This window comes from Rhipicephalus sanguineus, chromosome 10 (genome assembly GCF_013339695.2).
Source record: "Rhipicephalus sanguineus isolate Rsan-2018 chromosome 10, BIME_Rsan_1.4, whole genome shotgun sequence".
Classification (NCBI taxonomy): domain Eukaryota; kingdom Metazoa; phylum Arthropoda; class Arachnida; order Ixodida; family Ixodidae; genus Rhipicephalus; species Rhipicephalus sanguineus.
In genome coordinates, this window is record NC_051185.1 from 149,132,560 (window position 1) to 149,204,648 (window position 72,089).

The window sequence follows — 72,089 nt, forward strand, 5'->3', positions numbered from 1 at the left end:
GTCTTCAAATTCTCCCATCTTTTTCTCAGAGACAGGAGTCTGTTCTGTGTCATTCAAACTGGCATCTTTCGTCCCACCACGGCCGGGCTAGACTGCACGTGCGCGCTTGAGCGCGCACGTGCAGTCTAGCCCGGCCGTGGTCCCACAAAGCGTGCAGAACAAGTTACCTTTTAGTCAACCTTCAGCGGCTGGTCCAAAAAAAAAAAAAGAAGGAAGGCAGGCAGTGGTGCTGTGAATTATATTCGCCGAAGTACCGAGCAAGCCTCCGAGAGCACGTGCGCGGGGTATAATCGAGCGCGACTCCGAAAGCTCCGTTTGACCGTCCTTAGGCTGCGGAGATAGAAAGGGCATTTTCTGGCAACACGACCGGCCAGAAAAAAAGGCAATGGGGAGGAGGGGGCGGGGTAACAAAGGGAGGCTTACTCCGAAACTACGTTCAAGGAATACTAGAGCTCGCCGTTGTGGGAATACTCATTTATCTAGCAGGTGGCCTGCCCTTCCCTCTTTCACCCTCCTCTTACCAACAACACTGATACGTGTTCCCCAATGTTTAGCGGAAATATGCGAAATTTTAGATAATGAAATGGCACTGAGCAATGCAACTGAGAACAAAAATAATGAGCATTTGGTTACTAACGTGAAGTTTTAAAGTTGGGCAACGCCCCCCTCCCCCCTCTCCCCCCCCCCCAACAACCAACCGCCCCCCCCAAAGCAAGCGCCTGGATCCGCCCCTGTATCAAGGAACAAATTTCTGAAGCTTTTGTCCACAAGCAGATCTTTCTTTGTGTATTCCTCAATATGGAAAAAGCCTAAAATGCGGTGATTTGGAATATTGAGGGACCTCTCACACTTAGGCCTACATGGTAGAATATTAAATGTAATAGAAAGTGGCTTGTCAAACCAGACATTCCGTGTTCAAGTGGGCAATGTTCTGTCGGGACCATTTGTGCAGGGAACTGGAGTGCTGCTCAAAGGCACAACCACGGTGTTTAAGTGAACTTCAATTTGCAGCTGTGTCTGTTTATTCATGTTTTCAATATCTTGCTTGTGTGCAAGAACATTCGCCTTCATTCATTAATTTCAGTGTTTTTCTTGCACGCCCAAATTTTTCGCACTCATGCATGAAAAGCCGGAAAGGACAAAAAGTATGGCACGCCGAAATTCAAGTATTTTGACCAAACTGTGCTGCTGCAGGAGTGTTCGTCGCAACTGTGTGGCTGCTTCATGTCTTGGTACATGCAATCTTGGTACATGATCTTGGTACATATCTTCTTTGGTTTGCTCTTCTCACTTCATCATTAATTCAGTAAAATTGTGTTCTTCATTCCTTTTTGCTGCAAGCTGTAGCCAAGTAAAAGAGCTAGCACTAAAGATGAATACACAGCATTACATATTTGGCTTTCTTGTGTATTGTAATGTAAGTGACATGATTTGCGTTAGCACTGAAAGTTATATGTCTTCATTGTTTCCTTTCAAGGCTAAACACCTCCCTGCAAGACTCATCTTACAAGCAGAATTGGTGCTGTTTCAGTAAAGGACCCTTTGCTGCAAACACGGACTCCCTAAAGGAAGATGAACAACCATCCCTATTTATGCATTCCATATACCACTCTGATTGAACCTCATGATTTCCGTACAGTTTTACAGGGTATACATGAATTCCGTACAGATTCCATTCAATTGCCACGGCAATTTTACGGACAACGCATGGGATTATTGGAACGCATGTGGAATGTTTCAATAGGGATGGGCTTGCAACTGTTTTGGTTCCAGTGTTGAAGAAAATTTTTATGCTTGTATTCATACAAGCATAAAACCAAGCTTCAGCCTAATAGTAGGCTGAAGCTTGGTTTAAAGGACTTTTTTCTTAGAGCCACCCGAGTATTAATTTATGATTGTCATTTTTTAAAAAAATGCTATGATATTTGCTGACTATGTGCAGCATGCAGTGTTTACAGTAGCGTGTTTTGTTAGAGTGGCTTTCATCTCTACTGTTTCTGTGGTCTCTCTCAACTGAAGCAGTTAAACTTTAAAGCCACTTATCAGTAATTTGTGAACAGCATCTTTGTAGTCAAATTCTGTCAGCAATTTAATTTAGTAGTTGCATTATGACACGTGTCATAACACAACTACTAAATTAAATTGCTGACAGAATGGTGACAGTGCTGACAATGGTATACCATTGCAAAAGCAATAGTATACCATTGCTTTTGCAAGTATATAAATACCTCTTTCAAATGTACAAGAGCATGCGTAAGTTAAAGCATTCAGTAAGCTTCTAAACCCAATGCTATACAAGAAATAACGTTGTAAACAAAAAACAAAATTTTTTTTTTTGTCTAGCTGCTATACCTCTTGTGTTATTTTAGTGCACTGTAAGCCTAATTTATAAAGCCTTTCAATTGAAATGTCCACTCAAAGTCTACATGATAGGCCAAGTGGTTGGTGACAATATCTTGTGCAGTGCAGACAGTGTTGGTTAGGAATGGTGAGACTATAAAAAATTTTGTTGTGGTCAATTTTCATAGATATTTTCCCTTTGTGGCTTCAGGGACCTGGCACTTGAATACATCTGACGCTTGTTATTGTAGCTTACAATATTTGGCCTCTTTACCGTGGCCGCTGTTCACCTGTTCTAAAATGCTGAAGGTACATTCTCAACTGGGTTTGGTGTTCAATACCACAGTTTTAAAAACATTCTGTGTGGGAGTGAAAATTTCAATGTTCAGACATGTTCAGCAGTCTGCCGTGCATTTAGTGGGCTGATTCAAAGGATTGTTTGTTGGCGACATTGTTGCAAACTTGTGTTACTTTGCTGTTTGCCAAGTGTAAGATTGTTGGTTGCGTGATTTAAGCTGATTTTATTATTCATGTTGCGTACAGCACAGCAGCTAGAATTTTTTTAACAGCCTCTAAATTAATTTTCTTGTGATGCTTCTTCCATGTAATATTGATGTGCTAATTCTGACCACACTAGGCAGAACAGTGCTCTTAAAAGTTACTCATAATTTCATGCATTTTCAATGCTTGAGGAAAATTGGAACAAAAACGAAATTGAGAAAAAAAGACAAAGGGACTGTTGTGAACTATGCTTTTGTCTTTTTCTTCTTGTCTTTTTTTTTTAATATATATTCTTCCATTAACCCTCACGAGCTGGCAATATTAAAATTCCAAGTTGAAAACTTGTCTACTTCAAGTACTGACACATCAATTCTGTATCACCATTTCCTGCTTCTTCTTTTTTTTTTTTTAGTAGCTGTTGCCTCAATGTTGGTGCATGTGACAGAACCATGGATGCGGAGCAAGTTAGTAAGAGTATCAGATTTAACATGACTATCTTGAAGCGCGTGGCTTCCTGGCGTAAGGCGTGTTGATGCGAATACTTTCTACATCAACATAAGGCACTCTGACAACTTCTCATGACAATGAATGGAAGGTATTCTGGCAGAGTTTAGAAATACATATAGAGTAACGACACAAACATACTTGGTGAGTGTAGGTTCAACACAACTATTTCACACTTTCGCAAGCATGTGGGAAAAGGAGAGAATAAGTCGAAGGCACTCTATGATCTAATTTGTCTTGTTTTGCTTATATGAATAATGCATTCGTTTCCTTTCCCCAGCTTAAATATAGTGGATGAGAACATAGATCACTTTTCTTTTTAAAGTGTACGCGTTGACTCTTGTAGCTTTTCCATTCATTGTCGCAGGAAGTGTGCCGATGCATGAGTCGTTCTGCCAGGGGGGCTAGAGGTCGCAAGACATTTGTGTCGCTGAAATCTAGGCGCACCAGCCATTCGCAGTTGTCTGGGTTTGAGGTTATACTTTTCATTCAACACGGTCGTCCGCGGTCATTTTTCTTGGAATGTGCTGCCCAAGCTCAACTTCTTTTCCATTTCAACCCGTTAAAGCTATCAGCAATGATAGTGCACTATTGACGACAGCTTTGATCCTAAAAGCCAGTGAATGCGAGCCAGTTGGTACGTATCCATAGTTAAAAACAGCGTGACGTAGAGACGGATAAGACTGCACACAGGACTAGCGCTAGTCCTGTGAGCTTTGATTTGTGCATCAGGGTTTTCCCAACCGACCATGGCTGCCGTTTTCTCGACACGTTAAGCATTCTGGCTAATATGCCTGTTATTTTGCTTCCTTCGGCCACTGTTTAGGGTTTCATGTCAATCACTGTGGAGTTGCAGCTGCATAATTAAAGAAAAAGATGAAAATTGGTCTCGGTATCTTTTTAACAATGCAGCCCTCAATAACTTTTTTTCCTATTTGTCACGCTATAGTTACCTGTGTTTCTGTAAGTGAAACATGGGAGAATTTTCATTCTTTCACTCCAGTTGCTTTATCGAGTGAACATGGAGAACCGACAATGGGGTTCATCGTGGACATCTGCAAGAAAGAGCCAGACTGCGTTGAGGAGAGCAGCTGCGACAATGCCCCTTCGAGAGAGAACAGCCGGCTGTTGTACTGCCACCTGTGTCCTCACACGGCGAAAACGCAGCGTTGTTTGAAGGACCACCTGCTGGTGCATAGCGGAGAGAAGAAGTACGAGTGCTCAATCTGCGCCCAAAGGTTCACGTACCTTAGAAACCTGAGGCGTCACATGCCGTCGCACACTGCTGAAAAACGGTACAGGTGCAGGAGGTGCTCGTACGATACAACCGACAAGAACGCCTACAATCGTCACATCGTACACCATGAAGCCGACAAGCGTTACGCGTGCTCCATGTGTTCATACGCCACGTCACGTTGTTCGGACATGGTGAAGCACTTGCGGATTCACACTGGTGACAGGCCTTTCAAGTGCATCAAGTGCTCCTACGCGACTGCCAGCAAGAGCACACTCACTAGGCATGCACGCACGCAGCACGAGGATTATGATTGAACGTTATCGGTCTGAGCCAGCGATGCCTTTGACTGAGCTTGGTCGTCTCTGCGTTATAGGAGGCTGTTGACCCTGAGCACCTTTCAACATGAGTTTTCACGTGTGCTTTTGTATCTGCTACCAGAGTGAGAAGAAAAGTTGTTGAGAATCTGTAAGCATATTTGAGATGAGGACATAAAAGCGTTTCCTTTGGATTTGTTGTTGTTACGAAGGGGTGCTGCAAACTCCAACGAGGTTTCCCTTCTCCTAAGCCGCGGCTGCAAGTGGTTGCCGTGGCAGTTGTTGGTGCCAACATCGGCTCCGGTGGGAGAGGTCACGTGCTTTCCGGACTCTACTTTTGTGGATGCCAGATGTGTGCGCCAACCTATTCACCAACCTTCACCTTCACCTTCGGCAACCTATTCAAGAAATGCTTTTATGTTAAAATGACCAAACAAAGCATTAGAAAGAGCTTGTAGAAAGCAGGCTCAGGATGGTGAAGGTTGCCAAGTAAATTAGACTAGCACTTCAGTATGTCCCATCACTACATGCAACTTTGCTGGAGAACAGCTGTCATACGTAAAAAAAAAAAGTTGATAGTACATGCCTAATGTATAACTGATGCAACGACACAGTTAACAACTGGACCATTTAATGATGACATTTATTCATTCATAAAGATAATTAAGGGTGTAATATGCTGGAAGTACAACTGAGCATTTGTGCTAGAGCTTGCTTCTTGTGCAAAATAATGCATAATTATGTCTTTTTCTAACTGTTTTTGTTGTGACTACTACTTGAGCATGCAGCGGCAATGAGTGGATGGAGACCGGACACATTTCTAATTAACTGAGACGTTATTTGATTAAAGTGTCGAGTTGGGCTTGTTGGTGCATAATTATGGCACACTGCAGCGCAAAAAACACAATGGACGGTACACTAACGACGACGACGAGCGCTGAACTTGCAACAACCTTTATTGGAAAAAATTCACACATATTTATGCTGTCCGACGCAGACGTCATTCACTACACATGCGTAGGAATGCCAACTCTTTATCAGTTAGTTTTAGGGATGGCACGCTTACACAATTATACCCCAGATAGGAAATGCGTTCTGCTTCTATGATTTCGCGGGTGATTCGTGTTTTGCTCTTCTTAATGGCGGATGTGTTATTTAGCTCGGGTGTGCAATCCTGACACGTTATACAATGGCTGGCTAGGAAAGACGTTATTTGTGGTGGAATGTGAAAGTGGCTTTGCCTAGTTGATCTCATTGCTTGGTTGATCTGGCACATGTAGACCAGCCTGGATATCTCATGAAAAGCTGAAACTTTACATGTAGTGCTGAAGCAGCCTTCAGCCTTTTGCATTTAATTGTAAAGAAAATGATAACACGGCTGCATTTTTTTTTGTTCTTGGTAAGACACAATGAAGAACAATAAGAAAATGGTGTATTTTTATGAAATAAAATGATATGTGTGTCCACTACGACAGTGTTTGCCTCAATTTTAGCAAAGTGCTTTTACTATGGAAAAGGCCTAGGATTGCTTTCCCGGAGACGTTTATACCATTTACGGAAAAAAAGGGAAAATCTTGGTCATTTCTTACGAATGTTATGTGCTACAAGTGTAGGCACATTGATCTGCACTTTTTATAAATATATATCTGTTTCGTTGCCTTAACCTCTATTCGAATCTCGAAAGTGCGATGTAGCAAGATGTGTGTGCCGCTGGCTCAGTAGGTGGCAAACTTAGCAAACAGTGACAAAATGTTTCGCTTGTGTTGTGAGCCATGCTGCACTCTTGCACTCATAAACTATTGAAGCATAAATCATGTTATCTCCGACTTTCCATCCAAACTACAACGTGAGTCATCTGCAATCAATTTTATTTGGTTTCTAGGCATAACAGTAAGATCACTAAACATAAAAGAAGGCAATGGCCTTAGACTAAAGGTGTACTGACCTGATATTTTTTTTACTATTTTCTGCAGTATACGAAGGACCGGAGCTTCAAAACTATAGAAAATATACTGCCAAGCCCCAGAGCACCCTAAATGATGTGATGCTGGTGAGAGGCAGGCAAAATATATGTTTAAAAGGATTTATCACTATCTCCTCTATAGATGAGATTGCGGTATTTATAAGTTAAAAACAAGATGGCTGAAGGCTGTCTGGTTCCTTTGTTGTCTGGCACAACCCAATCACACTGGGGGATTGGCCGTCGTAAAAACTGGTAACATATGTTTACTCAATATTACTGCATTTATGAAAAGGATGTTAAGTACTACACAATGAACATTCGCCATAATTGGCTTTGATTACTCATACCTGTAAAAAAAATGTGAATGCAAAATGAAAATGAAATCGCATAAATTTAATATGCTATTGCACATAAAAAAAATTACTCATGGCATCACATACAATGCCACTTCTGTGGCTGAAAGTAACCAATTATGGTAGCGTGAAAGGAGAGGCCCACCGGCAGTTTCAAATTCCAAGCCCAGCTTTTGGAAGGGCTTCTTCCAAGAACCTTCAAACTGTGAACTCGCAACATGTTAAACAGTACGCTCTAGAGATTCACAATGCAAAAGTCCAGTCGATCAAGTCTCTGCAACGTAGTCTCATAACTGTTATGTCTGATTTTCTTGTGGTACATCCATGATACACCGTCAATTTCTCAAAAAAAATAAATAAATAAAAGTAAAGCTGGAAACTGTTGCTTTCGCCGGAGAGGGTTTGCTCGGTGTGACGCAAGCTGGATTTTTTTTTCCTTCCCTTTTACCACCACTAATGACGCTGCTACTCATTCCCTAGGTGCTGGTAAGTTTCCCAGGTAAAACAATGTTTTTACCTATAGGACTAAATTCCCTAGATTTTACCCTATAGAAAAAAGATATAGGGACAGGCATATTGTGCGCTGCTAAAAGCCGTAAGCTACGAGCTAAATAGCATTTTTGAAATAAACTAGAGATATTTAGGGGATCTTCTAAGGATACATGGGTACCACAGGTTCGGCTGGTTGCGACTGCGAAAAGACTGTGCATCGGCCGATCTGACATATGCAATTATTGATATCAGTAGCAGATAAACTTGTCATTGTGAACGGAAGGAGCAAAAAGAAGCGTGTTGACAGCGGTTCTAAAAATTTCTGTACCTGACCGCGTGTGGACACACTTAATTCAGTCACTTTCACTACAGTACGTCTCTGACATGCGAAAAAGTGCATTAACATTTGCACGGGAGAGTCGAATTTTCAGAAATCCTTGCGAATGCACGCGGCCATAAACCCGATAAAGAGCGCTAACGCCACCACGAAAGTGAGTATTAATAATTATAAAAAAGGACGGCGTTCATAAAATTTTATGGTCTTGATCCATCGTGTACGAAACGTTTAAGCCACTTTCGCTGCAGTACACCTGTAGCAGGGGCGTAGCCAGAAATTTTTTTCGGGGGGGGGGGGGGGGGCGGGGGTTCAACCATACTTTATGTATGTTCGTGCGTGCGTTTTGTATGTGCGTGTATATATGTGCAAGGAAAACTGAAAAATTTCGGGGGGGTTTGACCCCCCCCCCCCCTTGGCTACGCCCCTGACCTGTAGATACGCTTGTACGCGCCATATAATTACGAGTACTTGTGTGGTCGTAAACGCCTGAAAACTTTTATGGAATAGCTAAAGTAGCTCCTTGCCAATGCACATCTTTTTCGCATCACATTAGTGTACTGCGGTGAAAGTGACTGAAGTGTGTCCACACGCGATAGATCGGGGCCAGAAAATTTTAGAACCACTATCACTTAATTGTTATCATGATACGCCTTCCTCTAGCTGCTTCCATTCACAATAACAAGTTTATGTGCTACTGATATCAATAATCCCATATGTCAGAACAGCAATAAGTATGCCAAAGGTGGGCTTCGCCTTTCGTATTTTGAACCTTTCAAGCATACGCGTCTTCAATCGCAAAATGGCAAGCGAATCTTGCGGTTTGCGGGAGAAACTGTCGTAAAGGGAGAAGACCACAGAATGAACCCCTACAATATTTCATTCGTGAGAGAAAACCGTCGTCAGAGGAGGTGGGCTGTTAGGGCTACAGCGCAGTCTGAAGCCTTGGCACGTGTTTGTTGTGGTCCACAAAATAAAGCTGAACTTTATTTTGTTTCAAATTGTGATTACAGCGCAAGGGAAGACAATGGACCAACAAATAGATACGGGCCGGAAAATTGTAGAACCACTGTCACTTGTTATCATGACACGCGCCTTCCTTTAGTTGCTTCCGTTCCCAATAACAGGTTTAGCTGCTGCTGATATCAATAAGCGCATGTGTCAGAAGTTCAGAACAGCAAGTCTGAACCATAGAGTTTCCTAGGTCTGAACAGCAAGCAGCGCTTGTCTTCGTTGGTCTCTTTGTCCCGCGCGCGCTCAGACTTGCTTCAGTTTATTTTGTTGTCTGGTCCACAGAATAAAGGCGGAGTCGCGGAGTTTATTTTGCGGTCTAGTCCACAAATGGCAAATTAGGCACTGCGATCTCAGAATTTTTGGCGTGACTGATACTTGCTGTTGCGCCGCAAAAGTATTTCGTCTCCCAGGCTCTGTTCACGGACTTTGCTGCAGCACCAATTTCCCAAGGAAGAGGCTCGAACCTGAGCTACAAGCCTTGTGCCAGTGGCCAACCAAGCGACTGGGCGCAGCCTTCGAGCGAGAGCTTCGTGTATTCGCGGGACTTCGAGTGCTTTGAGGGCATGCACAACGACGAGATGCATGTCACCAGTGAACGGCTACTTAAACAGAGTTCTATGTCCACCCTGTACTGTGACGGCATTGATGATACCAGCAGTGGCGGTGCGCCTGCGGAGACTCTTGTCGATGTGAGTGCATGGTGGTAACTCTGATCATAGAGGCACCAAGTTTTCGGATTGACACCAACAGAACCCATGAAACACAAAACTTTTATAGGACAGCTTTGAAACGTTTAAAACCTCTATAAACCTCTATTAAACGTTTTATAGAGGTTTTGTGTTTCGTGGGAAGCGCTTCGATGGGAAAAAGGTGCGTGCAGGGGACGCTCAACGTTAAAATCGTGGGTTTCCAGCGACGCTTTCAACAGTTACTCATATATAAAGTATTGAGGGACTATGCTCATATTCACGACAAGGTCAAAATTGATGGCAAACTTTTTCGTCTGGGATAAAGCAAAAAATGCGTGTGTAGCTCTTAGTCCGCAAACTACAGGCTCTGATTGACGCTCTCGGCAGGCTGCTTCCAAAAATCTGGGAGTGCCAACGTAAACGCGCAAAGCTTGTCTAATAAAGTTCACGAGCTCGAGTGCCTCCTACTCACCTACGACCCTCACATTACGATAATCACAGAAACCTGGCTGTGCAAAGGTATAAATGTTTCAGTCCTAATTCCTCCGACGTACTAAATCTTCAGACGCGACCGGCCGACTCGAGGAGGTAGTGTAACAGTAGTCCTTAAAAATAGCATCAGGGCTTGGCTTCAACAAATTCACGAGACGAAAGTTTATTCCTTAAAGTAAGCTGCTGGGGTATTCCTTCACCGTATGTGCCGTCTACAGACCACCCTCATCAACACACGAATATCTGACTAAGCTATATGACCACATGTACCTGTTGAAAAACGATCGTTTGATTCTTGCAGGTGATTTTAACTTGCCCAGTGTTGACTGGCATGTTCCCGGCTATGGCTCTGATGTAACGATCTTGAGCCCGCTCGCTGACATTGCCTTGATGTGTGATCTTGTACAGATTGTTAATGAGTACACCAGAAATGCTGAAAGCACACATTCTACATTCGATCTGGTGTTTTTAAATTCTAATGAATATAGATACACACTCTCCATTGAAGATGGCATCTCGGATCATAAAGCAGTTTTTATTGTTATTGGTGAAAAAAAAATGCACAGACAAGAAACCAGACATGTCGTGAAGGATTATTCAAAGGCTGACAACCGGACCATTTTGGATTATCTGTGGTTCTTATGCGACAATCTTCCTGACGATGTGTCGACAGCTTGGAATGAAATAAAAACTGCGTTACACTACTGCATTGGTAACTTTGTGCCTAGCAAACAAGTGAGGAAAAAAAGAAAGGACCCATGGATTACTAGAGATATAATACATTTGCACCGCAAGTGAAACGTGGTAGAAAGAAAAAAAAAAACCATTGTAGACTTATTTCATTGAAGGCCCAGCTTGCGACTCGGCTAACCGAAGCCAAGGTGAGATACTTCAACCACTCATTCCCTAACTTCTTGAAAACTACACCGGATAGATTCTGGCGTACTTGAGCGATACGCACAAAACACCGACCGAGACATTGGTGAACGGCTGTATTGTTAAGAATCCAACCAAAATTGCTAACTAGTTCAATCATTATTTCCACTCAGCTTTTACTCAGGGACATCATAATGACACAAATAATTGCTCTCTTCCTACCATATCTACCGTAGCTGTCGAAGGTGTCCTTTCTCTGTTACTTAATGTTAAGACTAGATCCTCTGACGGTCCAGACGGTATGCCTAATGCATTTCTTCAACGTTACACCGAACCTATTGCATATGCCTTCAGCCATCTTTTTCGTCTTTCGTTTCATGATTCAATTCTTCCCGATGATTGGCATACGGCGTGCGCTATTCCTGTATTCAAGAAAAGTGATCGCCTGAATGTTGAAAACTACCGGCCAATATCATTAACTTCCGGTCCCTGCCAACTTTTAGAGCTCATCATTACTCATTACATAATGCCTTTTCTAGAAGAAAATATTTTTACTCCTTTCCAGCATGGTTTTAGGAAAGGTGTCTCGACTACCACCCAACTTGTCACCGCTATTCATGACTTCGCAATAACACTTGATAAGGTCTACCAAATAGATGCTATCTTCTTAGATTTTAGAAGAGCTTTCGACTGTGTCTGTCATAATATACTACTCGTGAGGCTTTCTAACATAGGCCAACCCATTAACGTAATTAATTGGATCTTCTCTTACCTCACCAACCGGAAAGTTTGTCGAGCTTGAGAGCTGTCGCTCTGAGGTCCTGCCTGTAACCTCAGGAATTCCCCAGGGCAGTGTCCTTGGCCCTGCCTTGTTTCTTATCTTCATCAATGACATTGTTTCATCAGTTGACACCTCCGCCATAAACTTAAAACTTCTTGCAGGTGACTGCATTCTTTACAAGCCAATTAAAAGTGAAAAGGATCAAGAGTGCCTGCAGAACAGCCTAAATTCTCTCTCCGATTGGTGCAACACCTGGTCGATGGAGTTAAACATGAACAAATCAGTCCTTATGCGAATCCCAAATAAAGTTAGCCCTTTTACATCTAGGTACACCTTAAATAGTAGTCCCCTTGATGAAAGTCAGCAATTTTAAATTCTTGGGAGTCAAGATTACCAATCGACTATCATGGGGTAGCCAAATTGATGACGCTTGTTCCTCTGCCTCTAGAAAACTGGGATTTCTTAGACACAAACTAAAAAACACACCATCTCAGATCAAACTTCTTGCATATAGATCTTCAGATCAACAGGGGTGCAACAGCTGCGCCAATTTCACACAATTCCTTATTTTTGCTCCAAGCGGAGCCAAAACGGGGAAATTTGTTGAAAGTGCGGCACGCTGCGTCAAAATACGCGAACAGTCTCGAAATTTTCTCAGTACCGCCAATTTTAGCTAGAGATGCAGAATGCATTAATCACCTGCAGTTTGCGCATCATCATCCAATGCAATGCAAATGTGCAGACCATAACACTGATCTCACCGCGAGAGAAAAAGAAAGGACAGTGGTTCTAAAATTTCCTGGCCTTATTCTATTACGTGCAGAACACTTTTTAAGCCATTTTTGCCGCAGTACACCTTTGCTGTGTGGAAAAGCTTATTATAATGTAGGAGGGGCTACTAGTACTTGCTGTCACGAGATAGCACATTTTGTTCCTTAATTACTCATGCGTGCACGTGCTGTATAATATTGAGTACTAGTATGATTACTGACGTCGAAAAAATTACTGGCAATCATTCAGAGCGGTGTATGACGTTTCTGCGGCCCTGAGGAACAGTAAACAAAAACGTACGCCAGTTTTCTTTTTTCGCCATCCCCTTTCACTCGTGCTTTACGAATCTCCCAAATTTCGAGGTTGCCAGGTTGGCTGATTCACAATAGCACATGCAGCACCTTTCAAATGGTTTAACAGGCTCTGAAAATGCTAATGTGGACTTCGACATTGTTCGCACTGTAGGGTGGTTCATCAGACTGCTTTTATTGAAATAGCAGTACTCACGTGCACTGCGCACGAGTTAGCTGATGTTGAATAGTTTGTACATGTATTCTCCTTATCTAGAAGTAAGTCTTATTTTTCTACTGCTCAAAATTAGGAATTTTGGGCCAAAAAATGAAGCATTTTTTTCCTGTAAGCTGCTCCAAATTTGGATTTTCGTGCTCCAAAAGCAACATTTTGCTGCTCCAAAAATTGCTCCAAATCCTAATTCGGCTGTTGCACCCCTGTATCAAACTTCTTGCATATATCACTGATGGCTACAAACAACATTCCACTCTTGAAACAGCGTAGAGCGATTACCACACTCAAGTTTCTTTGGGCAGTTTAAACTCGGTAAACACCTTTCTTCCTCTTCTTCCCAGCAAACCAGACATAGTCACAATCATGATCTGACACCATACTTGCATGCACTAACCTTTTCAAACACTCGTTTTTTCCGCGAACCGTTAGCGAATGGAATGCACTGCCTTCATATGTTTTTCCAGAATGTGGCTTGCCTGACTTCGAAAAACACATGCATCTTTTCTTGTAAGCTACATTGTGTGATATTGCCATACTACATAATGACAACTCATTGTCTCAGTTGTGTTGCTGTACCTTTGTGTGCATAAAACTGATTCTACAAATTTGTGCAATTTTTTCTAGAAATGTATATTTAATCATCTTTGTTAGTATGTGAATGCATTTCAGTGCTTATTATAACCTGTTGTACGACTTGTTCAGTTCTTTCACTGTGTTTCTTTAATTGCCCCTCATGCTCGGTCTTCGGACTGCAGTATGTACTAAATAAAATAAAATAAAATAAGAGTAACAGAAAAGGCTAGCTGGGTATGTGCATAGCGGAGGATTGGGACTGTTTTGAAAGGAACTGTGCCTCTTTCTTTAAATGTAAATGACTCTTCCTTTTCTGAAGGCATTTCATCATATTCTTTCTTGTCCACGTTTGTATAAACTGTACACACATGAAGTGACTTCCAGATTGCTGTTTTCAGTAGTGCAGTTTCGAAAATGAAGTATTTCTCGAAGTCTCATTTTTCACTGCAATGAGGTTAACAGTTCAAAAGTGATTTAATGTATGCTGATCACAAACCTCTGCTGACTAATCCTTAGAGGACATAGCGTGGCTGTGTGCGCGGTATGAAGTAAAACACAACTTCGTGTATAGTTTTTCGAATACAGTGTAAATGCAGAGGAGCCATCTACATTTTCCAGCGAATCTAGGGATAGAATGTCACCTTTCTAAATCAAGCCTGTCCTTACTTTTCCACTTTACAGGTCCGTGCCGATTTCGGGATGGGAGACAGTGGTGGACATGATGCTCAGGTTTCTCACATGCTGCCTGTGGATAGAGGTTAGTGCTTGATGTAGGCGGGAGAGGACAAAACTTTAATAAGTGTCCGGCTATTTATGGGGTATCAGTCCCCACCTAGACAGTGGCCAGTAGTCCTTGGGCCCTGTAGTCGTCTTCGGCTAGCTGGACGGCTCACAACTGGCCCTCATGGGTCAAGCTGAGCAGCACAGCCTCCCTGTGCTCTTCACCATTTATTGTGTGGCCCCGTCGCTCTGTCCGAGGGCAGGCCCATATCCGAGGGAGCCGCACAACAGAGCCGAGTTTTCAAACTGAAGTAGTTCTAGAAACGTTGGTATTGCCTACGGACGCGTAGTGGGCACTTCACTAATTCGCAAATGGAAGAATTATGGCGTGGTTGGCATTTTGCAACTCTGCTTGAAGCAAGCATTCTAGGATCGCTTTAAACAGTCAATGTTACACACACAGACATTCTTTTCCTGGCAAAACCGAATGCTGGCTAGCGAATGAGAAGGTGATGTGAACAGGGCCCAATTGAGCTATTGCATTCTACTGTTGGAGGTGAAGTTCTAGCGTCCACCATCGGAAAGCTATGTGAGGGTGACGAGGAGAGAAAGGAGGAGGGGAGACAGTAAAGCATAGCATAGAGAGAAAGAAAGGGAAAAAGGCAGAAAGTAAGATAGAGACAGATATAAAGAGAGAGAGAGATAGAAAAAGGAAGCGATAAATAGAGAGAGAGAAAAAAGGGCAAGAAGGAGAAAGAAAGAGTGAGAAAGACGAGAAATACATAGAGAAAGAAAACATAGAAATAAACAGAGACAGAAAGGCCTAGAATAAACAGAGAGAGGAAAGAAATAGAAAAATAAAGAGAAACAACGAAGGTCCCCCAGCTCCACACTCCCTTCAAGCTTGGCACCACTAGTGTGAAGCATCACGTGACAAACATAACGTAACTAGTAGTTACGTGACTAAAAACCACGTAACACTCACGTGACTAAAATCATGTAACATGACGTAACTAGCCACGTGACTAGAATCGCGTAACATTGTGTAACTGCTTGCGTGACTAAAATTCATGTAACATCATGCACCATCTAGTCACCTTACTTCAAAATCGCGTAACGTTTTGTCACGTGGCTAAAATAACACAACATTGCGTAATAGCTAGTCACATGACATGTCCCCACCATAAACCATGTAGCAGCTAGCCACGTGACATGTTCCCACCAAAAACCACGTGATAGCCAGTCACGTAACTAAAATCACATCACGTAACAGGCGGTCACGTGACATGTCTAGCCAAGTCTAGGCATACTTAGTACTTCTAGCAAAAACTTAGCCTCTCAGCAAAAGCTTGGCACTACTAGCAAAACTTAGCTAGGTCGAACACTAGCTCCGCTGATGGTTCCAGCCTTGCGCCACTAGTGCAAGCTGTGCATTTTTGCACTAGTGGCGATCTATCATGGCTACATTCAACAGAAAGGATGATATTTTTGTTTTATTCAGTTGACCAGCGACCATGGTTTATGAAATAAACCATGCTTGTACATTGTTATTTATTGAGAAAGGTCTTGCCCGTTTCGTGCTCTACAACTTTATTTATACTGCAGTTTATTTATTATGCTTTATAATTTTGTAAAACTGCAGACCCCTCATTTTTACCACCATCACCCTGTGGCAGTAGAAGTGTACGATGGTTGTTTACTATGCTATACTCGGATACAGCTAAAAGAAAAAGCGACTTTTCGCTGTCAAAGGACCCCCTCCAGCCAATGGCGTCACCGTGTCATCGTGACCTCGTGACTGACCGCCTTGGCGCCACGCTCACTAGAGGAGTCACAAAGCAGCGTGTCAAAGCGCGTCACAAAGTGTGTCACAAAGAGGCCACGACACCATTGGCTCGAGGGGGTTGCTTTGACAATGAAAAGCCACTTTTCTCTTGACTTGTATCTGAGTATAGTGCCCATGCTACTGGAGGCCGTGCATGGGGACAGACATATATGTATACTGCTGCTACAAATGTGCTGTTCAGTGGCTCTGCATATCTGTGCAGTTGAACAGTGAACAAATCTTGCCAAAAGATCTTTACTGTGACATATATATGCCTTGAAGTGCATCATTGATATGTTAAAGCGAACAACTTTCTTGACCATTGAGGTTTTGTTCCACGATAATGTATTTATCGAGCTTTTTTTAATCAGAGGACACTGAGTATCGGGAAAAGATAAGACAGTTACAGTGCATACCTTACAGCTGCACCGCATGTGCAAAGATCAAGAGAGAAAAACCATCATTTATTAAAGCAAAAGCCTTAGATGCCCCATCAAATGTGAAAATTGACCATCGGTGGTGTCGGCGTCAACCAGTGTTGTGGAGTTGCCACTCCGGAATTGGAATGACTCCGGAATCATTCCACATTTTCGCCACCCTGGAATGGAATGGGAATGGAATGTGGATAACGATTGGAGGAATGGAATGGGAATGGAATTAAGTGCCTTTTGCACTGAATGGAATGGGAATGGAATTGCGTCTTTTTCGGAAAATAGAGCGCGTCCTCGTCTACGTGCTGTTTTTAAAATTCAAGCATTAGTAAGTGAGAGCCCCAAATTTAACAATAAAGCAGTGTTTTTAAAATGGCTTGGCTGATTGCAAGCACGGTTCATTTATAAGTAATGCGCCTACGACAATTCTGTCCTTACATAGACTGTGTTGTAGGCTTGTGCGAATAGTAAATTTTAGGTTCGAAGCGAATTCGAAGCGAATAGTGATTTTGGTCAAATAATTTTGAATCGAATTCGAATAGTATATATCACATATTATAAGGAAAAGTGAGCATATCTGTCATGACCCAACTAACCTGCACAACATTTTTTTTTAAATTGAAACAAGGCATGTGCAAATGTCATTCTTTTTGGTTCAAAGGAAGTGGAAGCAACTTTTAATAGTAGCAGGATTTGGCTTTCGGTAGAATGCAAATGATAATATGTTACGTTTTAAAATTTACTATACTTGGAGCATATAAGCCGGTATAACAAGTTTTTAAACTTAAAAAATGATGAATCGATGTGAGGGTAATGTGTTCATTTAATCTTAAAGTGAGGCTTCGCGGCAGTGCGGATTTTTTCTGGAAAGGTGTATTCGTTGTATAGCACCCCTCCACTGCAGTGAAACTACCTTTACAGGAGGTTACAAGCGGACAGTGCGGATATTTCCTGGAAAGGTGTATTCGCGGTATAGCACTCCTCCACTGCAGTGAAACCACCTTTACAGGGGTTTATAAGCAGACTAATATACACCTATTCGTTCATTTCGAATACTTTGAAATTTTCAATAATTTAAATTCGACTCGAAGAGAATTCAAATACTGTATTATTCGTTCGAGTATTCAAAGTGCTCGAATATTCGCACAAGCCTACTGTGTTGCTCCGAAGTTTGTTGATTCTTCGCGCAACCGAGGATCTATGCCATTGGTATCCGTCGTGCGAAACTATCGCAGCCGCATACCCCCTCCATTACGCCTCTTGGTTTTTTTCCCCCTCGGCCGCGCCCCAGCCGCCTGCTGTCTCACCACCCTTCATTTCTTTGTTTTTAAAGACGATAGTCTTTCTTGGGGAACTTAAACGCAGAAATTTTGGTCTGTCTGTCTGTCTTTCTGTTTGTCTGTCTGTCACCCGATTCAGCCACCCGGCCAAAGTTGAACCACTTGCTTACCGCCCACCCATCTTGAACTGGTACGGCTGTTCATACTTGTGAACGTTGTCGATCAAAAAGTAAATATTACGCATATCTGAGGTGCAACATCACCAGGTAAGTATTAGGTCGTGTGTTCCTTTAATAGAAAATACATAGATACATAGTTCTAAAGACCCTAGTTTCTTAAGCTGCGGCTGCGCTGAAAATGCCATGCTATGCGCGCCGACGAACGCCCTCTGCCACGGAGGAAGGAAACCCTCTGCACAAGCTCGTGTTTCCCGATCTATTGCCAGATGACGTCCATATCTCACGCAGCGTAGACGCAGTGCCTCCTCTGTCGTCTTTACACGGCATTTGTGGCGGAGCACGCAGATACGCGGCCAATTTCTGTGTCTGTCGCCGTCGGCGACTCGGGTGCATATTCGAAAAAGCACTTCTCTAAGTTGCAAAGACACAAGATGCAAAGGCACAAGGTGCCCGAGCGGTGCACTGTTCCAACTAATACCAGCAGATCTAGATGGTTTTGTTTCCCATTAACTAAATCTTAGTTTTCTTCATATTCACGACTGCTCCAGACGCGTGGCCAAACTACTTAGTCTTCTTGAATACTACTTTTGTCAGCACAAAAATACGCTATGTCATCATTTTAGCATTAACACATTTTAACTTAAACAATATTAGAACATCACCATTCGTTCAAACATGCTGACCATGCAAATACTATAGGTGGCGGGAGAACTGCCCTTATGGGAATTAGTAGGGTGGTAGTACTGCACGAGATACGTCACCAAGCTACTATCCCTCGACCTTGGTAACGTGTTTTGCGTGTTTTTGCAGTTCTTAATACAACTGATGACGTTAGCTTATGGGGTGTTCATTCTTAACTCGATAAAACCATCAAGATGCCTTTCCTACGTTGAGGAATTACAAGAATGGAATAGAACTGCCCGGCCGTTCCCGGAGTGGGAATGCGCAAAGTTTTTTAATTCCGAGGAATTGAAAGGAATGGAATTGCAGCAAGTTCTAATTCGCCGGAATGGAATTGGAATGGAATGGAGGCGCCCATTCCGCAACACTGGCGTCAACACAAGTGATGCAAGAAATCATGTGATGAAGTCCTGTGTCGCATGACAAAATCATGGGACACCATGTGACGCCACAGGTCACCAAAATTTGTCACATCATCGTGACATCGCTATCACATCACTTAACTTGATGTCACAGGATGTCATCACATGTCACTGTCGCTTGGTCAAAGGTGGGCCGACCCCGCCGGAGGCACTGCAAAACCATGTCAGATGCAGAAAGCTTCGAATGCCTCCGGTGCAGAAAACCTTTACGAGGTGCGGGGGGGGGGGGGGGGGGAGAGATCAACACATTTGACTGAGAAGAAAAGGAAGAAGATTGTTTTCACCATCAAGGTCTTACACATGTGTCACACAGGCATTATTGAAAGGCCATCCAGTCAACAGCCATCGAAATGCCACAACTCCATCGACTCGATGAAGTTGTCGCACTGCTACACGGCAGTTTTGAACGACCGTTGAGTGGTTCAGGCGTTTCTTGCAAAAATTACGTGGCGCTGCGGATCTTAATTTTCATATTCATGTCACCGAAAATTAAATGGTATGAAACCACTTAAAAGCACAAATGTGTCTGTTTTTTTTTTGTTTAGACATGTCAATAAATTGTTTATTCATAGTTATGAATACATACTGATTTTTTATGTTAAGCAGAGAAACTGTGGCTAGTGAGACAAGGCAAGACGGCGCTATGAAGACAAGCACATTGCTGTTGTCGAGAGTATGTGCAGTTCGCACGTTTCAAGTAACAAAAACACTTTATTAAATAATTTCTAACACTCACGTGTACTGCTTTTCAAGCACACTGGTTAGATTCCTTTTTTCTAATGGTGAGTACGAGCACACTGAATGAGAGGGCACGCTCGTGCTGTTTCCGCTTCCGTTGCTCAATGGCCATCGAAGTTTCGATAGAGTTGTGTAGTGCTCTGTTGACCTGATAGACTATACTGACTAGATGGCCTTCGAAACCCCCTGTGTAGCAGATCATGCTTGACCATTGAGTCGCTGAGCATTTGGAAGGCCTGCCTTCCAAATGCTCAATGACTCAATGGTCAAGCATGGTCAAGCATGGTCAATGGTCACACAAGGGACCGTGTGAATTCTTGATCGAATGGCTAGCCTACCCTGTTAAATACATGCTAGACCAATGTTGGCGGTTTCCCCGATCCAGGAATATGCAGGTTGCCACCTAAGTCCGGTTCTTTAGTCTATGTCAGTCCTCCTTGTCAAAATAATGAGAGGCTTGACTTTGTTTGCTCTTATGTATTGCCACAGCAGCCTAATTAAGTTGAAATTATGCTACTTAAAATCACTTGCAGTGGCTAATACAGGAATGGCGCAGAGGAGGTGTCTCTGTGGTCAAGTGGCCAGCATGGATGCTGCAAGCCAGATGCCAGGTTGGAAAGTGCGCAGAGAGGTGTCCATACAGTGCAACTTGCTTCCTCTGCCTCCCCCACCATTAATGTGTACGTACCATATAACATAATATATACCATATTACCATGCAATATGTGTGTTGGGGTTGCACATGCTTACAATCAATCATGTCACAATGTAGTGCAACATGAGAGAAAGTACGATGTTATGCTAATGAGTCTAAGTGCAGTAGGAGGGCTTATCTAGGGAGTGTTGGTTCACTGGACCATCCTGCAGTGTGCCTATGTGAACCTACACCAACTCCATAGTAATTAAGCCCATGAGAGAGGTCGGTGGACAACTTGACCCTTTGCGCTCTAAAACTTCTCCCCACTTTCTGGCTGCTCCTGTCTGAAACTCTTTTGCCAGTTTGCGGTGCTGCAACGAAAAACACAAACTGTGCAAGAAAAACTCTGGGAATAGTACTTATTTTTCCTGTTGCGTTCTATACCCAACTCCTTATTGATATTAATGATACAAAAACTGCTCTCATCTGTCGGGGATCTCATTGAAACCGACGCTTCGTGGACCAGCACGTCTCTCTCCGCGGGCTCCTTCAGCAGCGCGTCTCCGCGAGCTGCTGGTTGCTATGGCAACGGTAAAGCTTTAACAAAGAAAATAAGTACAGTGCGTGGCCATACATGACGTGTTCCCTTCCACAACTTACACGGGCATGCGTTCCTTCATTTATTTTATTGCTTTGAGGAGCAGGCAGCTATGTTTTCTTGCTAATAAACCAACACTGAGGCCAGGATAGTTCATAGCCTCGCTCCCTTGCTTGTTCCTTATGACAAGGCCACCTTCAATAGGGGGCTTTAAAACCGAATAAGGCGAGTTTCTTGAATGCACTGTGACCGTTTCAAGTCCTTAAGCGTTTACCCTCCTTATAAAAGAGCGCCTTATAGCGTTAAGTTCGGGTTGGCTTGTGAATACGGGCCTAAATGCCTCATTACTGTCGTAAAAGGCATGTGATGAAACGGCCATGCTTCACACCGAATAGCGTGCCAGTGAGAGCACTCGGATATCCACAATGCCCAAGCTGAATAATGTACTGCATCCTTGTACAAAAAAAAGTAAGCATCGACAAAATGAAGTTTATTCCTTAAGAGGGGGGGGGATGGTGCACCATGTACGGGGAGAATGCGCACGCTTCGCAGTAAGAGAACCCCCAAAATTCAACCCCAAACACCCTCGTCAGGCAGTGGTCGACAGTGGACTGCTACAGCCGTGTTCCGTTGTCAGACAGCAATCAGCAACAGACTGCAAAGGGTTAAAGCCACTTCAGGCTTACCACAAATGAGCATTACCGTCCAAGGGAACTTGACATAAAGCACACCATGTATGCCTGCTGTGCCCTTTTATATGCTGCACACTTATGTTGTCTCAAAGAAGCTGGTAAATGGCCATTGTATTTGTATGTGCATTACAGTCTCAGTGGTGGAACAGTTTTGCTAAATTGCATAGACAGTGGTCTTTTGCACCATTCATGCTCTAGAATGGTGTAATAAAGGAAAATAGTTACAGTTTTTCCGCAAGGGCACAGCAATAATTGTGACAACAACGATTTGGAATGTTATACGAGGTAAGGCTAGTGGCTGACTCTTTTCAGCATCTGACCTGGCGTAAATCAACAAAACACTGCCATAAGGAAACACGACCACGGCAGCGAGCGAAGCAACCTTTGTGCTATCTATCACTTCTACGTAAACAGTGGGAATGCAGCATGTAGAGAGGTATGAGCAGTCTGCACAAGCAGTCTGTGAAGATGGGGCGCATGCAACCATGCCCGGCCAATCAATGTTCGTAGTTCCTTCTGGGGTGATGCAACCCCACTTGCTATTTCCTTTCACACACCAAAAGACGGCCAGTGCATTTCCTCTCTGCATGAGCCAAGATGTTTGGCTGTCCATGCGTGCTTTCACTCACACAGAACGTACGACACATGGGGTGATCTGTTATCGATATGTCATCAACTGAAAAGCATGTGGACTGTGTAAGCAAAGAGGTAATTTGAACAGTCTTCAAACCTTTCCTCCTGTAACTTGGGCTCTGCGAAGTAAGCTATAAATAAGAATGAAGAAAACAACTTCAAGAAAACAATTTCTTTCTAGTGGCAGTAACTGTGATTAGAGTAATTACCGTATCTACCGTAAACTTGTCCTAGGTTGTTCAATACACAACTTCAGGATTTAATAAGCGAATTGTTAGAATTCCTTTCAATAATTCATTTTCTGAACTGATAAATGAAAACTTCCTCTAATGCTTAGGATATGCCAACCACAGGCTTTGCATTAGTTTTCATGATGTGTACAGCAAAGAACAACGATAAAGGATGGAGCAGGAAGAAGTTAATCTATCCTTACGCACTGTACCGTGCTGTTGTTGTTCTGTTTACCTTATTTCTGCCTTAGAAATGTTGTGTCATAAACACCAAATCACCGAAGGAAAAGTTGTGTGTTAAGTTTTGCGTACTTAAACCAAAAAAGTCACAGTTTCGCCGCAAGGGCGAAGCAATGAATGCGATAGCAAGAAATCGAAATGTCACACGAAAAACCAGAAGCAGCTCGATACTTGCAGCGTGCCGCCGAAGCACAAAGAAGGACGCCCTAAATGAACGCACAGGCATGCACAGGGCAAGCGTTAACTGCCACAGTTGTTACGCCTATGTGCTTGAGCAACACACTGCAAGTGTCGACAATGGAAAATCAGACGCTTGCTTGCTTGCTTGCTTGCTTGCTTGACCCTTAATTCTTGGCTCTTACCCACTATGGGGGATTGGCCATGAAATCGGCGGTTAATATAAGTGGGGAAATTTAGAATTTAGACGCTCTTAGATATTTCTTCTTCTTTTAAACTGCGGCACGTGGAGTGACCCTCTGCGTCTCCTACCACAGGGGACGTCTGATGCAAAGTGTGCCCGGTGTTCTTTGTCTTTATTTTTTTTCCTTCCACATCCCGAGTTGGTACAGAAAATGGCCACTTTGTCGTGCACATCTCAAGGGTGGTATTCGAAATAAAAGAAAATTAGGAGCGCTGCGTCTGCAAGTGTCGACAATGGAGAATCAGATGCTCTTAGATATTTCTTTTTCTTTTAAACTGTGGCGCGTGGAGTTACCCCTGCGTCTCCAGCCACACGGGGGCGTCTCATGCAAGGTGTTCCCGGTGTTTTCTTTTTTTTTTTTTCCTTTCACATCACGAGTGGTACAGAAAAGGGCCACTTTGTCGTGCACGACTCAAGGGCAGTCTACAAATTGAAAGAAAATTAGGAGCGTTGCGTGATAGAAAACACGCTCACGCTCCTCCGACATTTGCTTACCACCAGCGGTACATGGTGTATATAAATAGCTTGCCGTTATTTCGCCGCCGCATACATGGCGTGTGGCTGAGTTGTCTAACGCAGCACGCTGGGGTGCGAGGGGTTGCTGGTTCGGATCCGCGGTCGGGTACTTCAGAAATTTTTTCTTCTGCTTTATTTGTCTTTGCGCCTGTTTTATATATATATATATATATATATATATATATATATATATCCGGGACATGACGGCGTCGACAGACGGCGACGGCAAAAATCAGCCGAGAGTGTCCATATAATTGCTATCACAATAATATTAGGTATCAACCTCAACAGCTTTAACTCAGCTATTAGCTTTTTTATCCACATTGTTTACCATGTGTACTTGAATGGAACAGTGCAAATTGTACTTTCACACCCTCTCACCCTGCAGTTGCCGAGTCATCATGCGCACCGAGTCAGAATTACTCACATCTTCCCTCGAGGGAGGCAGTGGACCAGCATAGTGGAGCAACGGGCAGTGCCGAGAGTCAGGATGGCACGCATCTCCCCTTGGGGAAGACAGTGGACCAGCATAGTGGAGCAACGGAGAGTGCCGAGAGTCAGGATGACTCGCATTTCCCCTCGAGGGAGACAGTGGACCAGCATAGTGAAGCAATGGACAGTGCCGACGGTCAGAATGACTCGCGTCTCCCCTCGAGGGAGGCAGTGGACCAGCGTAGTGGAGCAAATGACAGTGCCGAGAAGGTGAACAACGCTGTTGCCATGAGAGGAGAAGTGGAGCAACTGCGTTGCTATCTGTGTCCTTTCACAACGAAATCGAAGTACACATTGAAGGACCACGTGCTGAATCACATCGACGAAAGGCATATGCAATGCCCCATCTGTTTAGGGAAATTCGCGAAAAAATATAATCTCTTTCGTCACATGCAACGGACACATCCTGGTGGAAAACTGTACAAGTGTGACCTGTGCCCATACAAAGCAGGTGACAGCAATGCCTTGGAGAACCACATGCGAATACATGCAGGAGGCAAGCTGCATACATGTGACATGTGCCCGTACGTCACTTCTCGTAGTTCTTGCATGGTGAGGCACACGCGCACTCACACGGGTGACAAGCCATTCAAGTGTGAAAAGTGCCCCTTTGTAACTGCCTGGGAGGGCACGCTGAGTAGACACATACTCAGGAGGCACAGGGAACAAAATGAGTAGCGTGTTGCTTTAATCTATGAAAAACAGAATCTTGTGAGCTCCAAGGTACACCATCCCTGGAATCTGATACTCCTGTCACAAAGGCCTTTGGAAGGCGTTTCAACTGATAGTCCACTGGCGTAAATCCTGGGGGGGGTCAGGCATTTCCTGGCCCCCCTTGTGTTCAGCCTGGGGGGGACACCATTTGCAGATGTCCCCCCCCTTGAGATTTATTTTTCAAACATCATATGTTTGAATTACTTGACAGATAAGTATAGTGCACTCAACTTTCTGTAATGCCTGTTTATTTTGTAGCGTGTAGGTACTGTGTTCAGAGCAGCTACCCTCCCGATGAGCCCAGCAGGCTGAGGACTACCGTATACACTCGACTAAGGGCCGCGCTCGTGTAAGGCCTGCCTCCCCCAACTTGGCAGTCCAAATTTTGAAAAAAAGAAATCTCGCCAACAAACGGCGGCGCCGTTGCGTCTTGCGTATGGCGCATTTTGCGGCAGCGACCAGGCGGCTATAGCTGTCCTGCGCCTTCATCAAGCGGTGCTACCTGTGAGCTTTGGGCGCGCGGCACTATCTGGGAGATCTTGGCGCTTTTCTCGCCGGTGCCGTTGATCCTTTGTGCCGCCGTTCATTTCGACGAGTGCCTATAGCACAACCGCTTGTGATTGTGTTATAGGCAGATATATGGCACGATTAAATAGGTTTTTTTCACACCTCCGAGGAAGGACCGCACCTCAACAAAATCGCGGAAAAACAGTGCGGCCCTTAGACAAGTTTATACGGTAAGAAGTCGAGTCCTGGTGCGGCCACGCGAAAGAAAGAATGGTCACGTATGGTGAAATTGTCATGCATTACCGTAGGGCAAGATTGAAGTACCCACCCCCTGACAAGTCGCTAAATAAGCAACAGTCGACAACATGGCGATTATTACAGACGCGAACATTCCCTACACCCACGCTGTACAGTCGCATATACCCGGACGTTTACACACCACAGTGCAAAGCTTGCGGGATGGCCCGCGCCAACCTCGACCACATTATCTGGGCTTGTCCCACAGCGACACACACCACCAAACACAGCAAGAACCCTAAACTTAAGATAACCACGCCTGAGCAGTGGGAGGCTATGCTGCTCAGCGCGTGCCCGGATGACCAACTCTGGGCAGTCCGGCTGGCCGAAGACGCCGCCAAGACCCAAGGTCTGGCCGCTGCCTGAGGAAGGGGGCTCCGGTAGGGCTAGTCTCCCGGCCCCCGCCTCCCTTGACCCCAGCAAGGACACAAATAAAGTTATGTCTCTCTCTCTCAGTACCTCTCAGCTGTGTGAGACTATTGAAACCGCAATTGCCGCTCGACCGGTTTCAGAGAAGAGTCAATAAAACAATGCAATAACGCGAGCTGGGAACCCATGCTCGCCGTTTAATTTTATTTTAAAAAGTTCTCTAATCTTTTATATAAGCAAAAATAACACCGATATTTATAAAAACAAAATGGCCACCGTGACGAGATGTGTGTCCCCCCTTGCGATTTTTCTGGATTTACACCACTGCGGTAGTCCTTTGACTCAAAGGTCAAGTTCAAGCTGCTACATAAACGATTTCGAAGGCTACCGAGTCAATAGTCTCTCGAATCAATGGATCACCCCACAACTTTGTTTAATGGAACCCTGATGGCCATTGAGCAACAGAAGCGGAAACAGTGAGAACGTGCCCTCTCATTCATGGTGTGCTTGACTCAACGTACTAAATTAAAGATCAAACCATTATGCTCTAAAAACAGTACTATATGCGAGTGATATCAATTATATAATAAAGTATTTTGTTAGTTGAAATGAGAAAATGGCACATACTCTCGACAGCAGTGATGCGTCTGTGTGGTTGAGGCCATGTGGCAGCCACACCAAGTGGTGCAAACGTTGCCACAGTCTTGCTGCTCAACAAGTTAAAAGTTATACATATGTGTATGGCATCGTAAGGCAATTTATTAAAATGTTTAAACAAAAATGACATATTTGTGCCTTTAAGCAGATTTAGTCATTTAACTTTTGGTGACATGAAAACATAGAGATCTGCAGCGCCGCACAATTTTTGTGAGAAACACCTGAACCATTGCTGAAACACCTGATACATGGCTGTTGAAAACTGCCCTCTAGCAGCGCCACAACTCCATTGAGTCGATAGAGTTCTGGTGTATCAATGGCCATCGACTGGATGACTTTTCAACAGTGCCCGTGTGACACAGGTGTACAATAAGAGCTCGTTAATTCAGATTTTTCTGTACCGGAAGAAATGTCCAAATTAACCGAATTCAGAATTATCGAAAGTGTCAGGAAAACAATAAACAAATGTTGTTAAATCAGTACACTTTCATTTTCTTTATGAATACGTAGATCCTGTACTTCTCTTTTGGGTCAGACCAGTGTACAAGCAGCAATTTTCGTCATCCTGTGACTTCGTTCTCAGTGCGACCATGGGGCCACACTGCCGTGTTAATTAGCCCTAAACATTCTCAGCACCCCTCATTATGTACCACCATCACCACCTCGCGCACGTGAAGATAGTTCTTTCGGACGTAAAGTAGCCGGCAACTGACCGTTCGTTCATCAAGATGTAGTGAACAAGTTTTATGCCAGCATACCCCGCGGCTGAAAGCTCTTCATCTTCAACAGCTTCCACCACGTTTAAGCTTTGTGACGTTGCGTGCGCATTGCATCTAGTTAAAACGAAGCTGCACAGTGCCGGACCTGCATGTGGACAAAACCGTGGTCACTAACTGATGAAGATAGCGAGGCGGACAGCGCCGCATCGTTCCAGTTCTCTGCGAGCGCCGTTTTCGCTCTTTTTCATAACTTCGCGCTCCGGGGGTCGTCCGAATTAATGGGGTTGCGGCCAAATGGGACCAAATGAACGAGAGCTTCATGCCATTAAACAATGCATATGGTGGCCGGGACCAGGGAACACGTCCGAATTATCCGATTTTCCGAATTAACGAGGGTCGAATTAACGAGCTTTTACTGTAATCGGTTAATCTCTATACTGACTTCTGTGTTGCTACATCGAAAGCCAGTTCTACACTATTTGCAAACATCTTTGGTAATATGTTTAGACCATATATGGTAGTGTGTGAATGTATGTTTTAACATTGACTTGAGTGCCCATTGTTGTGCAAAATCATCTTTTTTTATTGCGATAGTAGTTATATGGACACTATCGGCTGATTTTCGCTGTCGCCGTTGCCGTCATGTCCCGTATATGTATATATATGTATGTATGTATATATAACTCATTGTGGAATGTAAACACGATAGCAAAACAACGAGGACACAAATGGAGCAGATTGAATGAGACCATGTTGGTTGTTTTGGTCACAATTGTTGACGCAGCGCTGGTTTAATGAATGTGGCTCGGTTTGATTGAAAGAGGTGCAGCATTTGGCTCATTCTTGATTAGAAACTGCCTTTTTGAGTTCACGTTGCAATCAGGAATTGCCCCATTTTAATTCCAACTGTTTTAGAAGTTAAAGATACTTAGGCGTGCTTTACGCTCCCGTGAAATTTATAACAGTTTCGGTTTCTGCATTTGGCTCTTTCTGAAAAAAAAAATGCCACATTTGTTCCCTGTGCCTTATATATATATATATATATATATTGTAAGCACATTTATCGTACTTCATCGTTCTCACTTGTACATAACCATCATCATCGCCATTGGGTTGGTTGGTTGCTGTTCTGAGCCGAGGCAGACATCGCGGAATAAACGCTGCTGCTGGCCCTGCCTGGTGAAGTCTTCCTGCGTCTTTCAGAGTGGTGGAGGTGTGTCAAGATCCCGACGTCCTCCTACGTTCGTGTCCCACCTGGAGCTACGATCCGGTCGCCGCTTGCGCCTCTGAAAGACGCAGGAAGACTTCACCAGGCAGGGTCAGCAGCAGCGTTTATTCCGCGATGTCTGCCTCGGCTCAGAACAGCAACCAACCAACCCAATGGCGATGATGATGGTTATGTACAAGTGAGAACGATGAAGTACGATAAATGTGCTTACAATATATATATATATATATAAGGCACAGGGAACAAATGTGGCGTTTTTTTTTTTTCAGAAAGAGCCAAATGCAGAAACCGAAACTGTTATAAATTTCACGGGAGCGTAAAGCACGCCTAAGTATCTTTAACTTCTAAAACAGTTGGAATTAAAATGGGGCAATTCCTGATTGTAACATGAACTCAAAAAGGCAGTTTCTAATAAAAAATGAGCCAAATGCTGCATCTGTTTCAATCAAACCGAGCCACATTCATTAAACCAGCGCTGCGTCAACAATCGTGACCAAAACAACCAACATGGTCTCATCCAATCTGCTCCATTTGTGTCCTCGTTTTGCTATCGTGTTTACGTTCCACAATGAGTTTTTTTTTAGGGTGAGTTGGCACTTACTGAAGAACATGACGTTGTAGGGCAAGACTCGTAAGAGGCCGTATTAATTTTTTTACAGCTTCTTTTTGCCTCTTAGTGTTTCTTTTCGAGTTTAGCGCTACAGTATCATGTCGTTGTTGCGCTCCAAGACGGTATATTTGAAATAAAAGCTATATTAAATGAAGATATTGGGCACCGATCTATTCCTTGACGAAGAAGAAGTGAACCGAAATGGCACGGCATAAAACGAGCTCAGAAGAAGAAGAGCTGGAGCACTTTTCAAGGCCTTAAATAGGTGCCAGGAACAAGAAAACGATGCCGCCAGTCCAGAATAGGGCGCCCCCTTTTGCCATAAAGCACCACTCGCTCTTCAAGTCTAGTCATCGCCATTACGCGCAAGCGACGAAGGGCGGCACCGACGGAAGCACAGGGAGGATATTAATTTTATGGGAAAATATTACTATATCGTACATTCGAATCGTTTTAGACTTCTTTTACGAGCTAATTCAAGCCCAAATGAAATGTTCCATTCTATAAGAGCCAAATACAAAGTTTACTCCTGTATACCGACGATAGTGGGCTATATAGATATAAAGTTCCAACGAAAGCAGTTTGCTTTCAGCCATTTTATTTACATTCCTCCTGGCCTCTTCTACCTCTTCCTCTAGCCTCTTCTTTTCCGCCTTCTCCAACCAATTCCTTTGGATCACTACATCCTCCCAAGCTCCTGTTTCCATCTCTCCGGAGATGGTATGGAAGTATATTTGAGAGAGACGCCTCTTCGATCTTGCCACGAGGTCCCTCGTAATATACTGTCTTCAGTATGCCTTGTTGTTTCGCGATCTTCGTGACGAAGTAGGGACCCGTAAACGGAGACTTCGAGTCAAGACCTTTGCGCACAAGAACCATGCTTCCAGGCTGCACATCGGGTATCTCTGATCGATGACGCTTATCGAAGTTCCTTTTCACCGTCTGGCGATATCGTTGTTTCTTTTCTTCCGCCATGGGTTTTTCCTTGAGAACGATCTTGTCAACCAACCCAAGCTCTTGATCAGCAGGCAACCAGCTTGATTTTCCAAAAGCCGCAAAGTTGGGGCTGCATCCAAGTCCTGCAGTATAGGAGCGATTGTGATGGTATACAGCCGCCTCCAGAGCACACTTCCACCCGCCTTTGAAGTCTGGGTATAAAGACATAAACATCTTCAAGTCCCTAATCATCCTCTCTGCAAGAGAATTAGCTTCAGGGTGGTATGGTGCTGGAAAACGTAGTTTAATACCTCTTTCTTCTGCCCATCGTTGAAGCTTAAGACTTCGAAAAGCTGGTCCATTGTCAGCAACAATAACTCTGACATCCTTGAAAACATTCCACTCCAGGAGTGATATCACTGAATTCGCATCTTCACGGCCGGCCTTAGCAGCCACATAGCGTGTGCACTCGTCCACGGCAACCAAAAACGCTTGAGTTTTGCGCACGCCCTCGCCCTTCTTCTTGACTTCTGCAAAGTCGAGGTGAATTACTTCAAATGGTACCTCCGAGTACACCGGCATTACCATTTTATTCCCTCGTGGCCTAAACTTTGCTTTGAAGAGCTGGCATTCGTGGCATGTCTTAATGTAGTTAGCGACATCCACTTTCATGTTCGGCCAAGTGAATCTTGCAGTGAGCTTTCTGTACGTTCTCCAGAATCCATCATGTCCTCCAGATTCTGGACTGTTATGGTACAGCCTCAGAATAGCTTGCACTTCTGTCGCCGGCACGTGTACCTTTCCGTTCTTAAATGTCAACTTTCCTGTACCTTCCCACAGCCTTATGAAGTTCACGTGTTCAGCTTCTGTTTCTTGTGGTATATGCAGTCTGGACAAGGCATCAGCATCCTGGTGATTTTGTCCAGGGCGATGAGCTACCTCGAAGGTGTACTGTTGGATCTCGCTTGTCCATCGTGCAATTCTCCCTTTTGGCTGTGCGAGATGAAGCAGATAAGTCAAGGCCTGGTTGTCGGTGAACAATTTAAAACATCTGCCTTCCAAGTATGTCCTGAAATATCTCAAGGCCATGACAACTGCCAGAGCTTCTTTCTCTGTGGTGCAGTAATTAATTTGGGCTTTTGTAAACGTGTACGAAAAATATCCGATTACTTGTAGTTGTCGGGATGCCGGCTCCTTGTCATCTCTTTGGTAAAGAACAGCTCCAGTTCCGTAGTGTGAAGCATCGGTGTAGAGCTCGAAGGGTAACGTGAAATCTGGCAGCGTTAGCACAGGGTCAGAAGAAATGATTGTAACCAGTTCAAAATAGGCTCGTTCACATTCGTCAGACCACATGAACGGGACGCCTTTCTGGGTTAATGTGGTGAGACACTTCGCCTTTTTAGCGTAGTCTTTTATAAATGCTCTGAAGTGTCCTGCAAGACCTAAAAACACACGAAGGGAATGAACGTCATGGGGCTTCGCAAGAGACCTGATTCGCTGCACACTTTCTTCCTTGGTACTCTTTGTCTTGCCGTCAAAGCGCCTGCCGAGAAATACTACAGTCCGGCAAAAGAACTCACTTTTCTTTGCATTAATTTTTAGTTGTGCATCACTGAGCGCTTGCAGCACTGCCGACAGGTGGATCGCATGGTCTTTGGTCCTTGAATAAACTAAGATGTCGTCGACGTACACATTACAAAACTTCCCAATAAACTCTTTCAGTACGGAGTTCATCATTTTCTGGAAAAATGCACCTGAATTCTTCCACCCAAATGGGAGCCGGTTGTATTCGTACACATCAAATGGTGTAACGAACGCCGTAAACTTCTTTGTGTCTTCCCTCAAAGGTACCTGCCAATATCCTTTACACAAGTCTATTCTGGAGAACCATTCACACCCACCGGTCTCGTCAATTATCTCATCAATTCTTGGCATTGGGAAAGGAAACAAGTCTGTCTGCCGGTTGATGAGTCGGTAATCTGTGCATAACCGGAACGACCCATCTTCTTTAGGCACTATTGTAATTGGTGACGCAAACGAAGACGTGGATGGTCGAATGATGCCCGCGTCTAGCATGCCTTGAAGCTCCTGTCTTAACCAAGTCTTCTTCTCGTGACTCAAGGCATATGGCTTCTTTCTTACGACGTTTTTGTCGCGTAGTTCGAAGGGAACTTCGATTGCTGTGGTAGCTGTGGGATAGGTGCCAACAGAAATGAGTTCCGCGTACTTCGACGTGACTTCGTCGGCGCACTTTACAATTTTAGGATGCGTTCCTGTAATATGGGAGCAACTTTCGACATTGTCAGTCGTTATGACATCGTTCCACAGTATGTTTATTTTCAGAAGTTTCATGTCGGGTCGGGACAGAAGGAAATCAAAATTAACACCCGACATTACGAGGCTTTTCACCCGTACTACCCGGCCTCTGAAGCGAACTTCTGCCTCGGTCCATTTTGTGAACTCCCTGCAAGTTCCATCATAGCTACACACCCTGATTGGTTTTCCTGGACAGATGTCATCTTTAGATACCATCTCCTCGTTAATCAGGCTCACTGAAGCACCTGCGTCGATCAACGCTGAAACGCTGGAACCATTGACAACCATCGCAGCGAAGAGAATGTTTGGGCTTACAATAAAAACGGTCTCTCGCTCCAATAAATGCCCCTGCACACAATTATGCGACGATTCTCCAAGTAAAGTGTCAGTCTCATAGAATTGACGTGACGGCTGATCTGTCACGCAATTCTCGTGCGGGAAGACACCTTTTCTAGAGGATACTGCTTCATGAGGTTGCGGTGGGGGATCTTTCAACCCGATTGCATCTGTAGAGTCAGAACTAATGTACTTCAAGCCATGAAGCAGCTCCTCAGACGTTACAGGTGCCTTGAGTTCCATTTGCATTCGACTTCCTTTCTTCATTCCCTGTATTATAAGTGGCACGATGCATGATTCTGGAAGGTTCGGATCAGCGTTATACAGCAGTTGTTGTTTTATGAAGAAATAGTCGACTAGGTTGTCGCTGTTTTGTTCATACTTGATGGCTATGTCCCATAATTCTACCGCATTCTTTCTGAAGGCACTGACACAGCTGTCCTTCCATGATTGCCATGAATCTTCTTTATGTTGGGCAAAACGCAAGTCAAACCATTGTTTGGCATTTCCAGAAAGGCATGCTCGCATATTTCGTATTTTGTCGCAGTCCGTGTACCAATGATTCTGTTCACATGCACACTCAAATGCGTTCAACCAGTAATCTACACCGGAACTGCCGTCAAAGATGTCCGGGTTTACTGTCATGTGACGAGTCCTGTCTGATGCCAGAACAGTCAAGAGTGCCTGCTGGTGCTGTAGTTGCTGCTTTTGCAACCCAGTGAACTGAGAAAGAATGTTCGACCAGCTTGACGTATCTGCAATTGCATCAGAATGGCTCGGCAGCTGCTCCTTAATGGTGTTTTGCTTTTCCCAGGCTTCGAACTCCGAAAAAGGTACATTTGCCTTCACAGTACCTCTGGCGATGATGTCGCTGATTGGCTCTTTGGCAATGGTGGCGATGGATTCGATTCGGCCAGGTGTTGTCATCTCTTCTGACGTCGCAACGAAGTCCTCGCCGTCTAGCTCGTAGCCTGCAATCAGTGGCTCGCCGTCCCGCTGTGTGAGGTAGAAGGTCACCCACATCTTCCGGATCCTGTCAAAGGCTGCGCCAAATATAAAGTTCCAACGAAAGCAGTTTGCTTTCAGCCATTTTATTTACATTCCTCCTGGCCTCTTCTACCTCTTCCTCTAGCCTCTTCTTTTCCGCCTTCTCCAACCAATTCCTTTGGATCACTACAATAGATTTTAGCCACAATATAGATTTAACTTATTAATGTAGGGGACAGGAACACACTGGCAAAAAATTGATTGAGCAGGCCCGACCATATTTGCAGTAGCTTGATATACACCAAAATTTGTTAGCTTGATATACACCAAAATTAGTAGTGTGTGAGGTGACTGTACGATGAACATAAATTACAGGGGGCAACACGACAATCATGGCATGCCTGTCATGTAGGGCATGATTTACATGCCACGCTCATCCTACTCTCGCGACCAGTTCGTTAGCCTGAGATACACCAAAATTGGTATTGCGTGAAGTGACTGTACGACGAACGTAAATGACAGGTTTAACTTAACTATCGTAACATGCATGTCAAGTAGGGCATGATTTAGATGCCACGCTCATGGTGCGCTCGCGACTTCACCTACCTCTGAGTGTATTTCCATGGGGCAGCCGACTCCATCATCCTCAGCAGTGTCCATGTAGGAATCGACGGCCTGGAAGGCAAATAATCTTTGCTGCCATGACAGAAATTGAGCCAGTTTCGAGTGAACTGCCACATTTCTATATGCACAGAGCAGTCAAGCTTAGTTCGGACTGCTTTGTACCGTGGAGTACCACGATATATGATACCGTAAGCATTGCCAGTACCTCTCTGTGGCTTCCAAATGGTGCACTGGTTACGTCATCCTGCGACCTCTCAGTCTCTGCAACGCAATTGTCCTGGAAAGCAGAACCAATTCTCTGTCGCACACACGAAAAGTTTGAATTGTTTCACATTGTTGGACGTCAAACACTCGTTCGGACCTTTGTACAGTTTTGTAATGCACACAATCTCTTAATGCACTTTATCCCTGCAATAGACTACTGCTGCTCATGAGGACGACCTCAACTTACCCAGGGGCGTAGCCAGAAATTTTTTTCAGGGGGGGTTCAACCATACTTTATGTATGTTCGTGCGTGCGTTTGTATGTGCGCGTGTATATATACGCAAGCAAAACTGAAAAATTTCGGGGGGGGGGGTTGAACCCCCCCAACCCCCCCCCCCCCCGGCTACGCCCCTGAACTTACCCCAGCTTGGATTTCCACAGTTACACAAGCCGCGTCGCCCTCGATCGCGGATTCGGCAATTTAGCAACCTGAAAAACCAAACAAGAGGAAAAAGTGGCGCGCCTACTCGGTACACGTTTACGGTGGCGATCATAAGTGGGATTCGACACTCACCGAGACGCTGGTTTGCTCCTGCAAGTACACCTGTGGCGGTAATGACTGGACGGCACAGCTGATTGGGAAAGGACTCCCCTTTTAGGCACGCCGAGAGCCTTCCCGAGCGCAGGACACATAATCCGATGGCGATAAGTGCAGAGAACATAGCATCGGTTTCTCTGGCTCCTTCTGTCGTCTAATAATGGACACAGCGTTGAGTCATTGCGAACGACGGGGCTCATCGCTCGGCACCACATGAAACGATACAGTTGGGTCGACACTGCCGCTGCCCTTGAGCAGACGCCTTGGGCCGTTTGTACAGCCGGCTCACGCCGTCGTCCACATCGCTTGCCTTCAAGCCGATATTTCCAGGGAGGAGAACACGTTAGCGTATCATTCGATGGTGGGCATGGACGACCGAGGTGCCCAATGGGGTCTACAAATGCCCCACGCAATGACGATGTACAAGTCCCACGCTTTGGCGACTTGATTCCGAGAACCCCCGCCGACGAGGTACGCGTTGAGTCTAGACAGTGGTCCGGAGGGTCGTTGACTTCGGAGACCTTCCATGACGGCCACGTTCTCGAGCACCTGGAAACGCTTGTGCTGCATGCGTTCATGTGAAGACGGGCCCTGGCGTGATAAGAACCCTTTCAGCGTCTCCGCCTCACGTTCACAACGCCGCGCAGAAAGAGTCGACTGCCCCGTCCGGTTTCCGCGACGACAGGCCGCCTCGGTTACTCAACCAGGTTTACCAAGCACCTTCCAGGCAAATGACGGGCTCGATGCTTCCGCGCAGTGCTAATACCAGTGGGAAAGGTTTCCAGCCGACAGGTCAACGCACACCGGCGGCTGTCATTTTGGTATTATCAATCTTAAATTAACAAGCCACGCAACGAAACCAACGAAACTGCAACGCTGGAGCGCGACGATGGCGAATTGGGCGAAACATGCACGCTGTGCGCGGAGCAAAACCGAAACCATCAGGCCACACGCAGCGCCATGCCGTTTTTTTCTTCTTTATTTAAGGTCCATTCGATTCACCCTGCACTATCTGAACTGGTTCATGGTGGTGACGTCAGAGTGCCGTCGTCGTGCAGGGAACGTTTCAGAAAGTGCAGCAGCAACGAAATGCCGAAACGAATACGAGAGTGCAGATGTCGTGCAAGCCCTCTGCTACGGTCGGCTGTCTCGCGAATTGTGGAGGTTGTGATTCGTAAAAGTCGCCGCCGCTTACGCTGCCTGGCATTTCAAACTACCGGAAAACATTCACTGACGTATTTGTTGGGCGCCGTTAAAATAGCCACGAATGCAGTCGGCTCCGTCGTCTGCTGCGGTTACAGCCATCTTGTGCTGCACGGACTCGGCACTACCTCACGAGTAAGTGCAGGGATTTCGTGAACTAGCCTTGCACGACGGCTGCACTTTTTCGAAACGAATACCGCGGTGCAGACGCCGCCATGTTGAACTCGTGAAACGAATGCCGGAGTTCAGCGCCACCGTGAACCGGTTCACGAAGTGCAGGTGAAACGAATGGACCTTTATTTTAGTTGCGTTAAATTTGTACTTCCTTGAGTGGCACGACTTAAATAGGTGCCGAGTACTGTTTATGGACGTTTAAGAGAAGTGTCATCGGGCGTTTCTGTTAGCAGCATTTAGTCACTGTCGACCAATCGCGGCCCGTCTGCGTTTGTGATTTTTTACGTCACGAGCGCCTAGTGCGGGAAAGCCGAAGGGGCGTCAGCACCCGTCCTTCGGTTTTTTGCTATTTTCTCGCTTACGAAAGCTCTGCTCGCCGTAACATTGGTACCGTTGTAATCGTAATAAGATCATCTACCATCGAAGATCAACTTCCGGTTTCTCTTTAGCGTCCCTTTAACACATTTAAGTTTGAACAACATTAAAACATCACCATTCATTCAAACACGCTGGCCATGCAGGTAGCGGGAGAACTGCCCCTGTGGAAAGTAGTAAGGTGTTTGTACTGCACGAGATATGCCACCAATCTACTATCCGTCGACCTTAGTAACGTGTTTTGCGTACTGTTGCGGTTCTTAATGCATCTGATGACATCAGCTTTATGGGGCGTTCATTCTTAACTCGATAAAACTATCAAGATGCCTTTCCTGCGTTGAGGAATTACAGGAATGGAATTGAACTGCCCGGCCATTCCCGGAGTGGGAATGGGCTAAAGTTTTTCATTCCGAGGAATTGAAAGGAATGGAATTGCGGCAAGTTCTAATTCCCCGGAATGGAATTGGAATGGAATGGAGGTGCCCATTCCGCAGCACTGAAGGTTGTTTTCGTGCGTCCTTTCTGCTTTGGAGCGCGCTGCAAGTTTCGAGCTGCTTGCCGTTTTTCGCGTGACGTTGCAATTTGTTGCTATAGCATTCATTCATTCACCCTTGTGCCGAAACAATGCACAATAAACGCTCAGCTACCCCTGCGAAGACATGCTTCACTTTCGTGTTTTACCGATGCCTATGACAGAGGGATCAGCCATGTTTTTTTTTTGTGGGGGCTATTGAGAAATTAGGTGGTGTGACAATGTGATCACCTCTTGTGCATGTGCGACGATGTGCTTATATTGATGTGCAAGGAAAGAGAAGTTGGCTGAAAATTTGCGCATTTGATATCCTTGAGCATCTTTAGACCATGTAGTGTGCAAATGTATGTTAGACTTTGTGGCTTAAAGGGGCCCTGCAACACCTTTCTTAGTTATATTGGAATAGTCTCATTATTGACGTATGACTCTTCACGAGTCATATGCCGCAAAAATTTTTCGAATCCGTCAAGTCTAAGTGGTGTTACCAAATTATAGAGATCACGTTCCGCAGCTTTCTCCCTCAACTCAACGCCGCGAGCGCGCGGAGAGCTAGGCAGCGACTCGAGGGAGGGAGCGCAGACGAGCGAGGCTCCGCCCAAGAGCGCCGGCGGAAATTTTTTCTTCATTTTTTTCTCTCTGACGTCTGGGCGCAACCACGTGGTCTGTGCCGCCACTTCCGGTCGGCTTGCGTCGTTCTTGTCGAGCGGAGCCGATGTGTATCGCGCGTGCTTGAAAACTGCGCGTCGGTTTGGTAATGTTGGGTGTGCACCTCGAACGCCGTAGTGTTTTCATCGCTCTGCCAACCATGGAAGCAAACCTGCGCGCTCGTTTGGAACGAATGACAGCCGAGATCGGTTTCGGCCCGTACTCCGATACACCGCCTCGTAAGACGGCACTGGCAGACGACCCCGAAGCGCCGCCATTACCGGACGCCAGCATTGTTATCGGAGACATGCTGCACGGCTGCCTCGGTCGGTCGTGAGAACGTGCCGACGATGCAGTTCCCAGCTGACGAGGCAACACTCGAATGGCTGCCACTCTCAACGGCAACCGGCGATGGTCAAAAGCACAGAAATATTAACGTTTTCGGCACTGCGCATGGCGAAGAAAACGGAACCACGCAACTACGAGCAGACGAGCTGTCGGTGAGACCGGAAGTGCTAATATTAATGTTTGTTCGGTGTTTTTAACGCGATAACAGAATATAAACATACATATTATCTACTTATTGAACTCAAAATTAACAACGAAAGTAATAATGAGGGTGTTATCGTGATTATAACATCAGCCAATGGTGGAACTGCCGACAATCGCGTCATATTTTGCGGACTAATACATCATTTGTCGAGAGAAGAGGGAGCGATTTTCAGCTGACTTTGAGAATTTATTGTAAATTCCAGGCCGTGCGCATCGCTATAATATTTGGCTCGCGTGTTCTCGGGAGCCTCGACTACCGATCGGCAGCGCTTTTTGAGCATGCTCGAAAAGTGTTGCAGGGCTTCTTTAAGGGGTGATTACTGCGCAAAATCTTTTTTCTCTGCCAAGGTCCACACCACTGCAGTCTCCATAAAAAGTGGTAGTGGTTTCAGTAAAGTTCAGATACGGGCAAAATATTTTTTTCAGCAAAACTTCACCTCCTATATTGAGTAAATGCATTTGATTTGGACCAGGCTGCACGCTGTGTTGTAGTTGTACAAGAACTTGTTTTTGAGAAGTGTGAAAATTAGTTGTTTCTGTATATGTGAAATAAGCATTGCAATGTAGCCTTGAGCCATCCGTTCTAGATGACAGTGTGCTCATTTTAGTGCCTTCCAGATCAATCATAGAGAAACGAAGCATAAACAAGTTAGGGTTAATGCAATATTTCGCTCTTGCTAGTTTTGTACATTTAGTATCAGCATAGTCTTGGTTTGCATGCTTCATTTGAGACTAAAATATCTTTGAGTACCAAACAGTTAGCTGTTTTAGGTTGTGACTTAAGTTGTGAGTCACAAAACCCATTCAAGTTTGTAATTTCTTGTTCGTGTTTCATTTGTCCATGAATGTACGCATGCTTTCTCACTGATTGCCGGGACATATTTGTTTGGCTGCTGTAATTGTTTTACATTTTCTCAGTAACGCATTGCTGTGATAAGCTTCGATCCTCTTTGAAGCTCACCAATTGCACACACTTTGTGAACATGATTTCTGTAGATTCAAGAAGCCACATTTTTAAAGTCATTGGTTGTTTGATTTGCGCATTTTGCTAATGAAACATGTTCAATAATCCATCGTACATTTTGCTTGTGGGGGAGACAAGAGACACTGTACTGCTTATGCCTTTTTCATCATTTAGGCGATAGAGATCTTATACGCTTCTAAAGTTTTCATTCCCTCTGATGTTTCACTTTGGCGTGTTTCCAGCAAGAGCTTGATTATTCAGCCGGCCTTATATCTTTCGGACTGTCTGTAAAGTTAAATTGTGTTGCTTCATCTGTATAACATACGAGGGGCGTTCAATAAAGATTTCCCCTGACTAACTTCTATTTATTGCAGGATGCCGAAACTGCGCATGTGTAATGACATAGGTCACTGTAGATCACGTGCCAATGTGCAACTCTGAACTAATAACGGTCTATCTTTTAGATGTGCTGAAGTAGTGTGAGGTGTGATAATGGTTGCAGTGGAACACAGAGCAGCCGTCATGTTCCTCTACTTGAAAGGCCGCACTACAAGGGAGACGTTCGATGATATAAAAGAGGTTTATGGGGAGGATTCCCCATCATATGATGTAGTGAAGAACTGGCATCGTCAATTCAAATACGGTAGGACTTCGGTTGAAACGGCTCCGATTGCAGGGCTACCCCACTCCGCTATCGATTAACACACTATCCAGCAAGTGGAGGCCGCCATTTTGGAAAATCGCCGGGTAACCGTTCGAGACCTAGCCCAAAATGTCACTATAAGTGTGGGGTCCATGGAGAAATCATTCAGGGCCATCTTCATATGCGTAAGGTATCCGCACGCTGGGTTCCCCGGCTGCTCACACCTTTCCAAAAGCAGGAATGAGTCGAATGCTCCGAGTCTCTTTTGACAACGTGCCATGGAAACCAGCAGGACTTTTTCAACAGACTGATTACACAGGATGAATGCTGTGTCCATCACTGTGATCCGGAGACTAAAGTCCAGTCGATGCAATGGAAGCACTTGGAGTCACCGCCACCAAAGAAGACACGCACCCAGCCCTCAGCGGGCAACGTCATGCTCACAGTCCTTTAAGACCATCACGGAGTAGTCTTGATGGATTTGCTAGGAAAGGGTGCCACGATTACTGGGGCATACTATGCTTCACTGCTGCGGAAATTGCGGGAGGCCATCAAAAGCAAGAGACGTCGCATGCTCACCAAAGGTGTCCGCCTTCTGCAAGACAATGGCCCAGTTCACAACTCACATGTTGCCCAGATGGAAGCACGCTCCTGCCGCTTTGAAATTATACCGCATCCCCCTTATGCACCCGACCTCGCACCATCGGCCTTCCACCTCTTTCCAACAATGAAGTCATATTTGAAGGGCAAGCATTTTCCAGATGATGAGACTCTGATTTCTGAAGAAACAACGTGGCTTTTGGAGCAACCTGTCGACTTTTACAAGCGAGGTGTTCACAGTTGCATAAAAAGAAGGGAGAAGTGTGTGTCGCTGGGTGGCAACTATGTAGAGAAGGACTAATAAATCTGTAAAGTTTCGTTGCTCTCCGTCCACAGGAAGTAGGTCAGGGGAAATCTTTATTGAACGCCCCTCGTATCTGTGTGGGTTCAGGGTAAAATAAACATAAATGAAGGAGTGGTAACGGGTGCATGAGTCGGTGGTTTTCCCAAGACCCTGTGGCGCAAGGAGGTGTGATGGCCCCTAACGAGCCGCGCTGACATATCGAAACGTGCCAGGATCACATAAAGGGAGCAGCAAGAGCACGTCGCGCTTGCATGTTGCCAGGTTGGAGTGAGAGCTCACGTGGTGGCACCCGAGAAATGGTGAACTATGCCAGGCAAAACAAATATGTCATATTCAGTCGCACTGTTGAAGTGTGGGTAGTCAACACAGGAGTGAATCGTGCAGTTTTTTTTTACACGTACTGCGGGAGATGACCACGGACTAAACGAGTGGGGTATAACACTGCACATAAATGTCGCCCATTCGACACACAGCCTCTGATTGACTAGTGTGTTGTCCACCACGGTGGTCTAGTGGTTATGGCGCTCGACTGCTGACCCGCAGGTCGCGGGACCGAATCGCGGCCGCGGCGGCTGCATTTTCGATGGAGGCGAAAATGTTTGAGGCCCGTGTACCTAGATTTAGGTGAACGTTAAAGAACCTCAGATGTTCGAAATTTTCCGAGCCCTCCACTACGGCGTCATTCACAATCTTATCGTAGTTTTGGGACGTTAAACTCCATATATAATATGACTACTGTGTTCTGCTTGTTTGAAGACAGGCATGCGACGGAGATGGTCTCGAACAGGAACTTAAGAGCCGTTATTGGTTCTGTGCCACAGAACAGAAGTGTGGTTGAGCTCACTTGGCTGTATGGTCACACAAGCACAGAATTTTTGTTGCAGCATTTCAGTGTTTGATTCCTCTGACATAGATAAGTTGAGGCCAAAGTTGAATTCATTCCAGTCTTATGAGGAAGCATTCCATTCTGATTGTGGCTTGCATACTGACGCCAGTGTCATAGTGGGCTCTGTTTCTATCGTAGTCTGGATGTAAGGCTCCAGACAGTTGGTGTCACGTCATCCTTCACAGGCCTCATCTGTCAACCGTTCATTGTTTCCGTTGTTATGGCAGCATTGCTTGGGTAACCTGGGTTCATACGGACACTGGATAAAATGGACGAGGGGGGGGGGGGGGCAATGTTTGGACACTGCTCTTTATTGGCAATATTCCTCGTCGCCATTTCCTTGTTTCTGTCACTTCCTCATCCTCTTACGGTTCACTCTTGCCATTCACTTTATTTTAATGCGCGCGACTTGACCAGCTACGATGTTTTTGTATCAGTAAACCTGCAGCTTGCAAGCTCAATTCAACATCACATATAGTCAGAGCAATTTGTTTAAGAAGGAACTTAATTTTTTTAATTTTCAATTTTCTGTAGTTAATATAAGTTTTCTGAACTTTTAAATCAGTGCTCATTTAATGTATTGGAAACTCAATTACACGTTAATTGGTTCAGTTTCCCATGCACAAATTAAAATTAGAGGAATCCAGTGATTCCACTCCTGCGCCAACTGCGCCAAAGTGCGCCAAATTCAATTTACTGCGCCATCCTGATAAAATCAACGTAAATTGCTCCAAACAGCGCCAGAGCGTTGGGTTTGGAGGCGTCTATCACCGGCAGTCGCACCGCGGGCGCGTCAAAACGTGCAGCTTGATCTTGGGGCCGCCGAAGTCACAACCACGGACCAAGAATTATTCCGCTGAGTAAACAGCGCGAGCGCGAGGGTCCCGATTCATGACGCCATGATCGGCGCCGACGCAGCTTCCGTTGTGCAAGTCGGCTCGACGGCAAAATGCATTCTCTGCAGAAGCCCGGGAAGCCTCAATCGACAGCGTGAAAGTGAGGCGGCGATTCGTCGGCGGACGTCGTCTGTTCCAGAAACGCTGCTGATAGCTCGTTTCAGGAGTCGCACGGCACGCAATTGAAGCAATGTTCAGTAATAACTACACGCGCGCCGCTAGAATGTCTGTAACTTATGTTTCTGGACATCGCGGAATGGAATTACGGAAAACTAGAGCAGTGTCGAATTTGTCTTTCTTCACGTCCATGGAAGAGCACGTTGAACAGCGGGAACGCGTTGTCACTTTTCATCAAACATACTTTATTCATGAATCTTCATCCAGAGGAGCTTTTTCGTAATTTTCTTCCACCAGCACATCCGGGTTGGTGATCGCTTTTGCGGCAATACGCCCTGAAAGGCCCTGCCCTTTTGAGTTCGTGAGTGTTAGGAGCCCAATTCGAATATTTTGTTTGTTCTTTTTTTTTCAAATGTCATCTTATTAATAAAAGGATGCCTCCTGGTCGGAGCAGCCGCAATTAAATGTGTTTTAATTCGCGCAGCTGTCAGTAGCGGGCCCGTCGCTGACGGCCCTGGCGTCGGAAGGCCCACTGTGAAGCGACTACGCTATGTTATACGTCCGCCTCTCGCTTTCCAGGGTAAATAGCTGACGGTTAAAAAAAAATAGTTTCCTTAAAGGCGAAGCAGTGAATGCGATAGCAAAAAATTGTATTGTTATACATAGTAAGGCTAGCAGCTAACTCTTTTGGATCCGATCTCGCGTAACTCAACAGAGCGCAGATATAAGAGAATATGGCCGCTTCCGAGACCGAAGTGGCTGCTGTACTTTCAGTTCTCTATACGTGAAGTAAGCGTTGCGAGCACAGTAAGTTTACGATCCGTCTCCTGATGCCTGGCGAGATAGCGCGCACCAGCGACCGCTCCTTTCGAGCGACGCAGCGACCCCTCCTCCTCCACTCCCGTCACTTCGTCCTCCTTACGAAAGACGGGCGGGGCGTTTCCTCTCTGCTTGATGAGCAATCGGCGAAAGGCATCGCGCGCGGGGTGATGTCATCGCATGCGCCCTCCGCGCGACGGAGACGGCTGGCTCATCTCCGCTTCAGACGCGTTCGTCGCCAGCCTTTACTCGCATGTATAACATATATGCGCGGGGAGATGTTATCATGCGCGAGGTGATGTTATCAATTTGGACTTTATACTGAAAATGACGGCAACGGCGACGCCAAAACCCCATCGGGAGTGTGCGTATAATTGCTATCGCAATAAAAAGAGAAATTGAATATGGCAGCCTCGCACTAGTGGTGCCAAGCCTGAAGGAAGCTGGGTGTTTCTTTTTCTCTGTTTCTTGTATCTCTTTATTGTATCGGTTTCTTTCTATCTTTCTTTCTCTTGCCTTCTCTCTCTATTGATTGTTTCTATCTCTTTCTCTGCTTCTTTCTTTCTACTTCTGTCTCTCTTACATTCAGTCTTGCTTTCTGTTCTTTCTATCTCTTTTTCGTGTCTTGTCGTTTCCTTCTCTCTCTCTCTCTATGCCTTTTTATCTTTTTATGTCTTTATTCCCTTTATTTCTCTCAATTTTTTTCCTTTCGCTTTCTTTCTATTGCCATCTTTCTCTCTTTTTCTCCTCTATTTCACGAGTTTGACGTGCTCCACTTCGCCGAACAGAGTTTTCGTTTAAAGCTCGTACCTGCTGTACCTCGTAACCTGCTCGTACCTTTATTAACGCTCGTCCCTGCTAGGTAGTGGGGCTTGCCCCAATTTCTGTCGCGCATACCCACCTGAGGAGTTTTGCACGACGGAGCACAAGTTGTCGACGGCTTCAAACAGCTTCACTGCTAAAAAATGAGGAGTCATTCCAATCTGTAAGCTGGACGACCAGCGAAACTTTTTAGCGTCTGGCACAGATATGACATGGTGGACGCCGGTTTGATATGTAGGGGCGGGTTGTTAACGGCCGGGCTGTTAACGCTCAATATGCATTATTTTTTGCACTGCTCTCCAGAGGGCACTAGGGCATGTCCTAGCCGTATACAGCTTCACTTTAAAAGGAACACCAAGTTTGTTGAATCATATGTAGTCCCCCGTTTAATGCACTTCCAGACACTTTCGCGGATGCTCGCCTTAAAGCAGTTCTCCATCTTTCAGGCAACCCAGCGCATGCGCAAGCGATAGTCTGGAAGCACTGCGAGAATGCTCTCGCTACAGCACAGACAGGGCCTCAGAAGGAGGGAAGCAAGTGTCGCAAGAAGTTGGCTTTCTGAGCCCAGCTAAGTGATGTCATGTTGCGCCCTGCAATACAATCGACCGAGGAGAAAAAGAACCAGCCCTCTGCCTTTGAGTCGCTTTAGGGAAATGCGTTAGCGATAGTGTGAATCTTTAGCATCGAGGCACTGTTGTATGTCTCGGCGTTTGTCTACCACTTCTGCTGATAATTACTTAGATGTATTTAGAGTGTTATATCATAAAGTACACTTTTCAGTATCCAGTATTTTGTTTATTTGCTAGTTTCGAAGAAAAAAACTTGCTGAATAGCTCATTCGAGAACAATCAAGTGCATGACGCCAATATTTTGCATTATTGACTGAATTATAGAGTGCTCCTGAGATGATTTTCTCCATGAGATTTGCAATGAATCGAAATATTTCTAGCTTTTCATAAGAGCCCTATAATATTTATTCAGATGATTGAATGTAAGTGCAATGTGCTTCTCCAGTGTACTCCACGATGTGAAATTAGCTGCTCCATCGTGCTCCAAGATGGAACTTCTTGCTGCTCCAAAGTGCTCCAAAATGAAAATTTTGCGGCTCCAAAAAATTGCTCCAAATCAGGAGTCCTCGGTAGCATCACTGGGAATCAAGCTCAGTGTTGCGTGAAAGTCATGTTACTTATGTTAGTTATGTTTGACCTAAGCTGTTTGCCATCATTATGTATGAGCGTAGATAATAGTGACAATGATTTGATATTTTCTCACTCTGCAGTTGCTGAATCGTCATGCATGCTGAGCAGCCAGAGAGAGCCACATTTCTACGCGAGGCGGACAGTGGACCTCACTAGGGGAGGTGTGAAACGGAAACGGCGCAGTGCCACTTTTTCAACAGCTGGGAGTACGGATCTGCTCTTTTGCCACCTGTGCCCTTTCACAACGATTTCGAAGCACAGCTTGAAGAGCCACATGCTGATACACACTGGTGAAAGGCGCTTTGAATGCACGGTCTGTTCTCAGAAGTTTGCGCTCAAGGGCACCCTCAAGCGCCACATGCGAACGCACACTGGCGAAAAACCGTACAAGTGTGAGGTGTGCCCGTACGAAGCAGCCGACTCTAGCTCCTTGACGCTGCACATGGCAAACCATACCGGACACAAGGAGTTTGCGTGCGGCGTGTGCCCGTATGTCACTTCTCGTAATTGTGACATAAGGAAACATTTACGCATTCACACGGGTGACAGGCCTTACAAGTGTGACAAGTGTTCCTACGCTGCGGCCATCCAGAGCACACTGAATAGACACATACGTTCAAAACATGCTAAAGAATCTTCAAAAGAAATGAGTCATGCCTTGCTTGTAAAAGTGCGAGAAAGAGACTCGGGAGAGATGGCATTGAAAGTGTAAGGTTGGTTCAGCTGAATCAATTAGTGCTGAAAATGTCCAGTTCAACGTACAGTCAAACTTACCATTGTGAATAAAGTTTCTGCAGCCAAGATTAAAATCGCAACCTCTTGCTAAGTTGTGCAAACCGCCATCGCCACTACGCCACGGAAGAAGGGGATTTGGTTGGCGTTGCATGGACTTCCGTCAGTGCAGTGCCAACAAAACCACCTTGCACCGTTGCACTGTGCTTGTGACAGGCCCGTAGTCAGCCCCCCCCCCCCCCCCCGAAATTTTGATGACACATGGTGTTTTATCGAAAATGAATCATGAAAATAGGCGTTTTTATCAAATAGTCAAGGTTTTCAGCAAGTGCCCCCCCCCCCCTGAAAAAAATTCCTGGTTACGGGCCTGGCTTGTGATGTTCAGAAACCTTTCTAGGGCATCCTAGCATTCCACTATAAGGAGTGTGATTGTGTGTCTGAATATTCGTGTATGTAAATTAACAAGACTGCATAGGTATGTTATCAGAAACAAATGATTTATGTAGCACATTAAATAAGTTGATGTGATAAATATGCTTACGTTGTGACACGAACCTGCTTATGTTTTTCACGAAGTTGTAGTAATAAAATGACACAGCCAAATTAAGTAAAAGCATCACGAAAACTAGATAAAATGAGTAAGGTTTATTATAGACAAAGGAAAATGAACGATACCATAGCTGGACCCATTTCTAAAGTAGCAGTTGAAGTGGCAGGTAAAGCAAGCTCACTCCAACCACAAAAGAGATAAAGACGTGCTGTTTGTTTTCTAACAAACAGCACAGAATATAAAGCATCAGAAAAAAAGGAGGACACAAACAACAAAGGTAAAGAACGACAGATGAAAGTAACTGCTACAAGACATAAAACACAATTTGCTCAGTTAGCAAAGCTGATCAACAAAGCGAAACTCAGTGGTGGTGGGGGTCAAACTTTATTTCTGAAAAAGGGGTCCTAAAGGACTCTCGGCTAAAAGCTAGGTGTAGAGGACACTTCCAACGTTGGGGCAGAGAGTCCTAGGCTCTCCGCGACCTCGCGGGCGTTCTGGACGCCCCATGATTGATCTTGAAGCACATTACTTTTGAGCATTATGTCTCATTGGCCCTTGTTCTTTGGGAAAGTCGCATGTTGCACAGCCACATAGCATGCGACTTAAGTCAACATTCCCACCTCACTTATCACACACAAAAACACTTTCGTAACTGTGCCGATATGCCTCACACTCCAGGCACTGGGGTGCGAACCCGTTCGTAGCATATGCGTAAGGTAACCGACTGTCCTCTAGTGAGCTTCTTGTCCGGTAGAGGAAACTCTCTTCGACTTAGGTAAAAATACTTATTTCGTTGTAAGTTAGCATGATTGCTGCAGCGCTAAAGACGAAGACGAAAGGAACACAGAGTGCACAGGACGAGCGCTGTCTTTAGTGCTGCATCAATCATGCAGGCATTCAAACTAGCCCAACTTTCCTTTCTGCTGCTGTAAGTTAGCAGCTGAGCTGCTTTTAGCGCAGGATTTAGAACTGCAGCAATCGCTGCACAAAAACGACATTAGTGCTGTTTTAAGAGCGGAGCTCTTTAAAGCTTTTCGTTGCGCCGGGTAGTGCAAACAGTAATTATCATCATCATCATGAACTGGTACGCGGTCGCTTCGTCTTTTTCTGCTTTACTTCTGCTTTACTCCCACAACACGTGCGCCGATTTGTACTCTTCTTCATTTGCTTCGCTCCCAAAACACGTGTGCAGATTCCTTCAGTGTGGCCTGTAATAACCTTGACGGGTGAGAGGAGACAACGAGTGCAGAGAGAGAGAGAAAGAAACAGAGAGACAGAAAGAAAGATCTAAAGGAAGAGGAAATCGTGGCGAAAAAAGATGTCTGATGAGGCGGCGAGATTTGAACCTGGGTACCCATGATCAGAAGGCTAGCGTCCTAACCAGTCGGCTTTCCACGCACGCTCGCAAAGCATAGCATATATACTTGTATAGCATAGCGAGGTGGCGGGAAAGGGAAGTGAGGGTCAGGAGGGAAGAGAGTAAAGCATAACATACAGAGAAATAGAAAGGGCAAGAAACAGAAAGAGAAAGTAAGATAGAGACAGATATAGAGAGAGAGAAAGAGGAAAGAAAAAGGAAGCGATAGAGAGATAAATAAAGAAGGGCAAGGGGGAGAAAGATAGAAAAAGAGCGAGAAAGACATAAATACATAGAGAGAGAAAGAAAAAGATAGAGAAAAAAGACAATAGATGGAAGCAAAAGAGAGGAAGAAAGAAATAGAAAAATGAAGAGAAACAAAGAAGGCCGCCCAGCTCCGCACTCCCTTCAAGCTTCGTACAACTAGTGCGAAGTATCACGTAATAACTAGTCATGTGACGGAAATCACGTAACGTCAAGTCACGTGACAAAAACAACGTAACACTCACGTGACTAAAACCACGGAACATGACGTAAGTAGCCACGGGACTAGAATCATGTAACTACTCGCGACTAAAAATCACGCAACGTCTAGTGAAAATCACGTAACATTTTGTCATGCGACTAAAATCGCGCGACATTACATAATAGCTCGTCACGTGACATGTCCCCGCCATAAACCACTTAATAGTGGCCACGTGACATGTTCCCACCAAAAACCACGTAACTAAAATCACAACATCACCTAACAGGTAGTCACGTGACATGTCTAGCCAAGTCTAGGCATACTTGGTACGATTGGAAAAACAGCCTCTCAGCAAAAAGCTTGGCAATACTAGCAAAACTTAGCTACCCTAGGTCGAACACTAGCTCCGCTGATGGTTCCAGCCTTGCGCCAGTAGAGTGCAAGCTGTGCATTTCTTCTTACGTTCGGAGTTGCACTGGCAACTCTCTTTTATGTTGTCCCCTGTCCCAGTGTGCACTGTAATCTCGATCAACTTAAGGAGTGAATAAATGAACTTTACATGGCCCCATGTCCTTATTCGGAGTTCGTCTGTCTGCCCTTCAATGCCGCATAGAGACTGTGCGGAGTTCGGCGCTACAATGTCACCGAAAAATATATCTACATTTTTAAGGCGTTAAAGCTTCCATGTTCTGAGGCCCTCCGGGAGCGGTGGCGGCTAGCGCTGCTCAGCTCGGAGGTCGGAGACCAAAAGTGGGTCATCCAGCAAGCCAGAGAGGCTATAAGGAGACAAGGTCTCCTGGCTTCTACCTGTGCGGTCTAGCCCGGACCACAAACATGCCGGATCTTGGAATAAAGTTAATACACTCACTCAAGGTCGTGTCAGGTCCAAAATAAATGGTGCGAAAAAAAATTACACCATCTCCCGCTAAAGGGGACCATGAGGCGATGCGAAGCCAGAGCACTTGCACGATCGCGTTTCGTTGGCGTTCGTTGGGCATGCTACCGACCTCGCGTCGTGGAACGCGAAGAGGGACGCTACGCGCGTCGTATCTTCCATCTAGCCCGGCCGTTAATTCTCACAGGGCGAGCGGGCAACGCGTTCGACAGGCGGGCGAGAGGGGGGCAGCGTAGGAGAGGAGGGAGAAGGGGAGGGGACGCGCATGCGCTCGAGCTCATCGCGGCGTTGCGCAGGAGAAAATTTCGGCATGTCTAGCCCGCGTTTCAGTGGAAGAGTGGAAAGGGGGAGGGGAGAGGAGTATGGGAGAGGGGGAGGGGAGAGGGAAAGTTGAGAGGGAAAGTGGAGAGGGTGAGTGGAGTGGAGGTGTGTGGAGAGGGTATGCGCATGCGCAGTAAGGGTGGTCACGCCGCACACCACCACCACCACCACCGGATTGAGCTCCGCCTTAAGATACTTCGCATCTAAAAGAAGTCAGCGGTCCAGCTGCGCGTGAGTGCGCCAGCATAGCGAGTACACCATTCACATGCAATGTGAACGATGGACTCGCTATGCTGGCGAATGAATGTTCACATGCTATAGAATGAATGTTCACATACTATAGCAATGTTATTTGAAGTGAGTCAGAGCGGATTAAGCTGGATTAAAGTGTCAAGGGTTATAGAGATGATTGATTAAGGTGGATTGGTGCACGGTTAAGGTGTAGAATAATACAAAAAGGTTGATTAAGGCGGGTTAAAGTGTACATTATTACAAAAAAGGTGAATAAAGGTGCGATACGACATGGACAACTATAGCAATGTTTATTGTGAGTCAGAGCGGATTAAGGTGGATTAAAGTGTCAAGGGGTACAGAGATGATGGATTAAGGTGGATTGGGGCACGGATGAAGGTGTAGATACATTTTAAAAAGGTGGATTAAGGTGCGATACGCTATAGAGTACTATATGTTATTTGATGTGAGTCAGAGTGGATTAATGTGTATTAAAGTCTGGAGTAATATGTAGAAGATTGATTAAGGTGGATTGGGGTGAGGATTAATGTGTAGATTAATACGGAAAGGTAGATTAAGTCGGATTAAGGTGCAGATGATTACAAAGAGGTGGATTAAGGTGCGATAAGATAGGGAGTGCCATAGCAATGTTCTTTAATGTGAGTCAGAGTGGATGAAGCTGGATTAAAGTGGGAAGGGGTATAGAGATGATGGATGAAGGTGGATTGGGGTACAGATTAAGGTGTAGAATAAACTAAAGGTGGATTAAGGTGCGATACGATATGGAATACTATAGCGATGTTATTTGAAGTGAGTCAGAGTGGATTAAGGCGGATTAAAGTGTCAAGAATTATAGAGATGATTGATTAAGATGAATTGGTGCACGGATGAAAGTGTAGATACAAAAAGGTGGATTAGGCGGAATAAGATGTAGCTTATTACAAAAAAAGCTAGATTAAGGTGCCATACGATATGGAGTGCTATAGCAATGTTATTTAAAGTAAGTCAGAGTGGATGAAGGTGGATTAAAGTGTGAAGGGATATAGAGATGATGGATTAAGGTGGATTGGGGTACGGATTAAGGTGTAGAATAAACTAAAAAAGGTGGATTAAGGTGCGATACGATATGGAGTGCTATAGCAATGTTATTTGAAGTGAGTCAGAGTGGATTAAGGTGGATTAAGGTGTCATGGGGTATTAAGATGATGGATAAAGGTGGATTGGTGTATGGAATATGCTGTAGATTAATACAAAAAGGGGGATTAAGGTGTATTAGGGTGTAGATTAATACAAAAAAAGCTGGATTAAGGTACAATATGATATGGACTACTATTGAAATGTTATTTAATGTGAGTCAGAGCGGATTAAGGTGGATTAACACTTTCGTGACTGCATCTATTCCCATCGACAGTATGTTATCGATGACTTCTAGTTCAAGTTTTGGCACTCTCTGAGCGGTTCTGGACAGCTAACGCAATACAACGGGTAAAATAGCATGTTCTTATCAGATTTGTTTGTGAGTTTCTTTTTCCTCCGCGGGAAGATTTTTAAAGCTCGTTCGCAGTCGGGTGGGTGAGCGCTCGTTGTTCAGACTTCGCGTCGACGTCGCTCGCGGGTGCTCCACAGAAACGGTGAATTTCGACGGATTCCGATTAATCTGAGCGGGAATCTGGATGATGGTAGCAGCACAGACACGGAAGACGACTTCGATTCGCCAGGCTTCAGTATACGGACGGCGAAAGTGCGTCAAACCTCCCCGGAACATCAGCAGCTATCCACCGGTGTTTTGCCTTCTCCTCGGGTCGTTTTATCGCTGCCGCGCGTCGATGTAAACGTATCCGGTGTGTTCTTAAAATAACAGCTCTTATCTGCAAGGTGTGAACTTCATTCGGGCGGGAGCATTTGGCGCCGGCTGTAGAGAGAGCGCAGTTCTCTCCGCGAAGACGGCGCGGAGTGGACTTCGATCCAACGCTCCGGTGCGCTGCGCGGCGGCGTCTTCGTGTTGTTTTTCACCGCAACAGTCGTCCGAGAGGTATGCAACCACACAGATAAGTATGCGTGGATGCATACTTTCATGTGTGGATGCATACTTTCGAAAAGCCAACATACAGTGAGAGGGACGGATCCATGGAGGTAGGTTACTGAAGAGAAGATGAGCAAGTTCGTCGCACTCCATGTGTACATGACAATCGTTGAAATCCCGCGCTTGCATTGGTGTTGGTGTCGACGACACACATTTCAAGGCCTTCGTCCACCGTCAGTGATGCCACGGAAAAGGTTCAAGGCTTCTTGAGTGTCTCTGATCTGAAGACGACGACCGTCGCATCCCACGAGAAGCTTCACCACGTGTCTTCTCTATTGCAACACATGAACGATTCTTCTACGCTATTTTTTAACCCCGTCGGAACCTCCCAGTGGATGAAAAAATGCTGAAATCTGAAGGTCGGTATGGTATTCGGCAGTATATGAGAGAGAAAGAGGTCAAATGAGGGTACAATTACGGATTTCTGCAGATTTGGAACCGTTTACACCGTTCATTTCAACGGATACACAGGAAAATTGAAAAATACCAGAACTGCAAACTATGCTAGGAAAGTTGAACAGAAATTTTTTTTCCGACACATGTGCAGCCAGCCTTTGTTTCACCGCGTCGAGAAACAGCATCGCGCGGTGGCATGATAGGCACTAGTGCCTATATTCTTCTACTTAAGTGAATATTATTTGTACTTACAGAGCATATATTTCCACTGTTATTCTACGAGGGCCTTGTGGTCAAAACGCATATTTCGATTTTTCAAACTGTTAAACCTTTGCAGAGTAGCATTGATGTTTTCATGAATCTTTTTTTCTTTTTGATGTATTTTTCTTTGTTTGAGAATTTTTTTATTATATTCAAAATAAATCCCTTAATTGAAATAAATACTGATGGAAAGACCAATTCTTCCTCTTCAATGATACCCTACACTTTAGCATCAATTCTTTTCTGTGGCTGGAAAAAAATATTTCCTGGACTAGCCAAAAACAACCGATTTTTCCGCGGTCACGAAAGTGTTCTTGTGTCAAGGGGTATAGAGATGATGGATTAAGGTGGATTGGTGTACGGATTAAGGTGTATATTAATACAAAAAGGCGGATTAAGGTGCAGATTATTACAAAAAAGCTGGATTAAGGTGCGATACGATATGGACTACTATAGCAATGTTATTTAATGTGAGTCAGAGTGGATTAAGGCGGATTAAAGTGTCAAGAGGTACAGAGATGATGGAATAAGGTGTATTGGGGAATGGATTAAGGTGTAGATAAAACTGAAAAAGGTGGAATAAGGTGCGATATGGTACGGAATACTATAGCAATGTTATTTAATGTGAGTCAGAGTGGATTAAGGGGGAATAAAGGATCAAGGGTTATAGAGATGATATATTAAGGTGGATTAGTGTACGGATTAAGGTGTAGATTAATAGAAAAAGGTGGATTAAGGTGGATTAGGGTGTAGGTTATTACAGAAAGCTGTATTAAGCTGCGATACGATATTGACTACTATAGCAATGTTATTTAATATGAGTCAGAGCGGATTAAGGTGCATTAAAGTTTAAGGGGTATAGAGATGATGGCTTAAGGGGGATTTTTGTACGGATTAAGGTGCAGAATAATACAAAAAGGTTGATTAAGGCGGGTTAAAGTGTACATTATTACAAAAGAGGTGAATAAAGGTGCGATACGACATGGACAACTATAGCAATGTTATTTATTGTGAGTCAGAGCGGATTAAGGTGGATTAACGTGTCAAGGGGTACAGAGATGATGGATTAAGGTGGATTGGGACACGGATTAAGGTGTAGATAAAACTAAAAAAAAGGTGGATTAAGGTTCGATACGATACAGAGTACTTTAGCAATGTTATTTGAAGTGAGTCAGAGTGGATTAAGCTGCAATAAAGGGTCGAGGGGTATAGAGATGATGGATTAAGGTGGATTTGGGTACGGATTAAGGTGTAGATAAGTTTTAAAAAGGTGGATTAAGGTGCGATACGCTATAGAGTACTATATCAATGTTATTTGATGTGAGTCGGAGTGGATTAAGGTGTATTAAAGTCTGGAGTAATATGTAGAAGATGGATTAAGGTGGATGGGGCTGAGGATTAATGTGTAGATTAATACAAAAAAGGTAGATTAAGGTGGATTAAGGTGCAGATGATTAAAAAGAGGTAATAAGGTGCGATAACATAGGGAGTGCCATAGCAATGTTCTTTAAAGTGAGTCAGAGCGGATGAAGCTGGATTAAAGTGGAAGGGGTATAGAGATGATGGATGAAGGTGGATTGAGGTACAGATTAAGGTGTAGAATAAACTAAAGAAGGTGGATTAAGGTGCGATACGATATGGAGTACTATAGCAATGTTATTTGAAGTGAGTCAGAGTGGAATAAGGTGGAATAAAGTGTCATGGGGTATAAAGATGATGGATAAAGGTGGATTGGTGTATGGATTAAGCTGTAGATTAATACAAAAAGGGGGATTAAGGTGGATTAGGGTGTAGATTATTACAAAAAGCTGGATTAAGGTGCAACATGATATGGACTACTATTGCAATGTTATAAATGGGAGTCAGAGCGGATTAATGTGGATTGATGTGTCAAGGGGTATAGAGATGATGAATTAAGGTGGAGTGGTGTACGGATTAGGGTGTAGATTAATACAAAAAGGCGGATTAAGGTGCACATTATTACAAAAAAGCTGGATTAAGGTGCGATACGATATGGACTATTACAGCAATGTTAATTAATGTGAATCAGAGCGGATTATGGTGGATTAAAGTGTCAAGGGGTACAGATTTGATGGATTAAGATGGATTGGGGAACGGATTAAGGTGTAGATAAAACTAATAAAAGCGGGTTAAGGTGCGGTACGATACGGAGTTCTATAGCAATGTTATTTAATGTGAGTCAGAGTGGATTAAGGGGGAATAAAGGATCAAGGATTATAGATATGATAATTAAGGTGGATTAGTGTACGGATTAAGGTGTAGATTAATAGAAAAAGGTGGATTAAGGCGGATGACGGTTAGGTTATTACAGAAAGCTGTATTAAGGTGCGATACGATATGCACTACTATAGCAATGTTCTTTGATGTGAGTCAGAGCGGTTTAATGTGCATTAAAGTTTGAAGGGGTATAAAGATGATGGATTAAGGTGGATTGGTGTACGGATTAAGGTGTAGATTAATACAAAAAGGTAGATTAAGGCGGATTAAGATGTACAATATTACAAAAAAGCTGAATAAAGATGCGATACAATATGACACTACTATAGCAATGTTATTTATTGTGAGTCAGAGCGGATAAGCTGTATTAGAATGTCAAGGGGTGCAGAGATAATGGATTAAGTGGATTGATGCACGGATTAAGATGTAGATAAAACTAAAAAAGGTGTATTAAGGTTCGATACGATACGTAGTACTATAGCAATTTTATTTAAAGTGAGTCAAAGTGGATTAAGGTTGATTAAAGGGTCACGGGGTATAGACATGATGGATAAATGTGGATTCTGGTACGGATTAAGGTGTAGAAAATAATATTAAAAAGGTGGATTAAGGTGCGATACGCTATAGAGTGCTATATCAATGTTATTTGAAGTGTATCAGAGAGGCTTAGGGTTGATTAATGTGTGGATTAACGTGGTGAATAATTCGGCGAAGATGAGGCAGGTTGATTAGGATATGGAGTGGAATGAACTTTAAAAAATGTTTATTTCAAGTGACTAAGAGTGGCTTAAGTGGATTAACGTGCAGAATAGTGTCTAGAAGATAGATTAAGGTTGATTAAGATACGCAGCATAAAGTAGTACTGCATAAATGTTATAATACGCAACTCAATGTGGCTTAAGGTGGATTAAGGTGTCGATTAACGTTCAGAATAGTATCGAGAAGATGAATGAAGATGAATTAAGGTGTTTAGCAGAATGGACTTCTATAAAACGTTATTTCAAGTGAATCAGAGTGACCTATAGTGGATTAAAGTGTGCATTAACGTGTACAACAGTATCAAGAAGATGGGTTAAGGTGGATTGAGGCATGGGCCAAAATGGAGTACTGCATAAATGTAACTTTAAGTCAATCAGGGTGGCTTATGGGGGATAAAGTGTGGATTAACGTGCGGTATAGTTTAGCGAAGAAAGATCAAATTCAATCAAGGTGTGATGAAGCACTACATCGATGTTATTTGGAGTGAATCAGAGTGGCTTAGCGGTGGATCAAAGTGTGGATTTACTTGCTATATAGTATGACGAAGATGACGTAATTTAGATTAGGTTTGCAGCATGTATATAGCGTCTGGAGCAGAATGGATTTCTGCAGAATTGTTACTTCAAGTGAATAAAAGTGGCTTAAGGTAGATTAAGAAGTAGATCGACGTGTGAAATGGTATCGATAAGATGGATTAAGGTGGCCTAAGGTGCAATAAGAATTTAATGCCGCATAAATATTATTTTAGATGAATAAGGGTGGCTTAGCATGAAATAAAATGTGGTTAACGTTTACAGTGGTTTAGCGCAGATGGATTAAGGTGTGATACAGGATTAAGTATTACATCAATGTTATTTGAAGTGAATCAGGGTGGAATAAAGTATGGAATAATGGGAAAAGTAGTGTAGAAATGATGGATTATTTTTTGGAGACGAATGGAGCCCTACTAAAATGTTATTTGACGTGAAATAGGATGACCTGTGCTGGAAAAAAAGCGTGGTTTAATCAGAAGAGCAACCCACCTCCCAAGAGGCAGTGTTGCCGCCCGAGAGGACACAATGCTTAATTTCCGGACTTGTGGTTGTGCGAATGAGCCATGTTCAGGCAAAAGCAAAACAACGAATGCATATCCTATTCTGCCGTTAATGATTTGGAAGCTGACATAAGTAGGCGAAGCGTGCTGCCTTTTTTCTGCCAAGCACGTCAGTTCAGCAGTTGCATAGTAAAAACATAACACACTCAATCAGCAGGTGATGACTGGGACTGATAGTATCTTGATGTGGTCTTTACAAAAAATAGAACTATACTTAAAACGGCAAGCTGGGCGACTTGGTAATTGAACATGCTTTTCCTATAGGGCAGCGCGGACGGAGGACTGTAAGGAACGAACACACACGGGCGCTGACCTAAAACTGATTTTATTTGTTTCACACAGTGGGTTATCAACACAAAAAAGAATCACATGGCGCGTACATGTCGCGACTTCTTTGTCATGTAAAGGGATAGAGGTCTGGCTGACGCACGCACTTTGCTTCGCATGCATGTGGCAAGTTTCCACAATCTCGCGATTGACTTGGTCATTAATTTTATACATTACCTGTGTTTTATGAAGCATTCGTTCGCAATTGCATGTTTTGCAATGCGCAGCAACGTTCGCGCTAGTGGAGTTATTTACAGCGGTGTGATTCTCTTACAGACGGACGTTAATGCAGGCCCCGTCTGCCCGAACTGCTTTTTACCACATGACAGCACAATGGCATCAACTCAGTTTATTGGGCATGCACGAACTGCTTGTTGCGCTTTATAGTACATGTAGCCTTGGACGCCAGTCCAGGTCGACTGACGAGATTATACGTTCGCAATCCTTAAAGAGTAACTTGGGAAAAAGCATTCCCCCACCATATCGCCTGTCTTTTTTCTGTGCCCAGTCTGTTGAATGAAAGGGATTACTGGAAACTGTCTCTTCGATTTAATTTTACGGCTTGTATAGTACCCCTTTCTTAATCTCCATTAGCCTTTCACATAAAAAGACAAGCGTGCTTTTCGGAAAACTGGCCGTCTCTAAACGATCACGCTCTTGGGAAAAGTTCTACACCATTCCACACCTTAATCCACCCTTTATTCCACCGCGAGTTTACCTCCTATAGTACTCCAAACTTTAATCCACCTTAAGCCACTCTTACTTCAAATAACATCGATATAGTACTCCATATCGCATCGCCCCCTTATCCACATTAATCCACCTTCTATTATTCTACACCTTAGTCAGCTTAATCAGGACACCAACCCTAGTAGCACGCAAAGTCGCCGCAACATTTAAGCAACTATCTCAATGTGGCGGCAACGTTGTGTCAACATTTGGTGCTACTAGGGAATCCACCTTCATACATCCTCTCTATACTACTCCACATTTTAATCCACCTTACGCACTCTGATTTACTTCAAATAAACAAATAGGCAATACTCATAATCCACCTACCTCCAGCTTCGCTTAACTAATATGAGCATTAATCCACGTCGTAATCCACATTAAACCACATTTATCCACTTAAGATAACAATTATGCAATCCTCCATTTTGTTCCATACCTTAATCCACCTCAATTAATCTTTTCTATGCTACTGTACACCTTAATCCACCTTAATCTACTCTGACGCATTTCAAATAACATCGATGTAGTACTCCATATCGTAGCGCACCTTAATCCACCTTTTATGTATTAATCTACAGCTTAATCCGTTCACCAATCCACCTTAATTCATCATCTCTATACCCCTTCAAACTTTATTCGAGTTTATTCCACTCTGACTCACTTCCTATAATATGGATATAGTACTCCATATCGTATCGCATCTTTATCCACCTTTTCTGTATTGCTCTACACCTTAATGCGTACACCAATCCACCTTAATCCATCATCTCTAGACCCCTTCAAACTTTATTCCACTCTAATTCACTCTGACTCACTTCAAATAACATTGATATAGTTCTCCATATCGTATCGCACCATAATCCAGCTTTTTGTAATAATCTACACCTTAATCCGCCTTAATCCACCTTTTTGTATTAATCTACACTTTATTCCGTACATCAATCCGCCTTAATCAATCATCTCTATACCCCTTGACACTTTATTCCACCTTAATCCGCTCTGTCTCACTTCAAATAACATTGATATGGTACTCCATGTCGTATCCCACCTTAATCCAGCTTTTCTGTAATAATCTACACCTTAATCCGCCTTAATCCACCTTTTATTGCGATAACAATTATATGGACTGTCTCGGCTGGAGCTTGCCGTCGCCGTCGCCGTCATTCACCGTATATGTTATGGGAATACCGCTAGAGGGACGTTGCAGAGAATGAATGGACAACAACGAAGTGCTGATGTAGTGCTCAGGACAGTGCTCGGGCTGCACTCACGGGTGGACGCTGCTGGCCATGACAGGCGCGGTCATCTCCCAAATTGGCGCCTGCAACGTGGGGCCCTGGCGTCGTTCCGGGTAGGACCGCGTTCGAGGGGGAGACCGCGTCTCGTCGGCTGTTCCGTTGCGCATGAATGCCCGCCGTCCGGACTGCAGCCGTGAGAGCAGCTGTGAGAGCTGGTGAGCTCTGCCGGAGACCAAACGAACAAATTCGATTGGCTGTGTCGGCTCTCCCACAGTTCGCACAGAAAAGCCAGGACTTCTACCGACAGGCAAGCCGACGTCGCCACGCAGCAGACGGCCTACCTAGTCATCTCGGCCAAAGAGAAGGAGGCCGGCGACGCCAAGACAGAAAGGTATCCGCAGGAACGAAATTTAGCCGAGGTGACCGAAGACGATTACATCAGAGAGTTCAAAAGGCGGACCACAAATACAAGGAGAACGCGTAATCCGAAGATGACGCGGAGAAGGAGAAGAAGATGAAGAATAAGCAGGAGGAAAGGGAGGAAGCCGAGAGCCAGAAGGAGGACTACGTTAAGGACGAGGACGAGTTAGTAGACGACGAGGTAGCTGCGAAGGGCGCAAGTGATGGGAAGACAGAAATGAAGGAGGAAGATGATGCTGCAGATCCCGCATTCTTGTGCAGATGTCTATGACGAGGAAGGGGACGATCCCAAGGAAGACGAAGACAAGAAGGACGAGACGGTCGGCTAGGAGGAGAAGGGGGCATCGATGGAAATGGTCTGGCCCACGACGAAGAACAAGACGGAGGAGGAGGATTCGAACGTGGGCTGTCGGGAGACGGGCTTCTGCTTCACCCTCCCATAACCTGCACCCCTGAGGCGGCTGGCTGGCCTTCCTGCTGGTTGGCGGCTGCACCTCACCGGCGACCTACTGAGTGCACTTTCTGAGCGAAGACAGGGATTGCGACCAGGCGGGTGTCTAAGCCCACGTATTGTTTAGGACCTGCAGAATATCCCGGAAGACCTGAAAAGGTTTGGGACACGCAGGTGCCTGGAAGACCTCGATCCCGGAGCTGCGCTGCCTGGTCTGCTGAGCCTCTTCGCATCTTCGCTTGGTGCACCAGCTCTCCCGGTGTTACCGCCGGGGGGGGGGGGGGGGGGCGTCGTCCTTGCCGGCTGCCGCGGGTCGTCGCCATCGCCCCCAGGGGGGGGGCAGTATGGGAATACCGCTAGAGGAACGTTGCAGAAAATGGACGACGAAGTGCTAGTGTAGTGCGTGCCGCGAACAGTGCTCGGGCTGGACTCACGGGTGGACGCTGCAGGCCATGGCAGGCGCGGTCATCTCCCACAATGTATAAGTATGTATATATATATATATATATATATATATATATATATATATATATATATATATATATATATATATATATATATATATATATATATATTGTAATGATGGAGAACGGCACAGGGCACCGGCGCGCGATCGGCTTGTGCAAGGAAGAGGAGAACGAGGCTGGGAAGAATAAGAACAGCCGGCCCAGAAACGGGCGTTGTCTCTTGTTTCTCTTCACTACAATGGCGCAGTCGTCGAAAACGAAGCCTTAAAGAAGACACCGCCTGTGCTCGTGCGTCGTCGGCCAGCCGAACCGCCATCCAAGGAAAGCCGTATACGCCTCCTTGGCTATGGAACGCGCCTACCTGCCACCGCTTCAAGCACAGTTCGGGGACGGTGTCTATGCCTCCTGGGCATCTAATAACCTCCCGGCGCTGCGAACGCCATCCGGGGACGGCGTCCAGGCCTCCTCGACGGCTCGACTTCCGTTCACCGGCGCCGCGGTACCAGTTCACACGAAGACGCCACCGGGGCTCCACTTCTCTGGGAACGCGGTTAACGCTCCCAATGGCATGCATCCCGTGAACAAGACTCTATCATCAGGTAAGCCTCTAACGGACGCCGTCCACGCGTCCTTGGTAAGGGATTGTGCCGCCGTGAGTACCGGGGTTGATGTATCCTCCGCAGATGCTAGCCCTGGCTCTGCATGCGAGTCACCCGAGAGCACCGGGGAGATTTTGCGTGCCCTAACGCAACTCTCGCAAGAGCTCCAGCGCTTTGCTTCGTTGCGTTGCGGGTTCTTGCCGGCCGCCTTACCATATCCCACGCATTCGGAAGTACCGGTGTTCCGTGGCTTCCAGGATGACGCCGATGTGTGGGTAGCGACCATCAATGCGCTCGGCTTGCATCACGCCTTGCCCGAAAATAAAAAATGGCTGCTGGCCCTCGACCGCCTTCGCGGTGCTGCCGAGGCATGGCATAAGTACGAGGGTGTCAAGCAACGTTCCTGGACCGAATGGAGTGGCAGGCTCGTTGCTGTTTTCGGCCGGGTTCGCCAGGACACCTGCGTGTTGAACCAGACGCATAATGAGGACGCAGCTCATGAGGGGAACCTCCTCGAGACTGCAACTGCACACTGCAACTCATCGACATGCAGCCTGGCAGCCTGCCCACGACCGAACACCGGACACGGCTTCTCACCGCCATTCCATAGAAAGGACCTCCCGCCGAATTTCGGTGGCCGGATCGACGTTGCACCAGCAGATGCACGACATGAAGCCACACACCACCAAACGCGGTCGCTTCTAACCGTACAGGTCCACGTCATCGGAATCGGCGAGCTTACGGCTCTTGTGCAAACTGGCGCTCCACGCACGGCGCTGCACCGACGCCATGCCCCAGCGAACCTCCAACCATGGCCTGAGGCACCCCTGCGTGGCTTCGGTGGTTGCGCATTACCTGTCGGGGCGCTTGACCTGCAGCTCCAAACCGAAGCCGGGAGCAAGTTCCTCGCCGGCGTTCCCGTCTTCGAGGACCTGCCCGCTGATATGATCCTAGGGGCTGACTACCTCCTCTCTGGCGAAGTTCGCCTCACCGTTGATTCTGCTGGAGTGAACCTCAGCCGCTTGACTCCAAGTACCACATCGGCTCAAAGGTTCCAAGTCGACAGACCGCAACCCGAAGTGTCTGCTGATAACCAAAGCACCTTCTGTGACCAGTCGGACACACATCTGCTGGTATCACAGCCGTCACTGACCGAGGGTGCGAATGCGTCGCTCAAAGAAGCCAATACGCAGGTCATCGAAGCGACCCGAGCAGACGTAGCCGGCATCGGCCATTCCGGAAGCCTTCCGCTCCAGGTCGACGGAGCCAGTATCGACCATTCCGGCAGCCCCACGTGCGAGTCTGGTGACGACGGCAAGTGCTCTATTCTGACACCTGGTATACCACCTGAGGGCCGCGCGGATCACGACGAAGTGGCTCTCGCCGTCATGGGATCCGTCACTGACCGGTCGGACGGCGACCAGCTCGACCAAAGTAGCGAGATGCTTTCGGAAACCTTCAGAAGTTTCGACGTGGAACGAAGATACGGTGGCGTTCACGTGCACGGGCGCGGTACGGAGGCACCAGAAACCACCTTTTGTCCTTGTTACCGCAGAAATAAAGATTGCAGTGACAGCAACGCAGACGCTGCTACGTCGAATCACGACCACGCTCCGCAGCTTGTCCAAACTTGTAAGCATTCTTCGCTGTGCAAGTATTTGCCTGCTCAGCGCGCAAACGGGGATAAAGACCAGCGCCCCAAACTGCTACAACAAAATTGTCAGCTAAGCGTGCAGCGACCACTACGGCACAGCCAATGCCGCCCCCCGGAGTTGTCTTTTAAAGAACGTCCAGACAGCCTGCATCGTTTGAAAGACCGACCACTGAGGCACAGTCAGTGCAGACCACCAGACATTAGTGTTGCAAATGACGGTGAAGTGTCCAAGACGGCTAAAGACAAGACATTGTGGACAGGATGCCATACTTGCAGCGTGGCCGAGTGTAATGATGAAGAACGGCACAGGGCACCGGCGCGCGATCGGCTTGTGCAAGGAAGAGGAGAACGAAGCTGGGAAGAATAAGAACAGCCGGCCCAGAAACGGGCGTTGTCTCTTGTTTCTCTTCACTACAATATATATATATATATATATATATATATATATATATATATATATATATATCAAAGTCCCAAAGAAAAATAATTCAGAAAAATGCTTCCGAAGCGCGGAATCGAACCAGCGGCCTGTCGCTCCGCAGCGCATGCCGCTAACCACTACGCCAGAAAGCACAGATCCTTCAGGTAGCTAACGGCGAGCGTTATATACACACCCTTTACCGCTGGCAGGACTCAGAGACGGCAGGCGCTCATAAGCGTTTCTTCATTACCAGCGAGATGGCGCGAGGAGCGCGACTGGCGGATTTAAAAGTCGCCGGCGAGCTCGCTCGCTTCTTCTTATGTTTGCGCAAAGAGAACCTTGCCCTTCCGCTGTCTGCTCGCGCGGTTTTCTCGTGGTGCGGGGAAGAGGGATGTTTCGAGCTTTCACCGTGATGTCCGCGCTCATGTTACGGAGCGTACGAAAGTCACTCGAGCTCAAGGAACGCCGCTAAACAAACAAACAGAAGATGAGCGCGAACTATCGACTGTCACAGCTCGACACTTGAAGCACGCTAGTTTCCTGCGCTGCTTCGGCCGCCTTTGCAACAGGAGCGCTGTTCAAACTGAAAGTATCCATTGGGGAGCCTCACTTCGTATAGCATTCGTTTCTTGCTATCGCATTCATTGCTTTTTGTATTAATCTACACCTTAATCCGCACCCCAATCCACCTTAATCCATCATCTCTATACCCCTTCACACTTTATTTCGCCTTAAGCCACTCTGTTACACTTCAAATACCATTTGGGGTGTATGTCATGCTGCTTCACATCTTAATCAACCTTAATCCATTCGCTTTATACAACTTTACGCATTAATCCGTACATTAATCCACTTTAGGCCACTGTGGTTCACTTGAATTAGGTTTGATGTACTACCTCATACTGCTCCATACCTTAATCCACCTTGATCCATCCTCTCTATACCACTCTACGCATTAGTCTGCACGTTAATCTGCCTTAAGCTCTGCGATTCTCTTCATTTGTCATCGATAAACTTCTCCACACTGCCCCACACCTTAACTTTCCTTAATTCAATTTGTCTGTATTACATTAAGCATTAATGCGTGCTCCAATCCATCCTAAGCCGTTATAATTCACTTCAGTTAAGGGTGATGTACTATTCATATACTGCTCTACAGCTTAATCAATCTTCTCTATGTTCCTCTACGCATTTAATTCTCACCATAATCTACTTGAAGCCACAGCGATTCAGACACATAGAGGCACGCATCCACATGTGCACGCAATAGCCTTTTGCACACACAAGTAAAAGCATATGTACTTGGATGGAATCTTAGTTACGCAGATGGACGTACAAACACAACGTAATGCGCCAACAGAAGAACCAACGAGCACGCGCACACACATCTTGCACCCGCGTAATCACTTCCTCTCTCTCTCTCTCTCTTCGACCTCCTAAAATCTTTCACGTTCGCACAAAAGCAGAACAACACATGTTCTGCCATTGCAATACCAGTGCGAACCGTTTTTAATCGCTTTACAGTTCCACCTTCGCCCATTTCAATTCAGTTTGCCCTCTCTGGGAAGATGTTGAACTAGAACGCCCTGGAGTGTGGCTTCACCGCATGGTCTCATAAGATGTCGCTGCAACTCAAAAACGGTTTAACGATCAAGTTCCCTTTATGCGCACGTCATTCAAAGACAGCCCTCTCTAATCGGTGTTACTTGAAACTGCTTGAAATTCGGCGGATATATCGAGATATAGTGTTTTTAAAACACCACCCATTCAGTTATGGTGGTGTACTGCAGTGAAGCTCCAGAAAAAGCTGAAGGGGCAATGTAGAGCACTGCACGGGCCCGGGCTGTCCGAAGCGTTTTCCGGCGGGCCCGGGCCGGGCCCGGGCTTGAAGCCGCGGGCCTGGGCCGGGCCCGGGCTTGAGGCTGCGGGCCGGGCCGGACTCGGACCCGCTCATTAAAAGGCGTAAGTCGGGGCTTCGAGCACACGCGAACGTTTTACATTGCATGGTCTAAGGTATACTGTGCCAAGCTGAAGTGACACGCGCATAGAGCTGGCTCTTAGTAAAGCTTAGCAATAAAAATAGAAAAACAGTTGAAGTGCTATTTATTTTCACCAGTATAGATATACATTGGCACTATATTTTCACTAACGTTTCGTCTGCTGGACCACACTTTGTCAAAGTAACAAGTACATCGTGGTGGGTTTCCTTATAAACACGCCAGATCACGTATACACACACACACATATATATATATATATATATATATATATATATATATATATATATATAGTGAAGGAAAGATGATTTTTCTAAGGGCTCGTTTATCTTTGTTAGACACAATATTAATGAGAACTAACAGACAATAACGCCAAGGAAAGTATAGGGGGTGTTATCTGTAGTATTTAGAACATAAATGTGAAGAAAGTAAAGTGGACGAAAAGATGACTTGCCGCCGGCAGGGACCGAACCTGCGACCTTCGAATAACGCGTCCGATGCTCTACCACTGAGCTACGGCGGCGGTCATCCTCCCGTCCACTTTTTGGGGTATATATGTTGATTTAAACGTAGGAGTGTTAGTCAGCGCCAATCGCAGCCACGGCGGCGAGTGTGGAACACTCTTTTTTTGCCTGGTGGCGTCACGTAGCACGTGATCTTTTTACGAGCTGGCAGCTGACCAATAATCCCTCGCATACTACCTGAAGGCATTAAGTCTGCCAGGACGAGACCCTCGCTATGAGTGAAGGAAAGGAGATGATTTTTCTAAGGGCTCGTTTATCTTTGTTAGACACAATATTAATGAGAACTAACAGACAATAACGCCAAGGAAAGTATAGGGGGTGTTATCTGTAGTATTTAGAACATAAATGTGAAGAAAGTAAAGTGGACGAAAAGATGACTTGCCGCCGGCAGGGACAGAACCTGCGACCTTCGAATAACGCGTCCGATGCATCTTTTCGTCCACTTTACTTTCTTCACATTTATGTTCTAAATACTACAGATAACACCCCCTATACTTTCCTTGGCGTTATTGTCTGTTAGTTCTCATTAATATTGTGTCTAACAAAGATAAACGAGCCCTTAGAAAAATCATCTCCTTTCCTTCACTCATAGCGAGGGTCTCGTCCTGGCAGACTTAATGCCTTCAGGTAGTATGCGAGGGATTATTGGTCAGCTGCCAGCTCGTAAAAAGATCACGTGCTACGTGACGCCACCAGGCAAAAAAAAGTGTTCCACACTCGCCGCCGTGGCTGCGATTGGCGCTGACTAACACTCCTACGTTTAAATCAACATATATACCCCAAAAAGTGGACGGGAGGATGACCGCCGCCGTAGCTCAGTGGTAGAGCATCGGACGCGTTATTCGAAGGTCGCAGGTTCGGTCCCTGCCGACGGTAAGTCATCTTTTCGTCCACTTTACTTTCTTCACATTTATGTTCTAAATACTACAGATAACACCCCCTATACTTTCCTTGGCGTTATTGTCTGTTAGTTCTCAATAATATATATATATATATATATTGTACTGAATATGAATGACAGACGCTCCGCTGTTACGGAAGACGACGACGACGATCGGTGGCCGTGGTTGTCGCTCGCGCACGCGCTCGCCAGTAGCCAGACCTGCCTGATAAAGAGCCTTTCGCAAAGCAACGTCTGACCTTTTCTTGACGTACAACACCCCTATTTCAAGTGGTGGAGGAGCCGGGGTTCCCGTCAACCTGGAACTTCGCAATCGGACGCTACCATCGCCTTTCACCATGACTGCTCCTGGCCCTTCGCAAGCTGCCGCAACCACGACAGTCTTCTGTACGGGTGTGCCTCGGCAACGCGACCCACCCGTCTTTCGCGGAAACGACGAGCACGACGTGGAGGATTGGATCGTCGAGTATGAAATAGTAAGCGCTTCCAACAAATGGGACGACTGCGACAAGCTCACGAACGTGCGCTTTTACCTCGCTGATGTGGCCAGCCTCTGGTTTAAAAACCATGAGGGTGAAATCACCAACTGGTCGACGTTTAAGACAACCATCGCGGCGGTCTTCGGTCGTCCCGCCGTGCGCCGGCTTCGCGCGGAACAGCGTCTGCGTAGTCGAGTCCAGCGCAGGGACGAGACCTTTACAAGCTACATCGAGGATGTCTTGTCTCTTTGCAAGCGCGTCGACCCATCTCTCGCCGAAATCGACAAAATCAAACACATCATGAAAGGAGTGGACGACGATACGTTCCAGATGCTCGTCGCTCGGAATCCTCAGACTGTCGCCGACGTGGTCCAGCTCTGTCAGTCATATGACGAGTTGCGAAAGCAGCGCGTCTCGACGCGCCGTGCAGCCGAAGATACAGCTGAGGTTTCCGCCCTTGTCAACGACGTCGCCGCTGACCATGCCGTTTTACTGCCGCATATAAAGCAGTTCATCCGCGAGGAAGTTGCGCGTCAACTTTCCCTTGTCACCCGAACACCTGAGCCAGTAACATCATTAGACCCACGTCTACGTCAGGTCATTGAGACACAAGTAGCGCAGGCACTACCGCCATCGCCGCCTACCACTACACCGCTGACGTACGCTGCCGTCGTTTCCAGACCACCAGCCCCACCTGTTTCTGGCACCTACCGGGACACCAGGTACTTCTGCACTACGACGCCGCCCACACGCATGGCACCCCATCCTACCTCGCCCACCGGACCTTCTGCCGTTAGCCCATGGCGTACCTTCGACAATCGGCCGATATGTTTTGCGTGCGGTTTTGTGGGGCATATAGCACGCTACTGTCGCCGTCGCAACCTGCAGCCTCAGGACGGTGGGAATTCCACAAATCAAGCTGCTCAGTTTCCCCCACGACCTTCTTCTCCTCTCGCCGACTCGTTTTCCCCACGACGCCCTTTCGACCCCCGCCGGACATCATCGCCCCGTCGCCGATCCGTTTCCCCGATGCATCGCCGCCCTAGCCCCGCACGAGAGGAAAACTGACAGCCGCAGTTCCGGAGGCAAGAACTGCGTTGTCGTCGAACTTTTCAAGACCTCCTCTTTATCCGCCCAACGAAATCGATATAGAAGTAGAAGGTGTCGCCGTACGTGCACTTGTCGACACAGGCGCTGTCGTTTCTGTAATTAGTGAAAAACTGTGCCGCAATTTGAGAAAAGTCACAACGCCTCTTACCAATCTTGCCCTGCGTACGGCGACCTCGCATTACATATCACCGACGGCTCAGTGCACAGCTCGCGTTGTTATTCAAGATGTTTGGTATGCCGTCAAGTTTGTCGTTCTTCGTCGCTCATCCTACGACGTCATACTAGGATGGGATTTCCTTTCTGCCCATCAGGCCCTCGTCGACTGCGCTCGTGCTGAACTGACATTGACGACTCCGTGCCCCGACCTCGACGACCGCAGTGCGCCTAAAGTATTTGCCGCAGCCGACGTCCACATCGCGCCTTTGTCCGCCGTTCTAGTGCCTGTGTTTTCGCCTGCTGCCACTAATTCGACCCTACTGTTTCAACCATCTATAGCTAGTGCGCGCCGTCGAACCTTCCTCCTCCCATTTGCCATCATCGACTTTTCCAATGGTTCCGCGGCCCTTTACGCGTGCAACGTCTCTGCTTGCCCGTATATCCTACTACGTGGCGAGTGTCTGGGGACCCTCGAGACCTTAGATTGCATTTTCGAAGACCCAATGCTTCCAGACAAGCCATCGCTACCGACTTGTGCCATTACACCTGCAACTGACACCGAAGTTCCTATGGACGTGTTTCGCAAATCTATCGACTCCCACCTCACGCCTGGGCAGCAGGAACAGCTGGTCAAGCTCCTCCAGCGTTTTCGAGCCTCCTTCGACCACGACCAGCCTTCCTTAGGTCGAGCGTCAGCTGTTGTTCACCGTATTGATACCGGTCAACAGGTACCATTGCGGCAGCGTCCATACCGCGTGTCAACTGCCGAACGCCGTGTCATCAGTGACCAGGTCGATGACATGCTCAAACGTGGCATAGTCCAACCATCCAGCAGTCCCTGGGCCTCTCCAGTTGTGCTGGTGAAGAAGAAGGACGGATCCATCAGATTCTGCGTGGATTACCGGCGTCTCAACCGAATCACCCGCAAGGATGTCTATCCTCTGCCGCGCATCGACGACGCCTTAGACTGCCTACAGGGAGCAGAATTCTTCTCTTCGTTAGATCTGCGCTCTGGATACTGGCAGGTACCCATGGCGGAGGCCGATCGCGAAAAAACAGCTTTCGTCACGCCTGACGGGCTCTACGAATTCACAGTCATGCCCTTCGGCCTGTGCAACGCGCCAGCTACATTCGAGCGAATGATGGACACGATCCTTCGAGGCCTCAAGTGGAATATTTGCCTCTGTTACTTAGACGACATTGTCGTCTTTTCCACCGATTTTTCGACCCATTTAGCCCGCCTTGAGCAAGTTCTCGCTTGCCTCTCCGCCGCGGGACTGCAACTGAACTTGAAGAAGTGCCACTTCGCCGCTCGAAAGCTTACGATTCTAGGCCACGTGGTTTCGAAGGACGGCATTCTCCCTGACCCAGCCAAACTTACAGCCGTTTCAGCGTTTCCCAAACCGACTACCATCAAACAGCTCCGAAGCTTCATTGGTCTTTGTTCTTATTTCCGGCGCTTCGTTCGCAATTTCGCGACCATCATCGCTCCTTTGACCAAGCTCCTCGCCGGCTCTAGTGATCTTTCGGCGTGGTCTCCCCCTTGTGACGATGCTTTCAACGAACTGCGCCGCCTCCTTACGTCGCCGCCTATTTTGCGACACTATGACCCATCTGCACCCACAGAAATCCACACAGACGCTAGCGGTGTCGGGCTGGGCGCTGTTCTTGCGCAGCGGAAAGACGGCTTTCAAGAGTACGTCGTTGCCTACGCAAGCCGAACTCTTAGTAAAGCCGAAAGCAACTATTCTGTCACCGAAAAGGAGTGCCTGGCTATTATTTGGGCGATAGAGAAATTTCGGCCTTACGTGTATGGACGCCCTTTTGACATCGTGACTGACCACCACGCCCTTTGCTGGTTGTCGTCACTAAAGGATCCAAGTGGTCGCCTCGCCCGATGGGCGTTACGTCTACAAGAGTACGATATCCGCGTGGTGTATCGCTCCGGCCGCAAACATTCGGACGCCGACGCCCTCTCTCGTTCGCCCCTTTCTTCTGACCCTGCCTGCCGCACAAGTCCTCTCTGTGATACCACTGCCCTCACCATCGCCGACATGCCATCTGAGCAGCGCAAGGACCCGTGGCTTGCATCCATTCTGGACATACTTGCTGGTCGGACCGCTCCTCCCTCTACTCGCACGTTGCGTCGTCAAGTCGAGCACTTCACCACTCGCGATGACGTGCTTTACCGACGAAACTACACACCCGGTGGCCGTCAGTGGCTACTCGTCATTCCACGTCACCTGCGGTCCGAAATTTGTTCCACATTCCATGATGACCCCCAATGTGGCCACGCAGGTTTTCTCAAGACGTATTCTCGGATCAGGCTCCGATATTACTGGCGTGGTATGTACCGTTTTATTCAACGGTACGTTCGGGCTTGTTCCACATGCCAGAGACGTAAGACTCCTCCTCAACACGCCGGCGGGCCCTTATCACCTTTGCCATGCCCCTCCCGGCCGTTCGACCGCGTCGGCATCGACATCTACGGTCCCCTTCCGAGCACTGCAGACGGTAACCGTTGGATCATCGTTGCCGTCGACCACCTCACGCGGTACGCCGAAACTTCACCTCTTCCTTCATCTACAGCAAAAGACGTTGCCAGTTTCATTCTGCACAATCTGGTCCTTCGTCATGGAGCACCTCGAGAGTTGCTAAGTGATCGTGGCCGCGTGTTCCTCTCAGAGGTCATCACAGCATTGCTGCGTGAGTGCCGCGTCGTCCACCGTACCACAAGCGCCTATCACCCCCAAACCAATGGAATGACAGAACGCTTCAACCGCACCCTTGGTGACATGCTGTCTATGTACATCTCGTCAGACCACTCAAATTGGGACCGAGTACTACCGTTTATTACGTTCGCCTATAACACCGCCATTCAAAGCACTACTGGGTTCTCCCCTT

The 72,089-nt window shown here is 45.9% G+C and overlaps 2 protein-coding genes across 5 annotated transcripts; both read left to right on the forward strand.

The window, feature by feature from the left end:
* Positions 1-4,380: 4,380 nt before the first annotated feature.
* On the forward strand, positions 4,381-4,896 carry LOC119406815 (zinc finger protein 674). Its single transcript, XM_037673549.1, has one exon. The coding sequence runs from the start codon at positions 4,381-4,383 to the stop codon at positions 4,894-4,896; it is 516 nt and encodes a 171-aa protein (XP_037529477.1).
* A 4,423-nt stretch (positions 4,897-9,319) lies between these two features.
* On the forward strand, positions 9,320-49,995 carry LOC119372569 (zinc finger protein 157). 4 transcript variants are annotated; one of them, XM_049419938.1, is made up of 5 exons: positions 9,330-9,741; positions 14,441-14,516; positions 20,569-20,715; positions 24,391-24,945; positions 46,744-49,995. In XM_049419938.1, exons 1-5 carry the CDS (start codon positions 9,616-9,618, stop codon positions 47,037-47,039), a joined length of 1,200 nt encoding a protein of 399 aa, XP_049275895.1. In that variant the 5' UTR covers positions 9,330-9,615; the 3' UTR covers positions 47,040-49,995. The 4 variants fall into 4 exon arrangements, with proteins under 4 accessions (XP_037498975.1, XP_037498974.1, XP_049275895.1 ...); XM_037643046.2 differs by lacking the exon at positions 24,391-24,945 and having other exon boundaries at positions 9,329-9,741; positions 46,408-49,995; XM_037643045.2 differs by lacking the exon at positions 46,744-49,995 and having other exon boundaries at positions 9,332-9,741; positions 24,391-25,201.
* The last annotated feature ends 22,094 nt before the right edge of the window (positions 49,996-72,089 follow it).

Coding starts and splice junctions, on each gene's coding strand:
- LOC119406815 (XM_037673549.1), top strand. CDS start 4,381: ATGGGGTTCATCGTGGACATCTGCAAGAAAGAGCCAGACTGCGTTGAG.
- LOC119372569 (XM_049419938.1), top strand. CDS start 9,616: ATGCACAACGACGAGATGCATGTCACCAGTGAACGGCTACTTAAACAG. Junction 9,742..14,440: donor CTGCGGAGACTCTTGTCGAT/GTGAGTGCATGG, acceptor TCCACTTTACAG/GTCCGTGCCGATTTCGGGAT. Junction 20,716..24,390: donor GCCTCCCCCACCATTAATGT/GTACGTACCATA, acceptor CTCACCCTGCAG/TTGCCGAGTCATCATGCGCA.